We start from the raw sequence: 72089 nt of genomic DNA on the forward strand, positions 1-72089 counted from the left end.
TTTTCTATTCATTAAAGTGATCCCATTGTTATACGTCCCTGGTGCTTTAAATTAATTTGAATTTAATTTTTTTAATTTAAAAAACATTTCCCTTCCCCCCATGCGTAAATTTCACCCTATGTCGAATGCGAGCAACCACAGGCCCTTTGAATGAACCGTTTCCGAGTTATGGCCGAATTTGTACTGAATCGCTGCGGACTCATCGGATCCTCAAAATAGAGACTAAAATATAATTTTTAGGCAACGGAGGGGAGAGAAATCCGATTCCCCGCTTTTTCCCCCCTCCCGACAGGCACCTGTGCACGCGGGGTAGATTTTGTGGCCCCCGCGTGTTTCTAGGAATACGGGGGTTAACTACTGGTCATTTATGAATACAATTTCTAATGGTATACAACGCCCTTTTTTCGTTTTACTTACTTTACTCGTAACTTCATAACTTGTTTTACGTGTTTTCTTATCGGCTTTAAATGTTTGATACATTTTCAACAGTGCTCCCGCCAGCAGTAGGCACAAGTAGGCACGTGCCTATGTTGAAAAATTTTAGACCTATTTAGGGGCCTCTAAAAGTTTAAAAAAATTGTCTCTGGGGCTTCCAAATGTGATTTTTAAATTTTATTTATTTTTAAAAATTGGTCATCTAGCCCCCTAAAAAAAGAACTCCCATTCAATTCCAATTTCCAAGAGTCCTAAATGGCCCAACAAAACGTTCCCTTTTGAGCCACCTATACTCGAAATCAATATTACTTGAATACACAAACAAAGGCAGCGAACTCTGTGGTTTCTGCTTTTGGTAGTGTACTCTATTAACATTGATATAGAGTATATGACAAAAGACTGGCCCGGGACGGGGAAGTCCGTCGTGCTAGGAAAGCAGCAAAAAACAAACCCCCTGTTAGCCTCAGTGATAACTTAGCTCCAACCAACACAATAAACATAAGCTTAGTTTCTAGGAATTCTAGAAAAGGGGGCATGAAGTGAGAAACTGGATTTCTCTAATACGACTTAAACCGTTGCAACGCTTAAACGAAGGGAAATCCCAGCGGAGCTGAAGTCGAAGCGTAAAGCATCGTACCAGTCACTACTTTGATTAGAGAGCGTCCTTGTCCCTTTTGCGAAATCAAGTGATATCAGTGACCACTGATCGTAGATAAAGGACCTAGACCTTCGGTGGTCGGACTTGTTCCAGATAACGCGCGTTTCTTCATTTCGTTTTCTGCTCCTGAACAAACAGGTAGTTCTCAATTTCGATTCTCTCCCAGTCAAATTTTTTCTAAGTCTCTTCCTAGACTAACTTTGCCAACACAGCCTTTTTAAAGGCTATTTAGCTGTTTTAGCTAATTACCTATTCTAGAAAAAATATTCAAACCGCTTTTTTTAGGGCTTTGATATAGCTGGTATTATTAAAAAGTCTGTTTGAAGACTACATAGCTTTAACTAAGCTTTATTTTCTTAAACCTTTTTAAGGTTATTTCGCTATTAGTATATAATAGTAGCATTTTCAAATACGAGTACCAGAAAATTTTTATCTGGGTCCCAAAAATGAGAAAAATGGAAAAGGGAAGATAGTTTCGTTAGTAATCAGAAAGGTGCAATGGCACGTTTTTTGAAATCGTCGGCGCAAAGCCATAACTATAGTTCTGAGAAAAACCTAGTCAAAGAATTAGGAAAGGGTTTAGAATCCTTGGAGACTGATAACAGTCACTGTTTTAGTATAACTGCTGAAGTTCTTCCAAACGTCAGTACTGATATGGAAATGGAACTGACTCATGAAGGAGAAATTGCAGAAGTAATTGCAAACCCCAACTTTAACCATGCACAAAATACATCAAACGACGTGTCCAATTCAAAATAAATGGGCTTACACGCGTTGAATAACTTGGATATTAGTCTAGATAAAGATTGCCTTCCAGTTCAGCCTAATCTAAATCCTTTTCCTAAAAGATTAATTGGCGGTAAAAATCGAGGTTTCAATTCTTCTTGGTATGACAAATATCAAATGATTGAATATTCAGTTGCAAAGGATGCAGTGTATTGCTTTTGTTGCCGTTATTTTTAGGCAGTAGAAACACTGCATTACTAAAGGGATTTTCGGATTGGAAAAACATGGGGACACAGTTCAAAGAACACTTCACTTCCAACAAATCTTCTCACCAACTAGCCTACAAAATGTACATGGAATCCAAATCCCGTGGATCAATAGTTTGCCAGGTTAACGACCACCATAGACTAGACGTTATTAGAAACAGAGAGGTGCTATCTACACACGTGGAAGTGATTATTTTATGTGCCCAACAAGATTTAGCACTTCAGGGGATTACTTACACATCCGCCGACAATATTGGGAATAGGGGAAACTTTATTGCAATATTAGAGATTTTAAAAAAATGTCATGATATAAAAGCAAGTTTATTGAGAAAAATTATTTTTCAAGAGGTCAACTACTATAGGGTAGTTTGGGCGCTTGCCCAACGCGTTTAGCTCCGGGGGTCCGAATTAAAACGCAATAATTAGATTACTTTGAAATTTAAAATTGTCAAAATTATTTTAAGCACTAAACAAGAGGCTGTTTTACACATCAATATTAATTTAATAAGTTAAAACACAACACTAAAACAGTTCAGCTTGAAATAGCGCGAAACTAGACAATGGCCACTGTAGTCTTCCCCCTTAACAATGGGGGAGACAAGCCTAAATAAGTAGTTGATGAATTTGGGTAAAGAGGTAATCGTAGGGTGGAATTCTTCGATTAAAAGTAAAGTTGGTAATATTTATTTGTAAATAATATACTTAATAATAAAAAAATTATTAATTTAATAATAATAAAATTTTTATTAATTTAATAATGATAACATTTTTAATGATATAATACTAATAAAATTTTTAAATAATTATATACAATTTGGCTAGTTAAAGAACTACAAAAATTACAAAGGAGTTTTTTATGGGGGCCTCTTAATCACGCAGTGCCTACTCGCGAAAAAATCCTGGTGGGGCTACTGATTTTCAATAATGTGGTTACGTTGGTTTTATTTATTTTGAGCTATGCGCTAGTGCTTAGCCTTAACTACTCATTGAAAGATTTTTTTGTATGCGTCGGGAAGTGTTAACGGTAGGGTGTTAATGGTCTTTTTTATTACAATATTAATTACCGTTGGTATATGGATTGTCATTTTCTGATTTCTTAATATTTAAGTTACCTTGTTGTTTTATTGGGTTATTATATATTTTTATGGCATATTTTTGCTAATACAATGTTTATTACTGTGGGTATTTAGATTGACTTTTTCTTGATTCGTAAGTATTTTAATTAACTTGTTACTTGGTTGGGTTATTATTATATATTTTTCTATTGGTTATTTTTCTTGTTTTATTTCGTCTATCGAAAGTGTTGATAATGTGGGGGATAATTCATGTCTACGATTGTTTATTTGCATTGATTTTTATCGGCTTCGTTTGGTTGTCGTAATGAGCCCGCGCAGTTTTTATTAGTGCTTTCACTTAAAGTTTTGGTTTTTGCTTTAACTTTTGTGTTCTTATAAATTTGATTGTTTAAGACCTATAACACAATGGGTTGGGTTTCGTCTATGAAATAGTTTCTCGCACGTTCTAACAATTTAAAATTTTGTATTTTCTATTTCTCATTTTCTTGCTTTGTTATTATAATAACATTTTGGGTCTACATTTCGTTTTTTGTTTTATTGCTATAATTTAATACTATAAAATTTTATTTTATTACATTTGTGATATTTAATATAATTATAATAAATATTCTACTGTTTGGGATATCACGGGGATTACGTTTTTTTGGAGGACGCTTTGAATATGGCGAAATATCGTTTGAACAATATGTAAAGAATAAATTGAAATTGAAAGATAATGAAAGTTAAAAAATGACGGGTACTACTTCGTTTAAAAGATAGTTTTATTTAAAAACGACGTAGTCTCCGTTATGTATATTTCACTTTCATCATACAATTTTACCGTGGTAGAAATGATATATAAATATTATGACAATGAAAATAAATATATCGCGAAGCAATATTATTCGATGAAAACATTATTAATCCACCACCCTCCTACGCATTGTAACACAGTCACATGTTTAACAGCTTTTATAGTCGCTAGATGGCTTGGGCATTAGCCTAGAATATTATTTTTAATATTCTTATCGATATCGTTACTTAAAAGGCGGGTTAAAAAATACGTTTTTATTTTTAAATCAAATTAACTTTTCGTATGTTGATTTCAAATTTCGTAAAAGGAGTTATTGACATTTAAAGGAAAAATTACTTAACTACATAAAACGTGTGCGTTTCTTTGATACTTCTGAAAATGGAATGCCGTGCGAAAATCCGTCGCAATAAACAACAAATAGACACGCATATTAACTGACACTTAGGATTGTTATAATTATTAAATGGAAAATGAAGCTCGCCATTTGTGCACAAAACCATAATGCGAACTAAATATATTTTAAATATGTGAAATAAGTGAAAGAAGCTTACCTAAATACAACGGAAACAAAAAATTTCCTTAAGAAAAGAATAATATAAGGATCCTTCTCCAACGTTTTGGAAATTTCTTACGCAGTAAACAGAGCTTCACAAAGGGTTACTGTTATAGGAATTTGGCAAATATTGGTCAAAATGTATGGAAAACAAATATCTTTCTGTATAAAAATAATGTTTTTCCGATTCGATTAGACAAAATATTTTTCTGAGTGACGAGAATCGATTACGTAAACCTGTTAATAGTGTTTAGTTTCTCACCATTAAAATAAACTGTCTATTTTCCGACTGGGCCTTTGGTGCCAAGGACAACTATTAAAAACCGTTGTGTTAAAGCTTGTGGCCGAGAGTGAAAAGTCAATAGAATTCCTTTCACGTTGTGTTTGCAAGATAATTTACAAAATTACTATTCAGATTTCGACTATATACTTTCCCACAATTTTAATAAACCTTATCAAAATTAAATTTAAGGATATAAAAGATTAACTTAAAGGGTTTTTTACGACGTTTCTTCGCTAGAAGCCTTTCATAACGCCAAAGTAAACCCAGTAAGTTTGTTAGCTAATAGTGAAACTAAAGAAGCATAGTAATAGAGTTTTACCATTTTTCTACCAAATATGTTAATGTTTTTGTACTGATTTTACTTAAAAAAATTCTGAAACATTGTCAAGCGGTTCTTTATCTTGATGGGTAAAACAAAATATTTCATCACAATATTTTTAAGTCTTGTTTGGTCTGAGTGATACGTTTTATTAACCCGAAAACTATGCCTCAATATCACTTTGGATGATAAAACACGCGAATAAGTAGATAAGTTCATAATTAAAAGGGATAAAATAGCTAAACCCTAAACAAATTTGAAGAAATTAAAAAAAACGTACAAATAACTCGTACCAATAGGTCTTTGAATAAAAAAACTACATAAAAAATTAGATTTTTTACTCGAAAATCTATTTGATCCGAGATTCGCGTCTTTTGGTTTGCTCGAAGACCTATTGGTACGAGTTATTTGTAAGTTTTTCAATTTCTTCTCATTTGTTTTTTAAATTTCTTCAAATTTGTTTAGGGTTTAGCTATTTTATCCCATTAATTATGGACTAATCTACTTATTCGCGTATTTTTGCACGGTCCATAGGTGTTTTCTTCTAACTTAACCTTTCAATATCACTTTCTCGGCTCTGACCTCTGAACTAAAGCAGCAGTAATTCCAAATGATTAGTCTGCGGGTTTTTATGGCCTTAACACTTACAAAAGTCAATCGTTTTTATACTCCTTTTTTCAAAAACCTTTCCTTGAGTACTGATAATTACCCATAGAGGTTATTTAAAACTACAATTATTTCCATCCACAAAAAAAGGTGGTCAAAACAACAGGCCTATATTATAGCTCCCATTCTTGGTAAGCTATTGGATCGATAAAATAATAATTGGCAATAATAATTTAGTGCAAAGTGTAATCTTCATTCTAAATCGAAAGTCGGCTTACTTGCCGGCTTGGGAACGACTAACACCATTTGTATGGCCTACAAGCGAATCATGAATAATTAAGATGCTAGTCAAACCTGTATTGGCGTCATTTTGGATTTCGAAAAGACCTATGACTCGATCAAGAAAAAATGTAACAAGGGTGTCTATGCTATGAGTAATAGGGGTCTTGCAGGTAACTGTATTAACAGGGCCTGTCCTAAAGAAAGTATCCTTAGACTATCCGAAGAGTAATTTCTTATAAATGAGTTACCACACCGGTCAATTATATTGGTATGAAGGTAAATGTGTTGTTTGGAAAATTTTAAATTAATTTATTATTAGAAGAAAATCATATACAGACACGAATAGTATTGCGTAGGTGACTTTATTTTAAAAACATTTAAAAAACAAATATTAGTCGACTAGTTTCGGCGGTGTCAACGCCATCATCATTTCTCGCGCGTGCATTGTATTGTATTTAAATGCCCTGTATTAGGGTTTTGTAAACACCTATTATTAGAGAATAGGGATGACATAATTTTTTGTGGGGGAAAGTCATCTATAAATCGGAGACATGGGACTCCCCATACTTAAACCGTGACGCTGTTTATAGATTTTTTTATCGAAAGTAACATACGTGTTTTCTACACCAAAAACTTACTAGTGTTAATATTCCATTACCTTCATCCGTTGTAGAAAACGTTTTTAGTCTATTTGCCAGAATAGACAGTTTCATCCACAGGGACCTTCTTAAAATTTGTCGTGAACGTTAGTAGAAGGAAAGTGACGGTCTGGCGCCGAACCCGGGATCGGGATCGTCGGAATCGTCGGGATCCGGGATTTAAGGGGTGAAATGGGGGTAAAATCGTCGAAAAGTCAATGTATTTAAGGTATTTCTCGCGACGATTTGTTTTTTCGTATATCAACATAGTGTTCAGGCCAACTTGTTTATTTATCTCCGCTTATCTTGAAAGACACTTGAACGTATATCTTATCGCGTTTTATCGTACGGAATAAGTTGAAATTATGTAAAAAGTGATAACCTGGGCGGCGCGCGTGCGCAGATTCCCCGGGAGGCGCGGTTAATTTGAATTTAAGAGTGTTTTGACGTCATGGAATATTTTGTTGTTAAAGTAGAATGGAAATATTTTTAAACTTCATTTTAATATCATTGTAGTACTTAAATGTTATTGGCACTTGAACCTATCTCACGAGTATTTCAAACAAATATTTCGTGGATTTGAGTGTTTTGACGTCATGGAATATTCGTTGTTAAAGTGACGTAGAATGGAAATATTTTTACACTTCATTTTAATATCATTGTAGTACTTAAATATGATTGGCACTTGAATCTATATCACGAGTATTTTAAACGAATATCTAAAGTTTTCTATATTTTTAACATTAACAAGTCTCCAAATTATACCAACTTTTAACCAATTTTCCCAAATTGTACTAATTTTTAACAGAATTTCCTAAATTATTCTAATTTTTATCATAAGCCAACTTAATTTTAAAACTATTGTCTATTTATGAAAATTGAGTTTTTAGATATTTTGAATCGTTTCATTTTTATACCTGGTTAAAAGTTATTATAATTGGGGATATTTTGTTAAAAGTTAGTATAATTTGGGAGATTCTTTTAAAAAACTGTATAGTTTTCGTTATTTTCAAACAAAAATAGAAAATTAAAGCCTGCTTTATGATTTTGGATACCTTGGATCTTAATAACAACGCTAATCACTTGCATCTTGTAAAAACAGAAACCTGAGATTAGAATTAAAATTTGCAAAACCGACAATCTACCTAAATAGGTAAAAATATTCCCTTCTCTATTTGTTGTTGCTGAACCTGGAGAACACTGGGTTCTAATATATTTTTCTAAACATAAAAATAGTGAATACATGTATTCCTTTGGAAACCCACCAGATAATTTTAAATTTAATGACTTTATTGAACGAAACAGTAAAACTGTTACTTTTAATTCTAATCAATTACAGAGTAATTCTAGTAATACGTGTGGATCATTCTGTATCTATTTTGCTATAAACAGGTGTAAAGGAATAGAAATGTATAACATTGTGTCCAGGTTTAAGAAAGATAAAAATGTAAACGATAAAATGATTAAAGGGTTTATCTGCAAAATGTATTCAATAAAATACTTTTTTACAATTTATAGCAATATCAGTTTTTATATATTCATAAATACAAGCATTCATTATCATTTTTCAATATCTTTATGACCATGCGCTAAGGTACGAACCACGCCGGGTAGAATATATCTCTTATCATCATTTGGTGATAAACAAAGTTTTCTAGTATTTAAAGTAAATAGCTCATGCTTGAAACTATATACGCATCATCTCGGCTGACATGGTTTCTTGATTAAAAAGACAACGTTCATAGTCTTCGTGGCGGATGACGATTCTAATAACGTTCATGGCAACACCCTTACAAACCTTTTTATGGTTTAAAATTGACTCTAAAGATTTCCCCAATCGCAACTCCTTTTCTATCTCTTCAGCGGTCTTAGACTCCCCGTACAATTTAATAGAATAAAGCTTTGGACGAAGTCCTACAAAGCTTTGAATTAACTGTGAATTTGTCTCGTCTTTAAAATAGCCGAGAGCCTTTTTATTCTGAGTAGAATGAAGGAAATGCGAAGGTGGATAATCAGAGAAGTCAAAGCGGTTTTTATGAACTTCAAAGTCTTTATTAACATCATCCGTCTTAATGTTGTACGTTAAACTGTCTGTTAATATTTTATGTATTAGTACTATTTAAATAAAAAAATTAGTCGAAAATGATATGTCAATTGTAATAAGCTTATAAATTTAGGACTAAACTTATATATTAAAGATAGTGTTGTAAATAAGAAAATTAAAATTAAAAAAATTAATATGTAAATATAGGTATAAAATAGGACGAAAACCACTTATCTATATTTTAAAAACAGTAAAATACAATTATTATACACAAATATAGTCAGAAAAATACTATAAAAACTCTTTATTCAACTTTAATACGATAAATTAAGTTTCCAATGTGTAAATAAAGGTCGGAAAATACTCTACGGTCATTACGTATACATTTCAAATATGAAACTATAAATAGAAAAATACTACTAAAATCCCTTTTAATACGGCATAACACAACTCCGATACGCAAATATAGACAGAAAATACTAATAAAAAACTCTTTACTCTACGTTCGATTCGTTAATATACATTTCCGATACACATATAAAGATAAAGAATAACTACAAAATATAAACAGGTAGAAAAATAGTTCACATTAACCATTATGAATTTAATCTTACAACATCCTTCCCGTAGAGTAAAACATATTTGTTCAAGGTCTACTTGTTTCCTCGTTATCTTTATCTCATGTGTTTTAAATAGCGTACGGAATAAGTTAATAATGTATTGAAATGGTGTATGTTAAAACGTTGTAGAACAAAGTGTAAAACATATGTTCAGAAAATTAAAAATACTTAATTAATGTACTAAAAGAACCTATTGTAACAATTCCAATATGTAAATTTAGGCTTAAGGATTGAAAAAATACTTAAAGTTAGTGGGTTTACTGATAAACTCTTAACGAATTCAACTTTAAAGGGTTTATTAGATTATTGTTTTAAATTTTATTCAAGTTCAACGTATTAACAGTCCTTCAAAGTACTATAAAAGGATTTTATTTACAAACTAAATTCATATTTTCTTCAAACTTAGAAGTTAGTTTGTATGAAATACTTACTAATACCTGAAAAATGGACATTAGGCCATAACGTCGACGCCGTTGCGTATTGCTAGATCTGAACGTGGAGCTAAAGATACATGTACTATAGAATGAATTAAAGGGGGATAATTTTAGTAACCATTAATAAATAAATACCTATACGTCCATTTTAGTTGAAACGGATATAAGCATTAGGGTATTATTTTTCTGACTATATTTGTGTATAATAATTGTATTTTACTGTATTTAAAATATAGATAAGTGGTTTTCGTCCTATTTTATACCTATATTTACATATTAATTTTTTTAATTTTAATTTTCTTATTTACAACACTATCTTTAATATATAAGTTTAGTCCTAAATTTATAAGCTTATTACAATTGACATATCATTTTCGACTAATTTTTTTATTTAAATAGTAATAATACATAAAATATTAACAGACAGTTTAACGTACAACATTAAGACAGATGATGTTAATAAAGACTTTGAAGTTCATAAAAACCACTTTGACTTCTCTGATTATCCACCTTCGCATTTCCTTCATTCTACTCAGAGTAAAAAGGCTCTCGGCTATTTTAAAGACGAGACAAATTCACAGTTAATTCAAAGCTTTGTAGGACTTCGTCCAAAGCTTTATTCTATTAAATTGTACGGGGAGTCTAAGACCGCTGAAGAGATAGAAAAGGAGTTGCGATTGGGGAAATCTTTAGAGTCAATTTTAAACCATAAAAAGGTTTGTAAGGGTGTTGCCATGAACGTTATTAGAATCGTCATCTGCCACGAAGACTATGAACGTTGTCTTTTTAATCAAGAAACCATGTCAGCCGAGATGATGCGTATATAGTTTCAAGCATGAGCTATTTACTTTAAATACTAGAAAACTTTGTTTATCACCAAATGATGATAAGAGATATATTCTACCCGGCGTGGTTCGTACCTTAGCTATAAATTGTAAAAAAGTATTTTATTGAATACATTTTGCAGATAAACCCTTTAATCATTTTATCGTTTACATTTTTATCTTTCTTAAACCTGGACACAATGTTATACATTTCTATTCCTTTACACCTGTTTATAGCAAAATAGATACAGAATGATCCACACGTATTACTAGAATTACTCTGTAATTGATTAGAATTAAAAGTAACAGTTTTACTGTTTCGTTCAATAAAGTCATTAAATTTAAAATAATCTGGTGGGTTTCCAAAGGAATCCATGTATTCACTATTTTTATGTTTAGAAAAATATATTAGAACCCAGTGTTCTCCAGGTTCAGCAACAACAAATAGAGAAGGGAATATTTTTACCTATTTAGGTAGATTGTCGGTTTTGCAAATTTTAATTCTAATCTCAGGTTTCTGTTTTTACAAGATGCAAGTGATTAGCGTTGTTATTAAGACCCAAGGTATCCAAAATCATAAAGCAGGCTTTAATTTTCTATTTTTGTTTGAAAATAACGAAAACTATACAGTTTTTTAAAAGAATCTCCCAAATTATACTAACTTTTAACAAAATATCCCCAATTATAATAACTTTTAACCAGGTATAAAAATGAAACGATTCAAAATATCTAAAAACTCAATTTTCATAAATAGACAATAGTTTTAAAATTAAGTTGGCTTATGATAAAAATTAGAATAATTTAGGAAATTCTTTTAAAAATTAGTAATTTTAATATTTTTATATTTTTATATTTTTTATTTTATTTCATATTTTATTTTATATTTTATTTAACAGGTCTTAATCCAATCAATGACATACAATATTATCCCTTTACTTATCTGCTCCCATCCAGCTTTAACAGCCACTTTAGTATGTAGGCACTTAATGATACTAAAATGTAGCTCAAAATAACACTTCAAAACACTAGTGACATTTGTCAAATATTCCCTAACGTAGTTAAAAAATAAAGTGTACTTCATATCGCTATTTAAAACACTTGACATAAAGATAAGCAGAGATAATAATTATTAATTTAATAAAACTCATTTATAAATTTTATAAATTAACTTGAAATATCGTAAAGCCGATAAAAATAATATACATTTATTACAAATCACCCATTTTAGGGATAAAAATGAAACGATTCAAAATATCTACAAAACTCAATTTTCATAAATAGACAATAGTTTTAAAATTTAGTTGGCTTATGGTAAAAATTAGAATAATTTAGGAAATTCTGTTAAAAACTAGTAATTTTAATATTTTAATATTTTTATGTTTTTATATTTTTATATTTCTATATTTTTATTTTATTTCATTTTATTTTATATTTTATTTTATATTTTATTTAACAGGTCTTAAGCCAATCAATGGCATACAATATTATCCCTTTACTTCTCTGCTCCCTTCCAACTATCTTGCAATATTTTCAATCCAATTGTATTTGGTTTTATATCTTTAACTTTATTTCTCAGTACAATTTCCCTTTGAGAAGCTTCTTCTAACTTCAATTCCCACTTTTTAAATGCTTTTCCATTTCGTCCAAATGCCCTTTTATTTCTTGCATATCTAACCACGTCCTATTATACTCTTCCACTATTTCACTAACTTCCTCGAATGAATGGAAATCCATATGACTAAAAGTATCAGAACACAATAAATATAAAACGTCCAGCAATGTTAAAAGTTAGGTCACCAGAAAGACCATTTCCTCTTGTTGTTTCTATTTCAGTGGAGACGAAACTTGGACTTCAAGACGCCCACGTCTTTTACGTTTATATGGATTATTCATGACGGTTCAATTTTGATTTTATAAATGGGCACGTATAGTAGGGAGCTGGATGGAGAGTGTGGGGGATAAAAAATTAATCTAGGTGAAAAAATTATTATAAATAAATATCGATTCAATATACGAACGAAACTTAATTATTAATTTAATTAAACTCAATTATAAATTTTATAAATAAACTTGAAAAATCGTAAAGCCAATAAAAAATATAAATTTCCTACAAATCACCCATTTTAGGGATAAAAATGAAACGATTCAAAATACGTACAAAACTCAATTTTCATAAATAGACAATAGTTTTGAAATTAAGTTGGCTTATGGTAAAAATTAGAATAATTTAGGAAATTCTGTTAAAAATTAGTACAATTGGGGAAAATTGGTTAAAAGTTGGTATAATTTGGAGACTTGTTAAAGTTAAAAATATAGAAAACTTTAGATATTCGTTTGAAATACTCGTGATATAGATTCAAGTGCCAATCATATTTAAGTACTACAATGATATTAAAATGAAGTTTAAAAATATTTCCATTTTACGTCACTTTAACAAAGAATATTCCATGACGTCAAAACACTCAAATCCATGAAATATTCGTTTGAAATACTCGTGAGATAGGTTCAAGTGCCAATCATATTTAAGTACTACAATGATATTAAAATAAAGTTTAAAAATATTTCCATTCTACTTTAACAACGAATATTCCATGACGTCAAAACACTCTTAAATTCAAATTAACCGCGCCTCCCGGGGAATCTGCGCACGCGCGCCGCCCAGGTTATCTTTTTTTACATAATTTCAACTTATTCCGTACGATAAAACGCGATAAGATATACGCTCAAGTGTCTTTCTAAATAAGCGGAGATAAATAAACAAGCTGGCCTGAACACAATATGTTGATATACGAAAAAAAATCGTCGCGAGAAATACCTTAAATACATTGACTTTTCGACGATTTTACCCCCATTTCACCCCTTAAATCCCGGATCCCGATCCCGGGATCGGCGCCAGACCCTCGCGTTCCTTCTACTAACGTTCTGGCGTAATTAATTAGCTTCACTATTTAAAAACTGTAGCAGCTAGTCGTGGTTTTAAACTGGAAATAATACAAAAAATGTTCAACAAAATCAAAAGAACTTATGAAGGACCTAAAACTAACCTCATACCTATAAAAAGACAGAAATAAGAAATGTTTTAAGTCATTAACGTATTTTCCTAAAGAATCCGAAAAATAACTGCTTTAAAACGAGTAATATTAATATTGCTTTTAGACCAACAAACCAGCTTAAAAATATTTGATAATAGCAAAGACCGTTCAGACGATATGCGTAAACAAGGTATTTCATTAATACCTTTAGATATTGTAACCAGATTTATATTGGTCAAACAAAACGGAAAAAACGTTTAGCAGAACACAGAGGTCATATTAACAGGCTAGAACATGAAAAATCAGCCGTAGCGTTCCACAGAAAAAAAAACCAAACATGTGATTGACTTTGAACATTCCAAAATTAAAGCGCAGCCTAATCATTACGCACGAATAAATATACGCGAAGGAATTGAAATCGCTTAACGTAAAAATTTTGTCATGAACTTTAATGAAGGTCCGTTTTTATTTAACTGCTGGAAAAACTTATTTAAAAAATGAATGTCTTTATTTTATTAGTCTCCCCCCTACAATTGTTGGTATACGTTATAAATACAATGCACGCGCGATAAATACTGTTTGTCTTGATGATGGCGTTGACACCGCCGAAACTAGTCGACGAATCTGTTTTTAAATGTTTTAAAATAAATACGCCTGACTTAGGTAATAAAATTCGTTTCTCTGTATGATTTTCTTATTATAGTAGCGTAAGGTTAGAACGTTTAACTCTTATTAATTTATTATTAATATAATAATTAATAAATGGATAAAAAAGCTAAATTTAAGTCTTAAATAAAAATCACCGAAATTGTATAAAATAGCTGGTTAAATTCCTTTAAATTCATAACGTGAAGCGTATAAATAGAAATTTTAAGAATAGACTTGTATATTTTAGAATATTCGGGAAATAAATGAGATCCAAAATCATTTAAAAAAGTTCCTAATGTGAAAAGGAGGCCCAACTTACTTGACGTACCAAAAATACTTCATGGTTTTTGCTATTTTGACAAAGCGTCCAAATATTAATTTTGTTTGAACTTTTAAAAGTTCTTTAAGTGTAGCTATATCAGTGCAAATAAATATTGCATTTCCTAGCTGGTCATAAACATACCCTGCGATATTAAGGTTTATTTGGTTTTAGGTAACTATAAAAGATCCATTAAATTTCAAAAAGGATTGTACACAAAAACCACTCTCTTTTGTAAACGACCATGCTTTTAATAAGAAACTTTGCTGTTAGCTGAAAGCAACCATTTCCGATGAACTGATATGAAGGTGTTATCGAACTTTTCGAGCGAAAATTGTATTTGCAAATTGCAGACGTGTTTAAAAAACTAACAAATGAATTTGAAAACCAATCTAATCCATTCTCTGTTGATTACCTGAACACTTGATCATTTCAGGTGTTTCCATCATTCTGAACACCGCCTTTTCAGCTATTTGCGGACTTTCACATCTTTGGAGCGGTTTTAAAGTAGTGTTGAAATCTTAACTGTAAGCTAGCGCTGACTTAACATTTGTCTTGGACACAAATGTCAGATTTCCAAAGATGTAAACAAGAGAGAAACTCCTACTTAAAAAGCCTAACTAGAAAGCTGAATTGTAAAATAGGCTAAGAACGAGTAGGATTCCAAATCAAATTTTATTGCAGCCCCATGAGATGTTTATTTTACATATATAACGGAGCTTATTCATTAAACCGATTTGTAAGCAATTTTTTGTATTAAAAATAGAAAACAAATAATTAAAAGTGTACTTAAAATTACATAAAGGTAACCAGGGATGAAGCGGCGGAACCAACCGGCTAATCCGAGGAAGCGACTTAATTCATCCGTATTTCGCGGGGGTGGATACGAAAGTAAAACTTCTATTTTTTCAAGATCTGGTCTAATGCCGCTACTCCTGATAATATACCCTAACAATATACCCTAACAATTTGACTTCGGTGCGGGCAAATATGCATTTATCTAGGCGAAGGGTCAGACCGGCGGCCTGGGGAGCGAGAGGACGTATCGGAGGTCAATTACGTGACGGGGCCAATTGGGGGAGGCTGTATTTATAACGTATCGATACAAACTTGTGTTGTATTGCTTACGTTGTTCGGGCGGAAAAACTTGGTCCATAAAATGCGCAAAAGATGCCACCGGGCGTTAACTAGACCGAATGGCATCACGGGAAATTCCTATTTCCCGCTCGAGGTTATGAAGGCTGTTTTCGTAATACTATTTTTATTCATAGAAATTTGCCAGAATTTCGAAATCTATTGTGGTCAAGTGCGTGGGGGAACCGATTGCGTCTAATACTTCGTCTACTTTGGGGTAGGGATACACAGTTTTAATGGTGATCTCATTTAACTTTCGGTAGACTACGCAAAAACGGGTGTCACCCGTTATCTTCGGAACTAACACGACGGGGCTACACCACGGGGCCTTCGAGGGGCGTACTATTCCGGCGTCTAACATATTGTCCAGGTGCTCTTGTATGACAGATTGTTTCGCGGGGGATACTCGATAGGGGGCCTTAGCGATCGGGGGGTTGGTTCCGATTTCTATGACATGCTCTAAAAGATGGGTTCTATCGGTTTTATTGGCCAAAAATACTTTGGGAAATAATTCAATTAATTCCTCCTTTTGTTGGTTATCTAATTCCGCGTTTTCGGGAAGGATTAGTTTAGGGGGGTTTTGATCGGATGATTTCCGACTTGCTCAATTTCCATGCCTTCCCTGGGATCTTTAATAAACTGCAAATAATGGGCCAGTCCATGCAAATTTAGAGAAACCACGCCCTCTTTTGTGACTATTTCTGCATTTAAAGCGTTCAACCAATCCAACCCCAGAAGGATTCCAAAATTTGCGTTTTCTACTATGTTTATCGGAAAATCCATGCCGGGGCCTAACTGGTCTACCAATTGAATCGGGAGCAGGACTGGACCCTGGGCTTTAACCTTATGACACTGCGAGGCCGACGAAAAACTGGCGGGGAACATGGTCCCAAAATTATACGTGGGGAAAACCTTTTCCTCGATATTACGAAAGACAAATGAACGGCACGCTCCGGCGTCTAAAATTCAAGCAACGCGGGCTTGTGGGAAATACAGTGTGAGGCTGAGGGTACCCGGCGTAAAATGTTAAATGAAATTAACATTATTCGGTGGTAATTCCACCACTTGTTTGGAGACGGTATTAGTGGAGTCAAAATGTAATTGATGAGGTGGATGCACACGACTGGGGCAATCTCTGACAAAATGTCCCGTCTCATTACAATGAAAACAACGATTTTCGTAAGTAGGTCGCGGGAATGGAGGTGGGGGTGGAAAATTCTAACCCTTTCTCGCTTCTTCGGAAGGGTATGATCGTCGGCTCGGACAAATATTTATGTGATGGCCGGATTCTTTACAATATCGACAAAATTCGTTCGCGGCTCGAGGGGGGTATTAATGGAGGGGTTCGATTCTTCTGGAATACACCTTCTACTGGTTTCAGTTGGGTGACGACATGCAATAATTCGTCTACGGAAATAAAAGTTTTAATATGGAGGAGTGCTGCGTAATCGGAGAGCAAACCGGCCTTCATTTGCGTAAAATGGAGTTTTCGCTGGACTTGATCCCATATCCGGACCTCGTAATCCACCCTAAGATATGCTGACTGAAACCATCCCAATCATGAATTGACCCTGAATTATCGCGAAACCAATCGCTAGCCTGGTCCTCGAGGGTCAATGGTATAAGGGGCAACATCTCATTTAAACCAATTTCGGAGGCACGTGAATATTCTTTCAATTTAAAAATGAAACTGAGGGGGTTCGCTCAAGCGGGCTTTAATGGGGGGAATCTTGGGTCCATGGCGAAAATACATATTCTGTGACCGGAAATGACCAGGAAGGGACGGCGTAGAAGGGGTGAGAGCGCTGTAGACCCCCTAAGCATCGCTACAATCTACGTTCAAAGGCAAACGCGTAATAACACCTATTGGGTGGGGGTCTAACTTATTCCGTAGAATTTGAGATACCTTGAATTATACGTAATTTTGGCTGAAGATTGTTGCGAATTCGCGCCATCTTTCAGCAATTGTAACCAGGATCAGGGAGGTCGATCCTGATCTGGCCGGTCGGGGCGGGGAGCAGCCGCCTCCACCAGAGGCAATTCTACTCGAGGACGTCAGATTGGGCAGACGGCCTCAGGAACGCCGGGGCAGACCGCCCTGTCGAGAGGAGGGCAACCAGCTCAAACCACAAGGCAGACGGCCTTAGGACGACCCTTAAGGCATACCGCCCAAGGATCAAGGGGGCAGGCCGCCCACTCCGCAACAGCATAAGCGGCGTCCTTTGAGGCGAGGCATACGCCCCCTCAACGGATGTCGAGGACCATGGCTACTTGAGTGGCACCGATGGACGTTGGCCTGTTGACCTATTTCAGTGCCACCCGGTGGCCCAAGCAGCAGATGCCTGGGGTAGTGGGACGCCCCACTCCCCATGTCTTCCAGAGGTGTACTGTAGGGAAAGAAGCTCTGAACCTGTATCCTTCGGTGGCTGTCCCTATAGTGCAGGGGGTTTCCGTTGTCAAGTCAGTCGAGCCGATTCCGGTCGCTGAGCTTGGCGCCGCCCCTACCCCAGTCTTACCCCCACGAGTGTCAGGATCCGCCGTCACGATGGATCTGGACGCTTTGTTATTGGGGGATAACGACGTATCTCCCTTCGATAGCGGCGACGAGCATTTTCCAGACGCTATGGACCACCTTAACCTCACACCCGACGCCTAATTTTTGGGTGGGGGTGTGTAAAGCCCGCATTTGCATCCGCAAATGTAGGCTTTATCCCTAACAGCCTTTCCCTTTACTTCAGAGAGTTATCTCGTTGTTTTGGGCCAACGCTGCTGAGGAAGGTAGGGATGACTCATCCTCGCTCGCGTCGTCCACCTTTGGAATTCTCCGAAAGTGGCGACCTCTGACCCGAAGGGTTAAGAGCGGGGTAAAGTTACCGTTGACGCTTATTATTGCACCACAGTGAGTCTGCAAAGATTTCTTAGCGGGCTTTCTTCTCCAGCCAATTAGGTTGGAGACCGGTAGCGTCATCCGAGGGGCGCACTATATAAGGGACGTCGGGACAATGGACTAACTCCCTCTTGGTTAGAGACAGTTTAGTTGCCATGCCTTGTAATATTTTGTAAATATATATATATATATATATAAGTTTATATCAAATTTTACTTTAACCCACCACCAAAATGAGAAAATCTTGGGAATTGTTTGTACCCACAGGTCCGTGACATCTTGTTCTTTTCAAAATGTTATGGTCAATCTTGCTCCACATGTTCTCCTGAATTATTATTATGATTTTTCCCAATTTTCCAGCTATCGTTCTACTTAAAAAATGTATTATTGTTCGCTCGCCTTAAATGTAATAAATTTCAAAATTAGAGCGCTCATACGAAAAACGTTATTTTCACGGTTAAAATAATGCGGTTCAAGTTTAAAATCTAGCCAGAGAATGGACAATCGAAATGCCAAATTTATGTACTACTCTTTTTTATGTACTAAATAAAAGGCATAAAATATATTAGTCGCAAATTTATATCAATAAATCAGGTAATACAACTCCCCAGCAAACATAAAAGCCCGGGGACGTCCTTATAATACGTGGTTCATTTAGCCCAGCTGGGTCCCGTCCAGAATTCTTCGAACCAGTGGCGACGCCTAGAGATATTAAGGTGTAGGCTAAAAATGTTCCTTAAATGTGAACCCCATGATTCTCCATTGTTGGGCCCAATATGAATTGGCAAATTTTAAGTTTAAACCGAAAATGGTCTTTTATATTTAATTGAAGCCTGAAAAATAAACTTGAAATGACTTCTTTTACTAGATTTGTGAGATCCTACGTGAAAACAAAATTTAATGTCGACTATAGCTTATTATGTGAGTACCATCGATAAAGAACCACTTATGGACTGGCTTTTGGTAAAAATCACGAAAGAGGGCAGAATATTATCTTTCTTTGATGGACTTTTCTACCATTTTCCGTAATTTATAGCTTATTAAGCCGATCTGAGGCCCCAATCGCTACTCCTGTTTTGTTCGCAAGGTATTAGATGTTAGTTACATCAGATATTTATCCAATTAGACTTAGCATAAGCCTCTAATAGACAGAACCACCTAGAACGAAGTTCACTAAGCCGCGACTCGCTTATAGCGCCGTTCATATGGGTGAAACCGCTACCGACAGACATACCGTTATCGATCGTTGTCATACTTATGACGATTATATTTTACTTATTTTAATGAACGACTTATTAGCGTTTGGTAATTTGAAAGAACGAATAACAAAGCCTTACTTATTTATTTAATCGAAGCTCGTATCATCGAAACTAGTCAATCCTGATTTTAATGCAAATTTTTTTTTATCACGGCAAAGGAGTGAGTCCTCTCAATCTATCAATTGATTTGATCTTATTGGGAGTTTAATCATTATATAATATTAAATTATCGATAGAACAGAAATAACGACGTAAGACGTAAAAAAGAAAGACCAGGCTCCAGATAATTTGAAAAAACTTGTTTGTTGTGAAATTACTCAAATAGGTCATTTTAGGTTGTGAAGCCTGGAAATTGTCGGCTTATATCTAAACCATGTACTAGAGTAAAACTGTTAAATACTCTTTATTAATAATAATATTTATATTTACCAAAGATTACAAGGCCTGGCAAGCAACTAATAACTATCTCTAGAAGAGATAATAGTAAAGAATTCCGAAGGTGGACGACGCGAGTGAGGATGAGTCATCCTTACCGTCCCCAGCAGCATTGGCCCAAAAGAACGAGTTAACTCTACATTTGCGGATGCAATTACGGGCTTTACACACCCCCACCCAACTATTTGCCGTCGGGTGTGAGGTCAAGGTGGTCCATAGCGTCGAGAAAGTGCTCGTCGCCGATATCGAGGGCAGAAACGTCCCAGTCCTTATGCCGTTCGTGATAAGAAATTATCATTGGCTTAATAGTTCTATTCATCTGCTCAGTCAGATTTGTCTCCGTACCCTCGACGTGCATTCGGAATTTCTTGAGGGCGTATACCACAGCAAGACATTCCAATTCGGGACATTTTCCATTCAAAAAGGCATCTTTTTGAATTGAAAAAGACCCCGATGACAGACAAAGGCGGTCTTCGTTCTGTCACACTCCATTACGTTGACTTGATAAAAGCCTTTAGAAAGGTCAAACGTGGTGAAATACTAAGCGTTTCCCAAATACGTCAAAATATTTGGGATCGAAGACATGGGGTAGCAATCAGACTCCGTTACCCCGTTTATAGCCCTACAGTTAATGCAAAGCTGTTTTGTACGATCTTGCATGCTCGCTAGTACAATAGGCGCAGCCCAAGGCGAGACACTGGTTTCTATCAAATCTAGATCCAACAACTCATCAAACGCCTTGTCAATCTCCTCTCGCTTTCTTTTACTAGCTGGATGGCGTGGACGAAAATAGGCTTGGCATCGCCCGTTTCTATCGCGTGTTCAATGATAAAAGTTTCGCCGGGTCGTTTCGTAAACTTTTCTCGGAAATCCAAGATGGTTTTTAACAAAAGTCCCTTTCCCCATCCATGCACTTAGACTTTGAAACCAACGTCTCCAACGCTGCGGGGGTTTCCACGGCGCCGGGACTCTCATTGTCTACCTGACAATAATTAAATCTTTCGCCCTCCTCTTCGGAATTGCAGGGGTCAACGCGATGAGGTAGGGGGCCGATTGACCACCCTCCCTAGCTCATACTTAGGTCTATTCTCTCCACCGCAATAAAATATCTACCCAAGATATCAGGCGGGGTGAGACCGTGAACTACAAGAAAGCGCTGGGGGCGAATGCCGTCGGCCCACTTTATGGAAAGCCCTATTCTGCCCGCGACACGGCACTTACTACGGCCAAATCTAACTGTCGTGCTATTTTCACTCATTTTCCTCCCTTTTGCTCTAAATAGGGATAAAATTATCACCCAAGAGAGAGACGGAGGAACCAGAGTCTAACAAGCCTAGAAACGAAAGTTCCAAAGCTTGGAACCGTAACAATGAGGGATTCTTCCAGCCAAATGTTCCGTCAGCACACCGATTGATTAAAGGAGTGCAATTTTGAGTATTCGAAAGCTCTCCTTCGTTACCGGCTTTCCAAACGTCAGAATTTTGCCGAGGCTTACTCCCTTTCCTGGATATACATCCTTCAAATTAAAGGCCTCCCTCACCAGTTTCCTTGCTCGGGACATTGGCGTTTGATACCGGGCTAGGATTAGTCGGCACTCTGGTGGCCTCTAAACTCACCGCGCAACCAATAACAGGGAGTACTCGCCCAACCTGTCTTAAGATTCCATCATAAGCCCGAGTTGGCTCAAGGGATTCTAAAGCGGTGGGGGGGGGGGGGGGCGATAAATGGCTTGCGTGAGAAGATCAGATTGAATAATCTTGGCCTCCTGCGACTTGTCTTTCAGGTTGGCGAATGCCTTTCCCCTTAAGTGATGACGGTATGTCGGGTGACATTGCCGTAACACTTGAGCTACCATATTGGACTCAGTTGCGTTTCCCCCAATACGACGGTTGTATTCAGCTATACAGTGAATATACTGCGTCGGGGGTTCATCCGACCCTTGAGTTTGGGTATCCAATTCAATATGGATACGCCTGCCGTAGTCGGTCTGGGCTTTCAGCACCAGTACCCTTAATTTCCCAAAACCATTCCGCACCTGGTTTTAATGTTTAAGACTTAAACCGCGACTCTAAAAACCCTAGAGCCGCCTAACCCAAAAACCCCTCCGGACAACCTACTTGGAATTAAAGGTACCTCCAATACACTAATTTTAAAAAAACTAACACTAAAAATTTAAATAACCCATAACCCAAAAAGTACACTAACAATTTAAAATAACCTAAGCTCTCGTACACTCAACAACTCTAGCCCCATCCACGTTGGGCGCCAAAAGGCGATATAATAAAGTAACGTGGCCTTCTTGTTTTGATGGGAAAGACCACCTTCCACTATGCTTCCATTAGCTTTCCCACCAAAGAGCCTATGAATTCATCTGTAGGCTTTACCTGTACTATTTCGTTATCCCATTTTAACAAGTTGAGCAAGCATATCTGACTTTATAATATCGCCTATTGTGAAGCCTGGAAATTGTCGGCTTATGTCTAAACCATGTACGAGAGTCAAACTAAAATTATTTTTATTAATAATAATATATATATTTACCAAAGATTACAAGGCATGGTGTATTTAGTGCGCTGCATTTTCATATCGGTCAAATTGTAGTTGCGTTCTCATAAATAGCACTTGGTATGGGGGGCTGCGAGACTAATATTTCGATGGCGGCGACTAAAAATTTCCAAGCAGTCAAAATCGTTCCCAATCCGCCCCTGCTCACGTAAGCCGCTATAGATATTATATGAAAAAGCTTAGTTTCGCTGGGAAAAAAGTTGATATAGCTAACTGTATGCTAATTCACTACGGCTAAGAACCGTTTCTTCAAGGTCTCGAGAACAGCTAGATTTAGAAACTTCGTTCCAATTAGAAAGGTGTTCCTCATCATATCTAATGTCTGAATTCATTAGATCAATTGAAAGCCGAAAAATTTCACACTAAAAACCAGTTGGTGATCAAGTAAATAATGCTAAACTGGCTGCAGTAAAGTTATTATGAATTTGACATAACATATGTTCTGTTCACAAATATTCTATTTATTCAAATTTATGTTGAGAACCATAATGGATATTCAAAAAAATCTAATTAGAAAAGTGTTCTTCGCCACATTTTATGCGAAATGGGCTTTGATATGATTCAATTTGTAAAAAAGAAAGCCAAGTAATCGAAAATTTATTTTCTTTACAAATCGTCGATTCAACTTAAAACTATGCTAAGTCAATGGGAGAATTTCTACGTAAATTTTGGATTTATTAAATATTTATTATAAACAGTTTAGTATTGTTTACTTGATGACCAACTTGTTTTCCGGCTTTTAATTGTTCAAAATTAATTGGGGTTAAAGTTATTCAGACAATAAATATGATGAGGAACAACTTTCTAATTGGAACGAAGTTTCTAAATAACGATTCTCGAGATGATTTTTCAATGACCTTGAAGACATGGTTCAAGGTCATCGATGTTATTATCTTTAATTGTCCCCCAACACGTGTTAAGTGTCACAAAAATTGGAAATTGGTACCGGAAACGATTTTTGATATATTAATTTTGACCAGGTTTGGGCTCAGTTTGCCCCACTGTGCTTCGCGTCGCCCAGTTATAAAAAGAACGTTGAACGATCAAATTGGCGCCTCGTGCCATGATTTTATTGGTTACATAATAACTCCGCTGTTAAAACCGTTTCTAGTTCAAGAGAGCGCTGCACGCGGATTTTAGGGTGGAGTAATTCTGAAACCGATTAAATCATGGCCCAAGCCACCACCCAAGCGATGCCTTTTGTTCAACGTTCTTATACATATATACGTTCTTGGTTAAGGTAGTGTCGTGTAACACGACTCGTGTTACAGCAACAAGATCGTTATTGCATAATTACCCAACTGGAATTTTTAAAGATTTTTCTTTCAACGGGTAAAAAGATCGCAAATGATCATGAAGTTACAGCCAGTCGTACTCGGCTGAATTCAACGTAGCAAACCACGTAGGAGGCCCATACTCGCAAACTTTGCATGTAAGCAAACAAACTAGCTTCTAGTTCTTTGTCATTACCTTCCATTTGATTCACAGAAAAATTAACAGGAATAGACTTACTCGCAGTCGTACGTAACTTAACATTTATGCTATTCGACAAATATTTGTATTCACTATCATAAAGAAGTTGAAAAAGGTATTGTTCGTTTTTAGAAAACCTTCTATCCTGGCGTAAATTGAAAATAAGCAAAATTCTTGAAAAATTATTTATAACCTTTCTTTTCAAATTTAATAGAAATAATATGGCTAGGAAATTAATTTAAACTATAAACGAAAATCCCTTTAAAAAAGTTTCATCACAAACTTGTTTTACCTGTACAAGTGTCTAAAAGTTACTTAAACTTATGGGTACCTCAGCACCAAAATATCTCATTTTTAAGTTAACTTTCACATAGCGTGAAGGCCTCGAGTTTTATCGATTTTAATGTTAAAACGCTCGTTAGCGGCGAGTCGTCCCCAAGGTATAATAATTACTCAAAGGTGTGCCAGAAAGAACGTCTTCTCAATGAGACCTTGTTCGCAGGATATGACGTAATCGAAGACGGCTTTTTCGTCATCAAAACCCGGTCTGGCGGGAAGGGAAAGAAGTTAATACCATATCTCGCTCGTGATCTCTTTGGTAGCTGTGGAACAAGGTCTCATTGAAATTTTTAATACAGTGATGTTATATAGAGGCATACTTATGAGTAAGTATAATTAAATAAAAAGTTTGTTAATAGACGAATTCTTTTCGGCCTACTTTCAAAAATTAAATATTTATTGGTTAACGAAGCAATTCATTATAAAATGTCAACACCAAATTATTGTTAGGGCTAACGCCGCTCTAAACGGTAAAAAAGATAGTACGAAAAGGCTCTACTGATCTTCATTTTTTTTCGAAAAAAAAAACGCAGTTGATGTTAGGTCTATGGCGGAGTCTAACTTACGAGGAGACGACCCGAGGTGGTTCTCACCGATTTTGTTCAAACTTGGGTATAGTTAGACCTATGTGTAAGATGAAAACAGCTACAGGGAAAAGTTACGCTGGGCTTCCGTTTTGCCATGGCAACCAAAAATGTTTTTGACAACTTAAAACGGAAAAAATCCAATGGAAAATAACATAGGAAAATGACAAATTCTAAGGGTCCCCCCTGTGCAAAATTAAAAAAAAATTAAATATATATATTTTTTAAAAATTAAAAAAAAGTAAATTTTACGTTTGTGGAGTACTATGCACTAATGAAGGGGGAGGGGTAAAACCTATATTAGGTGAGCTCGAGCTAAATTGAATTGATACGTCGTAATTTTAAGAATAATACACAATATTGGTAAAATGTATGCTGTAATAACTTCCATATATTTTCGCCGAGAAATCTAAAAAATTATACATAACAATGTCGGAGCCATATCAACAAGCTTTTTTATATTTTGATAGAAATCCGTCGCCATTTTGCAAAATGGCGGATATAAATATAAATCGCGGCGCGATATATTCGGTACTTTGTATCCGATTAATCTGAGATTTTCTACGTTGCCTTATCTGACCGAGTGAATTAGTAGTATAGATTTTAATAGGAATCCCTCGCCACTTTGCAAAATGGCGGATATGAAAACATGGTGCGATAAGTTCCGTAATTATTCGTCTATTAATTTGAATTTTTTTACGTTTCATGCTCTGCGCGAAATAAATAGCTCTATAGCTTTTCCATAATAATCCGACACCATTTTGAAATATGGTGGATACAATTATAACTTAAGCTGTCATAACTACCTATATTATTGGCAATTGGGAAATTATTGGTATTTGGGAAATTATGGGTAATTGGGAAATTATGGGTAATTGGGAAATTATGGGTAATTGGGAAATTATGGGTAATTGGGAAATTATTGGTAATTGGGAAATTATGGGTTATTGGGAAATTATGGGTAATTGGGAAATTATGGGTAATTGGGAAATTATTGGTAAGTGGGAAATTATTGGTAATTGGGAAATTATTGGTAATTGGGAAATTCTTGGTAATTGGGAAATTCTTGGTAATTGGGAAATTCTTGGTAATTCGGGCAATTCTTGGTGATTCGGGCAATTCTTGTTGATTCGGGCAATTCTTGTTGATTCGGGCAATTCTTGGTGATTCGGGCAATTCTTGGTGATTCGGGCAATTCTTGGTGATTCGGGCAATTCTTGGTGATTCGGGCAATTCTTGGTGATTCGGGCAATTCTTGGTGATTCGGGCAATTCTTGGTGATTCGGGCAATTCTTGGTGATTCGGGAAATTCTTGGTGATTCGGGAAATTCTTGGTGATTCGGGAAATAATTGGTATTTCTGGAAATAATTGGTATTTCTGTAAATAATAGTTCTTTTTATAAAATAACCTTGGCCATCTTGTTGAAATGTTGCCTCCCCGCTTCAGCTGTGGATCCGTTATCTCTCCCACTAAAGAGTTTATGAACTCATTCTTAGGCATTGGCTGAACTATTCCAGGGCAACATTTCAACAAGTTGGGCAAGCGTAAAGACATTTTATAAAATCAACTATTGGTATATCTGGAAATTAGAAATTCAATAAAATATTGGTAAGTGGGGAAATTATTATTATGCAAATAAAATTGATTGAATCGTGGTAATGGCGATGAATAGCCTCAAAATTTTGAGAAAGATATGTTAGTCTGTTGTTTGTAATTAATATGTCTCAACCATTAACGCGAAAGAGTCGATTTGCAAGTCAATTAATTTCTGCCTCTAGTGTAACAGGGATCACATGACATCCGGTTGTGTCTCGAACAAGGAAGATTCTTCCGTTCATAGACAGTTTGTCGAATCTCTCGTAATACTAAATAATCTAACATGCTAAATGTGCATCTGTAAAGAATGTGTGAAAAAGATTTCCTCAGAGAATAATAAATAAACGCTGAGTTTACTGGACCAACACTAACAGACCATTTGTAGTGAGAGCGCATGGTTACAAAATTGACCCGAATTGTTCGAAATTGGTATGCAGCTCTGAAAATTGATATACACGTGCCTTGAGCTATAATCTCGACTACCTAAATTTTATTTTTTTAAAAACCGACTCGGAAAACTTTTATAAACAAAAAACGCCTTTGTTGCCGAGGCCGCGCGCATCTTAGTTAAAATGTTTTTAAAATGTACTTTCTAAGTTGCACCGCAGCTTCGCAACTCTTGGAATTAAAAATGGTAAATCGTGTGTTACTCGCGTGGTAAAGGTGGTAAAGTTATGAATTTTTTTATGGTGATACGTGTCACAGTGCTACTTAAAACCTGATATGGAACAACATCGAAGTATTTTTTTACTTGACGTTTTTTACCATTTTTCATTTTTCTCCTTAGGGAAAAATGGTAAATCTAGTGTAGCACGGGCAGTGGCGTAGACAAGGGGGGGGTTTCCATGTCCAACCCCCCCCCTTGGGCCTATCTTTGACTGCACTAAATTTCCACCCTCTTCTCAAGCCCCCTTTTAACTTTCACATACTTCGACCCCCCTTAAGAATTTCTGGCTACGCCACTGAACTCGGGTGGTAAAGGTGGTAAAGTTATGAAATGGTTTATGGTGATACGTGTAATAGTACTACTTAAAACCTGATATGGAACCAAATCGAGGTATTTTTTTTACTTCACGTTTTTAACGATTTTTCGTTTTTCTCCATAGGGAAAAAAGGTAAATCGCGTGTATCTCGGGTGGTGAAGGTGGAAAAGTTATGAAATTTTTTATGGTGATACGTGTAATAGTACTACTTAAAACCTGATATGGAACCACATTGAGGTATTTTTTTACTTGACGTTTTCAACGATTTTTCGTTTTTCTCCTTAGGGAAAAATGGTATATCGAGTGTAAATCGGGTGGTAAAGGTGGTAAAGTTATGAAATTTTTTATGGTAATACGTGTAATAGTACTACTTAAAACCTGATATGGAACCACCACATCGAGGTATTTTTTTACTTGACGTTTTTAACGATTTTTCGTTTTTCTTTATAGGGAAAAAAGCTAAATTTCGTGTATCTCGGGTGGTAAAGGTGGAAAAGTTATGAATTTTTTTATGGTGATACGTGTCATAGTACTACTTAAAACCTGATATGGAACCACATCGAGATATTATTTCACTAATGTTTTTTTTTAATTTCCCTTTTTTTTCACCTAATAAATAAGAAAAACTCAAATACAACTGAAATGATCTACGTTTATTACATACTTTATGTAAAATAAAAATGTCTAAAAATGTGAAAGGCGATTTGTTTTTAAATAAAAAATTACAATTATTATAAATATAGAATTATATTACATAAATATGGAAATATTGAAACGAAAAATCGTTAAAAACCGCAAGTAAAAAATATCTCGATGTGGTTCCATATCAGGTTTTAGGTAGTACTATTACACGTATCACCATAAAAAAATTCATAACTTTACCACCCCAGCTACACACGATTTACCATTTTTCCCTATGGAGAAAAATGAAATATGGTAAAAAACGTCAAGTAAACAAAAATACCTCGATGTGGTTCCATATCAGGTTTTAAGAAGCACTGTGACACGTATTACCATAAAAAAAATTAATAACTTTACCACCTTTACCACGCGAGCTACACGCGATTTACCATTTTTTATTCCATAGTTGCGGAGATACGGTGCAACTTAGAACATATCATTTTAAAAACCCGCAAACTAAGATGCGGGCGTCCTCTGCCACAAGGGAGTTTTTTGCTTATAAAAGTTTTTCCAGTCGGTTTTTTTGAAAAATAAGTAGAGTTCAAGGCACGTGTATATTAATTTTCAGAACTGTATACCAATTTCGAACAATTTATCACCATGCGCTCTCACTATTGTTACCAATTCTATGCGTGTAACATTTAAAGGGACACACCAGCGTTTAAGTTAAATAGTTTAACGCACTTGTTTTTAGAATATGAATACGACTACGTGTTAAATCCGGGCCAACTTTTTCAAACACTGGTGTGGCCCTTTAAAAGCGCGTGGAGACTTGGTCAGTACCACCAGAAGGGTGGATATCAACGTCAAACGAGATATTCAACACATGATAACCCGACTTCTGCGACTCCCAAGACATTTAAATATCTTATTGGTTTGAAATTATGGAGTTATTGGATCGAGATTCTCTAGCATGACCTGGAAAAATACACGATTCTCTTGCTTGGCCCATTCAACAAAATTGGCGATGATATAATTTGCTCCCTGTCGCTTGATGAAGCACATAGAGTCAATTAAGGGTGGAGCTTTGGTCAAAAAGTCGGTTTTAGATCTTGGTACAAATGCCGACTCTAAAATTTTTAAACCTTTTTATGGATAATTGCGCGAAAGTACGTTTTGAACCCTTTCAAATTCGGTTTCGTGACTTAAAATGCTCTACTACCTGCCGACTCTAAAAGTCTTAAACATTTTCGAGATAATTCCACCTAAGCACGTTTTTGGTCCCTTGTGAAGTCATTACGGTTACCTCATTTTGTGCCACGTAAACTCTTAAATTAAATTTATTAATAACTTTTAAAACTTAGCTTGACAGAAAAGGTCCATTATATCGGTGAAAGTGATTTTCGATTAAAGTCTTCGATAAATCAGAAAAAGAACGTTTATGAACCTTTTAAAGTCAGTATGGCGACCACAATTTGTACCACTTGCCGACTCTAAAGCCTGAACGTTTTTGAGATAATTCCACATAAGATTTTTTTTCTTTTTTAAGTCAGAATGGCCAATTAACAATTTGTCGTAATTTGAATAAGGCATTACAAATTTATAACCTGACCAATAGCTGAATTATATCCGGCAGTTTGTTGGGAATTAGTTGCGCAAAACTGTGAATGTTTGCGATTTAATAAAACAATTTTGATTATTTTTTAAATAACACATAATACAATTTTTCGAAAAAAGACATACATGTATATAATATGAAAATGTTTACTTTATTAAAAATTTCTCAACTCGACTAGGTCAGATTCGTTGAAGTAAATATGTTAGTGGGAGATATTGTTCATGAAGACTTGGATCGTTATAATAATATTCAGCTAGGCTAATACCCATGGCACCACCTTCGGCCTAAGTCATCAAGGGACATAAAAAGCCAGTTATTTAGGTGGCCGTAGGAGGGTGGTTGCCAGCCCTTTATTACACGCGAACAAACACATCCCTACACTAACTATTACCTCAACAAGTTTTTATGAAAGGGGAAACTCCTTCAAACCAGCGGGGAGAGAGCTGTTCCGAGTTTTTGGTATGTAGGGAATAGAGCACTTGACTTAAATAGCATTTGTTCAAATAGCGTTTTCAAAACAGCATTTCGTTGCAACGGCGCTTTGTTAAAACAGCGGTTGTTGAAATAGCGTTTCTCAATACCGCGGTTTGTCGAAAGAGCGTTTTGTTTAGTCATCGTTTTTTGCTTAAGCGTTTCTCAGTAGAGCGGTTTGTCAAAACAGCTTATTCCATAAACAGCGTTTCTGAATATAGCGTTTCTCAAATTAGCGATTTTGAAACAGCGGTTTCTTAAAACAGCGGTTTCTTAAAATGTATATGAATTGACGATGGAAAATGTATAACATACATATGATCTTCAGGGGTAGGGTTAGGTTAGGTAAGTTTGCAATACTAACTATCGGCAGAAACCATTAGGTAATGAAATTTGCCGAAATTCCAGAACAAAATGTATTACAATAGGCCTATATTATTAGTGCTATAGAAAGCAGCGCCGTTTTGGGAAACGCTGTTTCGACAAAATACGGTTTTGAGAACCGCCGCTCTGACAAAGCGCCGTTTGAACAATTTGTTGTTTTGGGAAACGCTGTATAAAGAAACGCTGTTATGACAAAGGGCTATTTTGACAAAACGCTGATTTGAAAAAACTGTTTTGGAAAATGCTGATAAAACAAATGCTGTTTAGGAAAGCGCTGTAGTCCCTACAGATCGAGTTTTTACCCAGTAATGTACCGAATTAAGTTGTTGTAGGCTCAAAGTGCTGACTGCAGCTTCAAAATGACAAAACCATTCGAACATGATGCCGTCTCTATATGTTATGTATTTTAATCTGATAATAAATGGAAAGTTGACCTGACTCCGGTTTAGGGTCACTCTTAAGGTCGACCCTAGGACAATTCGACCATAAATAACCTTTTTGGCCGACCTTGCCGTGTGACGGGTGTTTTTCAACTTTAGGCTGACCCTGTCGTGCTAGAGTGCCAATATTGTAAATATTTCCTCATACCTTGAAAAAGGCGAAATTTTCAAAGAGGCACTATACGAAACCGAAATAACGCAATACGCTCTACAAATATGTGAATATAGAAATGAACCAGATCTAATTCGAGAAAATAAAATGGGCACTCAATAACAAAATCCAGTGAACGATTTCCGATATGTGGACTTTATTGTTAAAGCATTTCCTCACCTCTTCCCCGTTGCCAAAGCGGATTTTAATAATAGCAGCAGAAGAGACTTAGTTGGATTCCACAAATGGAGTTACTTTTTAATGGTGTACAAAGGTGAAGATTTGCTTGAGAATCAAGTTTAAGTGACTTTACTTTAAACACTTTACAAATACACGAGTCATTTACTCAAGGTTCTGTTTATGCAAATTGTTATTTTAGTCAGACCGTATAATCTTTTAAAACTCAGCCGCAGACTGATCTAAGCATTATAAAGATATTTATATATTGGAATTTATGTTACGACGACCAAACCCGTATTGGTATCACCGCCGCTCAAGGGCCGCCCTGATATTCGATTGGCCCACCCTATGAATTTCAAAGAAAAATCTTTTAAGGGTGTTTGGCCCTACCAAAAATTACCAGTGCCCTACGAATTAATTGTCTGATACTCTCATAAACATTGTTCGTTATGGTTACGAGTATGAAACTATATTTATTAACTTCACCATAGGTGACCAGACTAACTACACTTTTACAATATACAAACCATAGCTCGAGCCATCTACCAAAGGCAAATTTCACACCATTATATTTGGTCAAATGCCTGCATAGAAATCGGAAGATGACTAGAACGATTTTTACAATGACGGAATAACCGTTAATTAGAACCGCAACTTTGACTTTACTTAAACTTGGCAGAATCTCCTAATTTTGTATTTTAAAAAGTCTACCTTGGTTAGGAATAAAGTAAAGAGCTCCTAAAGGGGAACGACGGGCACACAGCAGTCCAAGAAACCCGGCATAGCCGGCACCGGAGATCCCGGTGGTGTTCCAAAAGGCTGGGAAACAGGACCGCCGTGCCCTCATACGGAGGCCCGCCGCCCCACAGTAGGCTACCCAATCCGCCGAGGTGGCCAGTTTGCACGGACCCTCTCCGTTTGGCTGAGCCGAAGCTCAGTATCCAGCCCAAACCTGACCGAAGTCGGAGGTGGAGATAGGACCATTTGATAAGAGCTAACATTTCCCAGTGCGGCACCGCCCTTATGGGTTACAAGTGCCGGTCCCCGACTCCCCGGTAAAGCCACCAGTTATTGCACACTCTAACCCATTGAGGGCCTTGAGCCAATCGCAACCAAACCGAATCTTACTCTTTCCCAATCTAACTTGAACTTTTACCCAACTTATATAAACCTAGACTAACCTGACCTGAGCCTTAGCCCACTAAACTTTACCCTATCTCAACCTTACCTCACCCTTATCTGATATATCAAAAATATCCCAACTTAAAGTTACTTAACCTCTTACGTACTAATATGATTTTTAAGGACCTCTTATTACAATATAAATTCAATTCTCATTGCCTTCCTCTGAAATTAAAACACCATCCAAAAACATTCCCCAAATTCAAACAGCGTTTATCCACATTTTCAGATGTGTTGCTTCAGTGAAACCGAGTAACAAATGAATTTGTCATGGTAATTCATGGTTCAAAAGTTAATTTCAAAATGTCTCTCTTAGTAATGATTTTGCTCAAACATATTTAGTCGACATTTATAACGAATTAAGCGGTAATACTAAAAACATCGTTTCTTCTTCGTTATTAATAAAAAAAGAAAATCATAGGTCCTCTTGTCCATTTTTTGCGTCTCCTTAAAAAAATCAGCTAGGCTAATACTCCTTTACTTCAAAACACCTTTTCCAATATTTCAGGGCCCACATGTCTGATATTTAGAGGGCCAGTAAAATTTTTACAAGAAACCTGTGACCTACCACTGTCAACGTCAATGTGGAAAATCGGATCCCGAGAAGCTTGATTACTAGAGACCAACATAAATGATATGTGCTTGTAAATTTTATAACATTAAAATTTACATTAATTGCAAAATTAATTCAAAATCAATGATGTTATTAAAGTAATTAGTGTTTTAGTACAATTTATGAGCGCAGCGATATTTATCCTGAAGTATGCTTCTTGGCAGAGCACCAAGGCACAGAAGTCTGATTGGCTTTGACTACCTAGTGAAAGAAATAATCAATAAAATACGATTTCTTTTTTATCTTCTTCTCAAAAAAAACAATAGGTGATTATGAAAAATATCGGTGGTCACGTGATTTGGTTAAGTACTACCAAGTTGAAAGTATCAAAATTGGCCCTTTTTGTAAATTCGTCTGGCTAGTTGGGCAAGGGTTAGCGTGATTTCTATTATTTCATTGTTCAATCGAAAGGATTTTTCGTTTTTCGTTTTGAGAAAAGTTTGCAAAGTCGCTAAATTAAGGTAATTGATTTATTAAATGAAATATATTTAAATTCTATCCAAATTGATTTTAATTCATTTTCAGGAATAATGGAAACATGTATGTAAATATAACCTTGTGTCTTCTATTAAAATTGGGCTTGTTTCTTTATCAATACTTGGTCTAGAACTATAAGAAATAAAAAAATATATAATAAATTTGTTAACTTTATGTATTTTTAATAATTTAAAAAAAGTACTAACTTTTCAAAGATCAATCCATGGTTGGTGCTTTTTACTAAACGCGGACGACCGCGGGCCTCGGTAGGTGCAGACGAATTTAAGCAGACGACGCTTTGTCAAAAAATAACCAACTCCCGTGAGCCTTTGCGCGCAATTCTTTTTCATAATCACCTATTGGCGGTTACGCAGCCTCGCATGGCAGTCGTTTTTAGTGGTTTCCAACTTTTAAGTTCAGGGTAGTTATGGAAAGAAATGAAAGTTCTTATGATTTGGTTCCTGCATTTAATGAGGAGGAGTTAGAAATAAGAGAAAATGAAGCGGAAAATTAGGAAAGGAAAAATTTAATCGAATAACAGAATATTTTAAATGTCTGCGAATTGCGAAACAACTATGAATATTGCCACTTGGTGATTAGGATTTGCCGATAATACTATCATGGCTAGTCTAGAACTCTACCTTAATCCTCCAGATGGTTAAGAAGGGGTTATTTGTTGCGATTCTGTGAATGCAGTTAGGATGTTTCTAGAACATTATGATGCAGAGACAGACTGTATTACCCTTTTTCGTGGGTGCACAAATTTAGGGCTAGACCGCCTGTCCCTGGAAACTAGCTTTAAAAGCTATCTACACAGTAGACGAAGACCACCACCACCAAGAAATTTACCAAATCTGTAAGAAATATTTATTTTTAATTTGCTTTACTTTTTCCTTAAACAGTCGTGAGTATAGTCTGATTCATTTTTTTAAAGAGTATTTGCAAATATTGTCAATTGTTAATGCATTTTTTAAATAGTTAGTTTATTTTTAAGGACTTACAGATATGCGGCTTGCCGCACGTTTTGTCGTATGATTTTTCACAACCTGGGAAGAAGGCACCGAAAAGTCATTCCTTTATGTAATCCGAATCAGAAAGGAATACCCCGAAGAAAATGCGAATAATTATACTGGGTGTATGCCTGTCCCCGGAATTCACGCTGCAACGAATTAAAAATCTTATATACAGGGTGTTTTTAATTGTTCTGACTAGACATTTGTTTTCAGAAACTGCAAGATATAGAGTTGCGAAATTTTCAGGGTATTATTTCTAGTTTGGGGTTGCTTAAAATCGGAGGTAATTTCGGGTTTTTAAAAAAAATATTCTTTCACTGGTAGGTGGTAGAAATCGGCCCAAAACTGGCCAAACTTTTCATACAAACTATAGATCTAGTTCAGCAGGACTAACAAGATTTGTTATTCTTTGGTTAAAGAGAATTCGGCTTATGTCCGGTCTTTATATGAATATTTTAGAGACGTCCATTTTAGGAGTTGTAGGAGGGACCCTAGGTGTTGAAATATGTTTCGGGTTAAGAATATTTTCATGATTTAAGTTTCTTTTTAAACCCTTGGATTTGAGACTAGTATTTTGCTTATTTGCCATCATTTTAAATAAAAAAATGGCGCGGAAAGCCGGGCATTAGTGAAGCCTAGGCTAGCAACTACGCTTCTACTAAAAATCGACTGCTCTCAATTTCTTATTGCAAACCGCTCAAGCAGACGTCTCTAACGTCAATGGGCAGAAATCTACAAGACAGCGCCTCGTTCTGGACAATGAAGTAGCATAGCTTACATTAAAGAAGATCTCTCGCGTCAACTTTACCTAGAACTCCTTGGCGAAAAGACCCTAGACGTATATCGCTTCGCATCGGCTAAACCCTTCAGAATTACACGCCGCAGAGTTCGAATGACGTTGACAAACATCAATAACCCTTCTATGTCGATCATCATCGATGCCATTGAAACTCCTGAAATCAGCGGCCCGGTATTTTCTCATCCTGACGCCGGGACGGTAGCTGAAATGGATCACCGCGGAATGCCAATCGCTGATCTCAACGCCTCTCCTACCAGAGAAAACCTCTCAGTCGACATTCTTATCGGCTCCGACTACCTTTGGAAAATCCTATCAGGAACCACTGTCCGAATGGGAGAAGCCCTGGTAGCCCTCGACTCCCTCTTTGGCTGGATAGCAACAGGAGGTACTCAAGCCCCTACTATATCCGTTAGAGTACACATCGTCACCGCCATGGTCACAACGTCAGAAAAAGACTCTCTCTTAGACACCCAACTCCAGAAATTTTGGCCATTGGACGCTATTGGAATTCAAGAAGACAATTCTACAAAAACTGGACATAGCTACGTACTCCAACACTTTGAAGTGACCACAACTTTTCAGGACGGCCGATATTGCGTTTCGCTCCCATGGAAACCCAACCGGAATCAGCTTGGAGACAACCTAGCGGTCGCAAACAAAAACACGCGAACCCTCCTTCTAAACCTGAGACAAGATCCGGAACACTTCGCCGCCTACGATGGTATAATGAAAGAGCAACTGGAAGCCGGTGTGATTGAAAAAGTCGGTCCAAACCTCCAACGTGACGAATCCGTATATTATTTTCCTCACCGATCCGTCGTCGGAGAAAATCACGACACTACAAAAACAAATTGTATATGACGCCTCCTCGCCAGAGTGTTATTGTCCCACGTAGGGCAAACCCATGGAAAATACCCAAAAGACGTCACGAGCGGGAAACCAGCGAAAACGGGAGAAACCAGCCATTATGTTTTCTACACCAATTTCCGTTCATATTTCAGCAACACAAAAATAGCAATGCTAACTATACGTCTAAGAAAAGAAAATGACCATGGTTTTAAAATTAAAAATATCCAAAAACTAAGGGGAACCTTATTATAATCAAATATATAATTATTTTTCTAACTATTTCTTACACCGAGTTTGCCTCCCCTTTCGATGCATACCAAAATTCAGCCTCAAGCCCAGTTCACACTATACAATTAATTGGGCCACTTAATTGAAACCAACTAATTGTAAGCAAGAAAATTTAATAGTGTGAACAGAAAAATTGTTACCATTGTTCCAACTTTTTCTGTTCACACTGTACAGTTTTCTTGCTTACAATTAGTTTGTTTCAATTAAGTGGCTCAATTAATTGTATAGTGTGAACTGGGCTTCACTCCTCAAACTATTTTACAGGATAACTCCCATGCAAATTCCACCCCCAAAAATGTGGCGCCCAGGGCGGACCGCCCCCTCTGTCCCCTCTAGCCACGCTAGTGCGAATGCTTTTTATTATCAAAATAAATTTTGCCCAACTATAATGAAAGGCATTGTCGATTTTTTTTGTTTTACCAGAAGTGTATAATACTCCAAAATAATTATTCATCTCCCAATACTGATAGGGTGTTATTTCTTTGATACAACCAGTGGCGTAGCAGCGAGGGGGCAGAGGGGCATTAACCCCGGGCGCCACTAATTAGGGGGCACCAAAAACTCTTTGACGACCTTTTTGTCAACGAACAAAGCGAAATTTCAGGTTTTTTTAATCCACAAAGAACCATTTAAGAGATTTGCCCAGGGTACATGTACCCGCGCCGGTCCCGCTTGGTTTTCAAAACGGGTCGATTAAGTTGACCCCCCCCCCCCACCCTTTTTTAGTTTCCCAGAAAATTTATCTATCAATTTTATGCACCCACAATGCGACAACAAGAAAAAGAGATGCGACTTAACCATTATCGAGATATAATTAAAATTAAAAGGGGGGCTAAATTAACGTCAGCCCCGATAATTTCGTTATTCAACCAGGACACAATATCATAGCCACTACATGTCAATGCGAAGAAAAGCGACAGATATAATTTTGATTGCGAAAAAATAGTTTATGTTAAAATTAATAGAGAAAATGGGTGGGGCTAACTTTACAGTAACCCCCAATATTAATTCATAATTTTGGTTAACCTTAATATAAAGAGACGTCAATGCGAATTTATGCGATACTTTTTTTAACGAATGCGACAAATAAGGTTGTGAGATAATACACAAACGAAAAAAGGGATCTTATTTAATGGCAGCCCCCGAAATATAAAAAAATAAGTTATAAACAAAATTAAATTAGGTCGTTAACGCGGACCAATGCGACAACCATTTTTGCAAATGCGACATCGTAACCAGATTGGAGTGTGACCAGTAATAGATAAAATTAAATGGGGGCTTATTTAATGGCAGCACCTATGGCACGCCATCCCGGTCATAATTATAAAAAATTGGATATTTTTCCAAAAAAAATATTTTAAAATATAATTTTTGTTGAAAAAAAAAATAATTTTGAAAGAAAAAAAATAATTTTGAAAGAAAAAAAATAATTTTGAAAGAAAAAAAATTATTTTGAAAGAAAAAAAATAATTTTGAAAGAAAAAAAAATAATTTTGAAAGAAAAAAAAATAATTTTGAAAGAAAAAAAAATAATTTTGAAATAAAAAAATTAATAATTTTGAAAGAAAAAAAATAATTTTGAAAGAAAAAAAAATTAATTTGAAAGAAAAAAAATTAATTTTGAAAGAATTTTTTTTTGCATATACCACACATAGATGGCTCTACTTTACGCTTGCAGGGACTACTAATACTGTCATGGGATTCTTTTGATTGTGAATTCAATGCATATTTTTGTACACCGCTCCCTTTCAACGAAACCTAAATAAGCTCGATATTAATATACAGGGTGTTAACTAAAAATCGATACAGAGGCAATTACTCAAAATGTGTTTTATTTAAGAATTTGAAATTTGCAGGTTACATAGAGGGTACAGGGGGACAAATGACAATGAAAATTTCAATGACCTTGAACCAGGTCTTCAAGGTCATTGAAATTGTACCTCAAGGTCATCATAAGTTACAAATTATGAACTCCCCCCCTCAGTTTAGAGTGTCACGACTATTTTGATCCGTTAGATCTGGTAGTTTTCGATTTATAAGCCCTTAAATATTTTTTTCTTTCAAAATTAATTTTTTTCTTTCAAATTATTTTTTGTTCTTTCAAAATTATTTTTTGTTCTTTCAAAATTATTTTTTGTTCTTACAAAATTATTTTTTGTTCTTACAAAATTATTTTTTGTTCTTTCAAAATTATTTTTTGTTCTTTCAAAATTATTTTTTGTTCTTTCAAAATTATTTTTTGTTCTTGCAAAATTATTTTTTGTTCTTTCAAAATTATTTTTTGTTCTTTCAAAATTATTTTTTGTTCTTTCAAAATTATTTTTTGTTCTTTCAAAATTATTTTTGTTCTTGCAAAATTACTTTTTGTTCTTTCAAAATTATTTTTTGTTCTTTCAAAATTATTTTTTGTTCTTTTAAAATTATTTTTTGTTCTTTCAAAATTATTTTTTGTTCTTTCAAAATTATTTTTTGTTCTTTCAAAATTATTTTTTGTTCTTTCAAAATTATTTTTGTTCTTGCAAAATTACTTTTTGTTCTTTCAAACTTATTTTTTGTTCTTTCAAAATTATTTTTTGTTCTTTCAAAATTATTTTTTGTTCTTGCAAAATTATTTTTTGTTCTTGCAAAATTATTTTTTGTTCTTTCAAAATTATTTTTTGTTCTTTCAAAATTATTTTTTGTTCTTTCAAAATTATTTTTTGTTCTTTTAAAATTATTTTTTGTTCTTTCAAAATTATTTTTTGTTCTTTCAAAATTATTTTTGTTCTTGCAAAATTACTTTTTGTTCTTTCAAAATTATTTTTTGTTCTTTCAAAATTATTTTTTGTTCTTTTAAAATTATTTTTGTTCTTTCAAAATTATTTTTTGTTCTTTCAAAATTATTTTTTGTTCTTTCAAAATTATTTTTTGTTCTTTCAAAATTATTTTTTGTTCTTTCAAAATTATTTTTTGTTCTTTCAAAATTATTTTTTGTTCTTTCAAAATTATTTTTTGTTCTTTCAAAATTATTTTTTGTTCTTTCAAAATTATTTTTTGTTCTTTCAAAATTATTTTTTGTTCTTTGAAAATTATTTTTTGTTATTTCAAAATTATTTTTTGTTATTTCAAAATTATTTTTTGTTTTTTCAAAATTATTTTTTGTGCTTTCAAAATTATTTTTTGTTCTTTCAAAATTATTTTTTGTTCTTTCAAAATTATTTTTTGTTCTTTCAAAATTATTTTTTGTTCTTTCAAAATTATTTTTTGTTCTTTCAAAATTATTTTTTGTTCTTTCAAAATTATTTTTTTTTCTTTCAAAATTATTTTTTTTTCTTTCAAAATTATTTTTTTCTTTCAAAATTATTTTTTGTTCTTTAATTATTTTTTGTTCTTTAATTATTTTTTGTTCTTTCAAAATTATTTTTTTTCTTTCAAAATTATTTTTTTTTTCAACAAAAATTATATTTTAAAATATTTTTTTTTTTGGAAAAATATCAAATTTTTTTTCAACGAAAAACTCCGTTTTTTTTCTTTTAAATTTTGACCGGGATGGCGTGCCATAAGCACCCAAATTTTAAATATGCAATCATTTCTTTAAATGCGACATCAATATAAATAGTTCTTCCTAACCAGATTGTTATGTGACCATTAATAGATAAAAAGGGGCTTATTTAATGGCAGCCCCAAAATATAAAAAATAAGTTAAAAAATCACATAACGTCCTTAACGCTAATCAATGCGACAATCATTTTTCCAAATGCGACATCAATATAAATAGTTCTTCCTCACGAGATTGGAATATGACCAATAAACGATAAAAAGGCGGCTAGTTTTATGGCAGCCCCCAAAATATAAAAAGGGAGTTTAAAAAAATAATTTGCGTTTTCATAGTTAAAAGAACAGGACTTTGCAATACTGAGGACTGAATTCCTGCTTTATTCAATCCTGATTGGAGTTTTCCTCCTTCTGCGTCCTTTCGTCTGCCAGTTTGGTTGTTTCAACAAAATTATTAGTAATCAAAAAACCCTTTTAATATCTCTCAAAAAATTCCTGGTCTGAGTGTTGTCTCTAGAGGAGGCTTTCTTGAAAGGGGGAACTTAGTCTGCTCTTCTGCATACCTGCCATTTCCAACTGCTCTCAAACAGACCGACTCTCTGCTATTTATAGCTAATAGGGGGCTCCCTGTAGCGCCACCAGTGGCCAGTGGTGGGGAATTTGGCTTCTGGCCAAATTAGGCCTTACAATGTTCCAATTTATCTTTTTAAGTTTATTATTCATTACTCTCACTGAACGGTTCGCCTAAAGCTTTATTTCATACTGTTATTTTTATATATTGAATTTGTAATTCCCAAAGTAAGATTTGTGTTGATTTCTCCGAAAGATACGGAAGGTTCGCTGTTTTTAAAGTTCATTTTGGACCTGTACATGTTTCAATTTTACTTTTTAAGTGTATTATTCATTACTCTCACTGAACGGTTCGCCTAAAGCTTTATTTTATACCGTGATATTTTATATAGTTAAATTGTAATTCCAAAAGTAAGATTTGGATAAATATTAAAATTAAGCTTCGAGAAACAACAATTTCTAGACTACATTTTTCATCCGATGGTCTTAATTATTTATATTTAAGGAATAGTATTAAATGCCTTAGTTTTATTTTGCTTCTGATTTAAAAATTAATTTTATTGTTTTTTTACATTTGTATAAGGAAGGTTATTTAATTTTTTATTGTTTAGTTCGAAATTTGTTTTGTTATATAAAAATTAAATAACTATATAAGTTTTGTAATTTATATCCAATGAGCGTCCTACTTTCATCCCTATTGAACCATGATTGAACCAAATTAAAGGCCCAAAGACATCTCTAGGTTTTATAGAAAGACATCCAGGGGACGACCGCCGTAATCGCCATTGGACGTCCGAAAACTCGTCCCCGGAACGTACTACAGCTCTAGACAAACCGGACATTTGGTCGTCCTTTAACGTCCAAACGACGTCAACCCCGGATTTTGGGATGTCTTACGTACGAAGGCAAGATCCGAGTGTGACGTCTATCGGATGTCCAAAGGACGTTTTTGTGTTTGCTAGGACCCTCCTACGCATTATAATCCGCAACCTGTTAAAGGCATTAAAAGTCGCAAGATGACTTGGGCATTAGGTGATACCTTGGTTATTTTCCTAGCTGATTATTATTATTACAGTAGGTTGACTATCAGAAGTGTCATTTTGAAAGTCTAAGTTGTCCAAGGCAAACGATATTGTTCATCCAAATATGAAATTCGGTAGAAGATAGATACCGCCGTCCATTGAATACAGAATATTTTTGGTTATTAAACGCTCAACGTCTTTCTCTCTTGAATAGGTGACGCTCATTCCAAAGTTTTTGAGCTTCGTTATTCCTTGTGTATGGATAGTCCTACAGCCACCTCCAAAGGCATTTCTCAGGTTATTAAAGTAAACCGATAGGTTTAATGTTTTTTCTTACTCTCGACTCCTCCCTTAGACTCCATCCCCCTGTGGCTGTTTATCCCGTAACCTATCGTGCAGCATTGGGCTATATTCGATCGCTAAGACCATAGAGTATAGAAAGAAGAGGAGTCGAAGGCTGTGGCTTTGGCTATGCATTTCGGTAGTTCTCGCCGTTTTTTTGCCTCCTAACATCCGGTTTGATTTTCAAAATGTTCTCAACCAATAGGAGCTCTGAGATGTTTCGTCTAATCTTTAAGTCAAACAAAATTACGAAAAGAGGCGATCGCTTATCGTTTTGTTGGAATATTAATAATTTAATTTAATTTCCAGGAAAATAAGGCAGGATATTTTCGTCTATACGTAAATAGACTTTAGTACGTTTCCGGTTCGTGTAAAATTTTACGTTAAATAACTTACAAAAAACAAAATCCTCTTAAGCCTTGGTTTTGTTATTATTACCAATTTACCATAACGTTATTCATGCACGATTTTACGATCCTAGAACGTTATTGAGTCATAGAGTATAGATATAATCAATATTTCTTTACTCTATAAAATGTCAAGTCCGAGGTATCGGTGTTGTTACGGCCCATGTATGAAAAATACCAGACCAAAGCCGAAAACGCAACCGGACGTTTATCTCATTCGCTTTCCTTCACCGAAAACGGAACGAGAAAAATGTGAAAGATGGGTTTTAGCTTGTGGGCGCCCAAGTTTTTCAATAAAAGATGCAACTAAATCGAGTCGATTATGCACCCGTCACTTTGAAGGTTTTCAAGGACCAACTCCATTAAATCCGGATCCAGTTCCATTAAAAAATGTCATGCTTATAAACGTCAAATTACCAACTGAACAAATATAACGTTTGTGTTGGAAATTAGGATAAAGATTTTGTTGTTTTGATTAACAGAAAGACTAAGTCCAGGGCAGAGTAAAACAGGTCACTATTGTGAAAAACTACAAACCATTTTTAGTGATAATTGTCATCTTTTAATTCCGACAAAAAACGTTGTTACTCATGTATACGATACAGAGGATCTCTCAGGAAAATTCGATGGAGTCATAATTTAAAATCAGTAGCTAACGAAGAAAAGAAAACGCGAAAAAAAGTGATAAATAAACATAAAACAATGTCTTCAAACTGCCAAAAAACCAAAGCCGCAATATCCACAATGAGAGAGATATTTAAAGATCGATTGAAAATGGAAGCAACCGGGTCATTTTCTTCAGTGTTTATAAAACAGCAATTAAAAGCTATGCAGAGGTCCAAATATGGAATGCGGTGGGATAAAACATTTTTGAAATGGTGTTGTTATCTGAAAAACAAATCAAAAGCATCTTACGAAGCATTAAGAAAATCAGATTGCAATCATTTGCCAACCTCAAGGACACTGTATAACGAGCGAGAAGTTGTGACAACTAAAAGTGGCTTTCATCAGGCTACGTTTGATGACATGACTAAGAAGAAACATTTTGCACCGTAAAAATTGGGATCGCTATTTCGTTATTCTACTGGACGAGATGAAAGTAAAGGAGGACTTAATGTGTCACAAGAATACTGGCTTTTTAACTGGGTTTAAAGACATAAACGACGACATTAACAACTTAGATGATAATAAAAGAGTGATCAATGAGATAGATACTCCTCCATTGGCTACCCATATTCTTCAATTGATGTTACGGGGTGTAACAAACAAATTAAAAATTCCCTTTACACACTTCCCTACGACTGGTGTAAGTAGTACAGAAATATATTGCATAGTGCCAGAAGCTATCGAAAGATTGGAAAACAGCGGATTTCGAATAATTGGAACTGTAGGAGACGGTGCCTCGTCTAATAGAAAATATTTTAAGATGTGTTCTGAATCAGCTGGACAATTTAAAGGTGACGGTACTCCAATAACGTTTTGTACTCCCAACCTATTCGCTAACGATGAAGAGGGAAATATTTACTTCATTTCTGATCCGCCCCATCTGATCAAGACAACCAGAAACTGTTTTCATAATAGTTCAAAAAACTCTAAGATTAGACATTTGTGGAAAAACAATGATAATATTTCCTGGGATGTTATCATAAAACTATATTACTTTCAACTTCGCCGAAGAGGTGAATTTAAACATTTAACAAAGCTGACCTACAGTCATGTTTTCTTAAACTCATATGGAAAAATGAGGGTAAATTATGCTGCTCAAGTACTCAGCGAATCTGTGGCCTGTGCCATCGAAACGTGTTTAGATAAAGAGAAATACCCCGAGACCACAAAATTTATACGCACATTGAATAAATTTTTTGACATCTGCAATGTCAAAATCTTTAAAGAAGCCTTTGAAAAAATAAAATCTGATAAAGCCCATTTTCGATCAGCTAATGATGAAAGACTAATAGCGATTTCCACTGGGAAGCTCCGAGAGCGCCCCGAATTTCGACGTCACAGCTCGTGTCGAGATTTCTAAGGATCGCGGTTTAAGAGCAACTCTCGGGGCGAGCATTTTCCAGTGAAATACGCGGAAAGTCATGGCGGACAATAATATTGTATTCGATAAACTTTATTAATCATCCATGGTTAAGCCTAGGCGCAAAGGAGAACTTACTTCATTTTCGGAGTAGGAATATACCACATCCTCTATATATCTTATTATTTTAGGCCTTTATACTATTTCCGGCGTTTGCCTTAAAAGAATTGCCTCTATTTCTTCTTCGGAACTATCCAAAGACGATTCTATAAACAAATAAGCAGCCCGAATATTTATTGTCCTATCTAGTTCCGCCATTTTTAAAAATCACGAAAACCGCTCGAAATCTGCCGATCCGTCGAATTTCTCGGATCAAAATTTTCGCTCTCAGAGCGCTCGCTGTAAGAGCGAGATTGCCAGTGGAAGACACTGATTTCGTCTCGAGCTGCTCTCGATTTCCCAGTGGAGGACGAAATCTCATCACAAGCGCTCCCGGAGCGCCCGAAATCACCCAGTGGAAATCGCTATTAAAGTATAACTTAACACTTGAAATTTAAATGGAAATAAATCTCACCCAATTTTTATATTTATTTAGTGGCTGGAATCTGATTTCATTGAATATCTCGATGATTGAGAAGCGGAAGTATTTAATCGTGAAGGAAAGTACTCGACCAGTGATCGTGCTAAGATGCTGCTTAGTAAAGAAACCATCGAAGGATTGAAAATGACTGGTATTTATTAAGATAGAGGAAAAATTGTGATTATTAATTAATAAGAATGTTTCATTATAGCTCACTCAGTTGCAAGTGTGGTTAAAGTTTTGCTCAATAAGGGAGCTCCTTTTATTTTAACGCAGCACCTTAACCAGGATCCTATCGAACAGTATTTTGGGCGTATGAGATCAGCTGGTGGAAGGAGTAACAATCCGTCAGTTTGGCACTACCAGTCTAACATTGATAAATAATAGTCGCTGAAAGGATTTGTTTCAGAAGCAATTGGAGGAAACACCAAACTATCTAATTAAATTTGTTCCATATTTAAACCATTTTTTAATACTTCCAAGGTATTACAAATATTTCAAAAATAAATCTTTATCAACTTCATCATTTAAAAAACTATAGTCATTATCATTGATCAGGTCAGGTACTATAGTTTGATTAGGTTTGACTATTGACGGGGTTTAACTTGAGCCCGTACTACATTGTTCAGTTTAATCACATTAGGTACTACAGCGTTAGGTTTAATCACAGCAGGTACTATAGCGTTAGGTTTAATCACAGCAGGTACTATAGCGTTAGGTTTAATCACAGCAGGTACTATAGCGTTAGGTTTAATCACAGCAGGTACTACAATGGTGGGTTTGATCACAGTGGGTTTAATCTTTATTATGGTGGTGGTATTCGCCAATTGTTTTGATGATGTAGGAGCTAAGTTTTTGATTTGACTGGAATCATTTGGGACGGATATTGGAGAACATAGCGCTCTTAATTTTCCTGGAGACGCTGCAGAGGAGTTTGTGCCAGGTTTTGAGGTCAGAGAATATGTCTTTAGTTTCTTATTTGGTGAATTTTCTTTATTTTTCTGGCCTTTAATTTTTGTAGGGGTTGAGATTTTAACTTTTGTAGGAGAGCTCGGTAGATTTTGAGCAACCTCTTTAATTTTGGACGCAGCAGCTTCGCTTCTTTCTTTGATAGCTTTCCTTGAAGATTTTTTTGCTTTTAACGATTCTTTTGTATCGTGTTGGTAATGCTCCAAAACATCTTTGACTAAAACTTTACCCCTAGTATTAAGAAAAGTCTCTATGACGTGTTTTAGCCATTCAAATCTTCATGCATCGCAGTTATTTTTTCCCATTCTTTTAATATAACCTCGTCTTTCAATATTGCCTCTGCTGTGTTTTGTTTTAAGTTCTTGTTCCTAATATTACTAACCGATTCTGCATCTAAATACATATAGTATTTGTCAGAGATAATCTTCATACGAATGGTTAGGTTGAAGAAGTCCTCTTGCACTTTAATTAAACCACCCCGATTGAGGGAATTTATCCAGCGTTCGGATCTGTCTAGAGATTGTTCAAGCACCGGCTCCGCTGGTTTTTCAATGTTTTTCATTAATGCTTCCGGGCAGTTCTTCCATTTTAAAGAACGTCCTAAAAATCCAGCAACATACCGTAGTACATCCTCATTTACTTGGCGATTATGTTTGTCTACCTTTTGGCTTTCAGTCTTCTTCTCATCAATGTCTTTGGTTGTTAAGATGGCTTTTGCTTTCTTTTCTTCCACTTTTCATAAGGCCAGAAAAAAATTCGGTAAATCATCTGGATAAATGTGTTTTGAAAACATTCAGATAGTAGCTGGAATTTGGGAAAATTTTCTCTGAGGACTGATCTTAAATACCCGCCTTTCCGTTCATGGAAACTTATCTTTAGAACTGTTTCAATATAATTTTATTCCGAAGTACAGAGTAGAAGATTATTTTTGGTAATTATGTCTCTCAAATGTCTCAAAACTACAAAAGATACCTTCCCAGATATGCTTATCTCATTAAAAAATAGATTAATATTGGCCAGGTTTTCAGTCACATACTCTTCTTTACGCCTTTCAAGTTGGGCTAATGTTTCACACAACAACATTGGAAGCCTATCTACGGTGTAAATATTGTATTTAGTTAAATTAAACATCTATTTAGTAATCAAGAAATTTATCTTACTTTCGACATCAGCGTTTCCAATTAATCCACCTCCACCCCACATTTTAACACGTGTTTTTATTTACCTACTCAACCATAAACTTGAGAGCTGGCCATAGAGCATTGAGCGGACGGCGTACGTGAAAAAATCACGTGCGCAATGCCGGAAGTTAAAAGACAAAACTCGAAAGCGAGATCTTCAGAACGTAGCCTTCGACTCCTCTTCTTTCTATACTCTATGCTAAGACATGATTTTACACTTCAAATTTGCAAAAAGATCGCATTTCGACACTTTTGTATACAATACGGTCTGGAGAACAAACTACTTATCGTAGGTAAAATCGGAAAACACCATTCGATTCCTGACATTTCAATCCTCGCCCTTTTCTATATATCAAATTAATTTCAGTTAATTTTAATTAGTAAATCATTGAATACAAATTCAGTTAAAAATTTCTTCATTTCAAAATCAACCGGCTGCAGAGAGTCGGAACTTTCGGGACGGGAGAAAGGGAAACGAACGGGGGTGAAATTTTTGTCTAAGAAGAAACTCGGGCCATGATTGGCCCTTTGAGAGACGGAGCTTTCGGGCGCCGATTTTCGACCCCCATTCTTCGGGAGTCGCTGCTGGCAACTCTGGCCGCCCAGTACTTAGGCGAATTCTGACCTTGGATTTGGAGTTGAAGTTTGAAAAAATAGCGGCTGTTCCGAAGATTCTTCGCTTTCAGGTATTAAAGTAAACCGATAGGTTTACTGTTTATTCTTACCCTCGACTCCTGCCTTCCACTCCATCCCTGTTTGGCTGTTTATCTCGTACCCTCTCGTGTAGCATTGGGCTATATTCGATCGCTAAGACCCTATTTTACACTTCATATTTGCAAAAAGATCGCATTTCGACACTTTTGTATACAATACAGTCTAGAGAAGAAACTACTCATCGTAAGTGAAATCGGACAACACCAATCGATTTCTGACATTTCAATCATCAAACTTTGCTATATTTCAAGTCAATTCCAGTTAATTTTAGTTAGTAAAACCATCGAATACAAATTCAGTTAATAATTTCTTCGCTTTAAAAACAACCGGCTCGAGAGAGACGGAGCTTTTCCGGACGGGAGTAAGGGTAACACGCGGGGGTGGAATCATTGAGTTGGGAATAATACTATCTAGAGCCCCAGTTCAAATTTTCCCCATAGGCTTTAACACAGCATTAGTGAAGATAGGAACGAAAATCATGGGAGGGTTATCAACTACGACAAAAGCCACCTATGAGCGAAAAATTCAACTATTTAAATGAAAAATTCTTCGATGGGCCCTGCCGCCACCTATTAGCGACTTTGTGAACTATTACAATTTTAACTTTTGAATTGAAGAGGGCAAGCGACGCGTTTTTAAGAAAAATTTTGAAAACGCGTTTTTTTAAAATTAAAGTCATGTATATCTGAAAACTCTTTATTCACACAATAAAGGTTTCTTTTGTGAGTTCTTTACTATTTTGTAATAGATTTTGAGTGAAATTTTAAGCATAATGGGTAGGAAATGCGCAGTTTCGTCTTGCGAAAATAATGGAAGAAACAAAAAAGTTTCTTGGCATAAGTAGGAGCAGCACTAATATTCCAAAAAATAGAAGACATTTTTATTCTAAATTATTCAAAATTACAATAAGGTTTCCAGGTAAAGTGAATCCTTTGTTGTTAGACCATTACTTGGATAACTTTTTTCAGAAAACGTACAGTAGAAAGTGGGGTGGGGGAGTGTTAACACTTTCGCCTCCGAACAAGAGGAGCCGGGTTCGATCCCAGCTAGTGGCCCTGGGTGAAAATCCGGAACCACTCCTTCTGTGTGAAGTTTGTAAGTTCTCTCCCCACTGGTTTACCCCCGAGATCTTCGATTTCCCCTTCCCATAAAAACTGGTTGAGGTTAACGGTCATAGTTAGTGTATATTATTTATTATTTATATTCATTATTTATTTATTTATATTCATTATTTATTAATTTATATTCATTATTTATTTATTTATATTCATTATTTATTTATTTATATTCATTATTTATTTATATTCATTATTTATTTATTTATATTCATTATTTATTTATATTCATTATTTATTTATATTCATTATTTATTTATAATCATTATTTATTTATTTATATTCATTATTTATTTATTTATATGCATTATTTTTTATTTATAATCATTTTTTATTTATTTATATTCATTATTATTTATTTGTATTCATTTTTTACATACTTTATTTTGTTTTAGTGCAATTTAATCTTTTAAAATACTCTAAATTATTTCAAAATGAAATATGATTTACCAAGAAACTTCGTTGTTTTGTTTTTTAGCTTTAAATTATAATAGTTCACAAAGTCGCTAATAGGTGGCGGCAGGGGCCATCGAATAATTTTTCATTTAAATAGTTGAATTTTTTGCTCATAGGTGGCTTTTGTCGTAGTTGATAACCCTCCCATGATTTTCGTTCCTATCTTCACTAATGCTGTGTTAAAGCCTATGGGGAAAATTTGAACTGGGCTCTAGATAGTATTATTCCCAACTCAATGGGTGGAATACTTGTCTAAGAGGGAAAAACGCCGATGATTGGCCCTTTTCATTTAGCACGCCGGTCGCAGATATAACGCTTATTTTTTTAGAAATGACAAGGAATCGGTAAAGTAGGACTCTTGATTGAGCTTATATTGGTAGTTAGACTATAGTAAATGTATTATTTATTGATTGAGCTTATATTGGTAGTTAGACTATAGTAAATGTATTATTTTAAATATTTTGAAAACGACTACCGCAAACTGCGTAAATTGCTTGGTATAATTTTATGCTTAGACTATACTAAATATCAATGTTAATCCAAATCTGATACTAATATAAACAAAGTTGAATTATGATTATTTCAATACGTTTCTTCGAATTAAACAATTACTTAACAAATTGTCGACATTAATGTGAAAAAGGGACATATATTATACAAAAACAGTTCTTTGAACTGAAAAAAAACGGCGTTTATTCTTTTAAATATTACGGCTAAGAAGGGACAGATATTAACAATTTATATTATATGAATTTTAATTTAATACGAGTTTTTCAATCCTTTCTATCAGTATTTTTGTTAAAATTTAGTTATCAGGCTAGCTGATAAATAAATATTTAACAAAAATACTGATAGAAAGGATTGAAAAACTCGTATTAAATAAATATTCATATAATATAAATTGTTAATATCTGTCCCTTCTTAGCCGTAATATTTAATTATTAATATCTGTCCCTTCCTAGCCGTAATATTTAAAAGAATAAACGCCGTTTTTTCAGTTCAAAGAATTGTTTTTGTATAATTCTTATACTTTGCGATGTCGTGATAGATGGTTGACGAGGAGATACACATTCGAAAATTAGCGTATGAGTCAATCTTTAAGATCGTTAGTGGATTTCGCTTTCTTGTTTTTGATTTGAAGTAAGCGTTTATTTTCCGATCATACACCAATTAAAAAAAGTAATATTTCTTGGGGTATTACGTCATTCTCCATGCCAAGAGACCCATTCTAACACCATTTATCTCACTACAAAACAAATATTCGCATCACTGATGAAGCTATGAAAAGACTCCTGACCGAAAATCGTCGTAATTTTTGTTTTTCAGGGTGATAAAAGCCGCGTCTTTAATACTCCGAAGAGCGCTTTTGTTTTTAACCTTTCAGTGGCCTTCTTGACATAATTTCGGCTTTAGTTTGGTCGAGACCATTTGAAGCACAAATATAAGTACAAAGCATGAAGTTCAGCTGTCATCATCTTTTAGTTTAAACTTGAGGACTAACTATATGTTAGTGTAGGGAGCTGTTGGCTCGCGTAGCATACAGAGTTGGCCACCACCCTAGTACGCATTGTAACCCGGCCACCTGAAATAATGACTTCAAAACTCGCTCGATGACTTGGGCCTAAGCTGGTGCCTTGGGTGATTATCCGAGCTGATGATGATGATGATTATTATTAAACATGATTATGTGAATTGAATTAACTACAAGCACCGAGTACGAGAGATAAACTTATAAACTTTATTTATAGGCGAGCGCTCCATAGCGGTAAGGGTTTTATTAGCTGGATAGTGGCGCCATCTATGAAATATATACAATATAATTTTATATCATACATATGCCATTAGATTCTGGGTTGATATTGTTAGGAACTGAGGTAGTGATTGTTGAGGATTTAGAGGTTCATTTTCTTGATCTCGGGTCAGCCGATTTTTATCTCGATTTGGATTTAGAAAATGACTGAGCTACTTGATGAGAAATCACTGGTTTTGGTAAAACATTATTTATCAGGTTTTGGATTATTTATTGGGTAAAAATCTTGTATATTTCTTTGCCTTTTACTTTGAAGTGATTTTGTTGGCTGTCTATTTCAATGGATACAATTGTTCCTCCTTTCCATTTTCGTTCTGGATTTTGGTGAAACCGAAGCGGGCATTGTCTTTCGAAGGAAAAAGACGTTTCGCCACCACGTTTCCATATTTCATTTGATGTGGTAAAATCTTTGCATTGGTTTGTTTGGCTAAAGTCGTGTCGAAGTTGGGTTGTAAGTTTTAAGGATGAGTTAGTAAAAAAGATCGTATTCGGCGACCCATAAGTAGTTCGGCAGGTGACTAAAGATCATTTGTCGGAGGTATTCTGTAGCCCAATGACACTAATTGCAAACCAATCAAATCAAGCATTACATTTGTAGTAAATGATTTGATTGCAATTATATTCAAAGTTTGAATGAGTCGATTCTGGCCCTACAAATTGTTCAAACGGCGCTTTGTCATAGCGGCAGTTCTCAAAACTGTATTTTGTCGAAACAGCGTTTCCCAAAACGGCGCTGCTTTCTACAGCACTAATAATATAGGCCTATTATATAACGAAACCACAGATTGAAGCTTTCCTCAATGAAATAGATTTTTTTTCCAAATCTCAACATGGATTCCTTCCTGGTAAATCCTGTTCATGTAACCTCCTCGCGGCTATTAATGATTGGACCAAATGGCTAGATTCTGGTAAAGCTGTCGATGTAGTCTTTCTTGATCTCAGCAAAGGTTTTGACACGATACCTCACGATGGTTTACTCGCCGCGTTAGAGTCTGCTGTAATAAATGAGTTAGCTCTGAATTGGATTCGAGACTTAATAGTCGGCCGTTCACAAACGGTGGTTCTCAAAGGTGTTTCTTCCGATGCCCATTGTCCCCTAAGCGGAGTACCTCAAGGGACTGTACTTGGTCCTCTCCTGTTTTCGGTCATCATCAATGACCTTCCATCGGCGCTTTCGCATGCTATGCCTTTTTTATTCGCTGACGACACGAAGCTGGGATACCCTCTTCTTACAGACAACGATTGTATCAATCTACAAGACGACCTTGATAGTGTTAACGTTTCTGCTTCCAATCTTGGAATGGCTTTTAATCCGTCTAAAAGTATGATTCTCCACCTTGGAAGTAACAACTCTCGGCATTCCTATACTCTCCGTGGATCTTCTAATGAGTGTTTTACCGAAATTCGTGATCTTGGAGTTATCACTGATGAACGTTTATTATATTCCTCTCACACTCAAACCATCAGTAAACGAATGAACTCGATTACCGTCTTGACGCGCCCCAACTTTTACTTCCGCTCAAATACTCTAATACGAACCATCTATTGTTCTCTACGTCTACCGAATATTGACTTTGCGTCGGTTGTGTGGTCTCCGGCTCTAGTGGGTGACAAAATCACCCTGACTAAAGCGCACAATCGTTTTACGAAACTTACTCGTGGTCTCAACAAACCTTCACCAATTCAACGAAGTAAAACCCTCGGCATTTTGGACCCTGTGACCCGTCATCGTGTTAACGATCTTGTCTATTTGTTTGTTCTCTATCAACGTGTTCTAAAGGCGCCGACTCACGATACATTTTTTGAACTTTTTGATTCTTTCACTAACAAGCATACTTGGGGTCATCAGGCAAAATTATTTAAACCACTTGTAAAAAAACAACACGTCAACGGCACTTTTCGAGTCGAGTAATAAATGACTGGAACGCTCTTCCACTAGAGATTTTGAAATATCCTTCTAAAGTCTCATTCCGAAAGGCGGTCTCATTGTGGATTCAAGATTCACTTTCCCAATGTGATAGTCAATGTTCTCTCCCTCATTTAGCTTAAAATTAAAAATTTACTGTGATCACCGATTATCTATATTATATAATCTAGTTTATTGTGTGTTATATTTTCAATGTGTTCTTCCAAGTATATCATCCGTGTCTGATCACATATTAGCCTACTGTGGCTTCGTGATCTTGTAATTAGTATGATAAATAAATAAATAAATAAATTGTAATACGTATTTTTCTGGAATTTCGGCAAATTTCATTACCTAATGGTTTCTGCCGATAGTTAGTAGTGCGAACTTACCTAACCGAACCTTACCTAATCCCTGAAGTTCATATGTATGTTATACATTTTCCATAGTCAATTCATGTACATTTTAAGAAACCGCTGTCTTGACCAAAACCGATGTTTCAAAATCGCTAATTCGAGAAACGCTATATTCAGAAACGCTGTTTATGGAAAAAAGCTGTTTTGACAAACCGCTCTACTGAGAAACGCTTAACCAAAAATCGCTGACTAAACAAAACGCTCTTTCGACAAACCGCGGTATTGAGAAACGCTATTTCAACAACCGCTGTTTTAACAAAGCGCCGTTGCAACAAAATGTTGTTTTGAAAACGCTATTTTAACAAATGCTATTTTAGTCAAGCGCTCTATTCCCTACACCGTGTTACCCAAACTGCAATATTCAACTACTCTGAAATAGAAATAGCAATACTCACTGATCCTTGCTTGCTGTTACGGTTGTTGAATCATAGATGTTCCACAATTTTGGATGGTTTGGGATTGAAATGCTGGTCTAGGACTAACACCAATTCCGGAGATGTCTTCGTAGGAATAGTGACTGGTCTGAAGAAATTTCTTAATAAGGACTACGTGGTAGTTTCCAAGACTGTTTGCAGAATTGCCCTCTTCTTTGCATCTTCACTATTGTTATTGAAAGTGAAATAGGCATCTATCCTTTCTGAGTACTGGGACCAGGATTCCGATTGACTGTAAAAATTGTCCAATTTCCAATAAAACTTTGACATGGTTGCTTATTGAGCAATTAGTGAAATTTTTACTTGGAGATTTGGTTTATACATGTTAGGCTTAAGATCCGAAAATTTTATTTACCGGAAATTGTTTCTGGACGTATTTTCTATGTAGCCGTTACTAAGTCCTTTTATTGCCGATCGTCGTGATATCCTTGGTACCTCATGCTCTCTCGCATGTGTGAATTCGTTCTTACCCCGTCGCTATTTTGTTGTGAATGATGAAGCTTGTTAATGGATCAATAAACTTTATTTACATACATAGTGAATGATTAAAGAACATATTTACAGATGTACAGTCCAACTAACTAACTCGGTCATGTTTATCAGGTCTACTAAGGGTTTATTTGATTACGTATGTACCTATGAACTTTGGCTTGACCCCGAAGGGATCGCGTTTTTATACAATGTTGCCATTAAGTGACATATACAACAAAACAAGATAAGTATTAATAAGCCAAAGCTTGAAAACCATATCCAGGAAATCAGTAAGTAATAAGGATTAATTATCGTTATTTTTAACCTTTTATTAATTTAAACATTTACATAAATCAAGTTTTCGGAAATGCTATCAAACTACATGTTAATGAATCAAATACTTTGGAGAGAGTGAGACATGCATGTAGGAAGGTGTTTTCCCTCGTTGGAAATGTTTTCGGTGCTGATTCTGGCAAGTAGAATCTTAAAAATTATAAACATTGTTAGTTTGAATATGTATTGGAAATAATTTGTAAAATTCAATCTTTATACCTTTTGGAAAAAGTAATGGAATTAATTAACTGAGGAAATTAGAGAACAATTATTCAACGAAATCCTAAAAAGAGACATTAGCCGAGTAACCAAATTATTTTACATAAATAGGCACAAGCTGTTATATGTAATAATAATCAGCAAGGCTAATACCAAAGGCACTACCTTAGGCCCAAGTCATCAAGCGACGTTTAAAGCCATTAATTCAGGTGGCCGAGTTAAAATGCGTAGGAGGGTGGTGGCAATCGCTTCATTAAACGCGGCCAAACAGCTCACTACACTAATTATTACCGTTAACCTCAACAAGTTTTTATGGAAGGGGAAACCGAAGAGCTCGGCGGAAACTCCTTAAACTACGTGACCTTTGACCACGTGAGGAAAAAGCGACTACGCGATTGGATCGTAAGAAAACCTACAATAATGTTATTTTTTTTGGTAAATAAACATAATTAGAGACGTTACTGATTTATCATATTACTGATATAAACAAGCTTATTTGTAAAGAAATAAATATTAGGTGGAACTTTCCTTTAATTATCAACATAAAGTGATAAAGTTTTAACTGTCCCAAAATGTTTATATGATTTGTGTATTTCCCTGATATTTAGTCTGTATAATACTGGTGCTTTCGCCCTAGCCACCAGGGTCGCTTCGAGCGCAAGTGAGGGGAACCAAATCGTAAAACGTAATCCGCTAGAGGTAAAGCGAGTTTCACGGTATGTAGGGAATAGAACGCTTGACTAAAATAGCATTTGTTAAAGTAGCGTTTTCAAAAGCGCGTTTTTCAAAACAGCATTTTGTTGAAACGGCGCTTTGTTAAAACAGCGGTTGTTGAAATCGTGTTTCTCGATACCGCGGTTTGTCGAAAGAGCGTTTTGTTAAGTCAGCGTTTCTCAGTAGAGCGGTTTGTCAAAACAGCTTTTTCCATAAACAGCGTTTCTGAATATAGCGTTTCCCAATTTAATTTTTTTTTAAACAGCGGTTTTGGTCAAGACAGCGGTTTCTTAAAATTTATATGAATTGACGATAGAAAATGTATAACATACATATGAACTTCAGCCCAGGTAGCACGAGCACGTGTTTATTAGGTTGATATTTAGTATTCATCGTTTATATTCCGTTGTGAGTAAAATATATACGTCGTTTCAACGTGTTAAGTTAGTATATATGACACTTATTCAGTCATGTGTTACGCTACACGTGTTTCCTACGTAAAGATTTGGTTAATATATCACTAGATTGGCAGACAGGTAGTTTTTTCGTATATAAATAGTAGATAAATAACTAGGTTGGAAAAGTGTTAAGCTTTACGTTGTGCTTACGTAGATATATGCCTGATTTACATGTGCTCCAGCTATACCGGATATAATTGCAAAAAATTGTTAAATTATGCGTACTTACCGATTATACAATGCACTTATTAAGTTTAAATTACATTAAATCATACGGTATTAAGCTGGTATTTGGCGTGTAGTAAGGAGTTATTTTTCGTGTATTTACCGGTTCAATTTCATGAATTAAGACATTATTTCGAGTACATTTTTTGATATTTTTCGTGTCAAACGCTTCATTTTCGTGCACTAATTGCATATTTTGCGTGCATTAATTAGTTATTTTTCACGTAGTTAGGGATATTTGCTGTACATTAATTCCTTATTTTGCGTGAACTATTTCGTTATTTTGCCTTAACTAATTTTTTTTCTTGTATTTTCCGGGTATTTATAGATTATTTGGCGTAAATTATGTTGTTAGTTTTCGTGTATTAAGCGGATATTTGGCATACAATAAGAGGTTATTTTTCGAGTAATAAGCACTTATTTTGCGTGCACGAAGAGATTATTTCGAATCTATTATTTTGCATGTACTAAGCTTTTTTTGTATATAAAGCGGTTTTTTATTTATGGCGTACTGTTCCGAAGGATGGTTTGACTTTCAAACGCTGAAAAGGTCTCCATTTCAAGATTTCAAAAGCGATTTATAAATATATTTTTGAAAGATTATTTTCTGAGGTATATTCATTAATTTAATGAAATTAACTATAAGTATATCTTAAGTTGTAATATACAATTTCGTGGCGTTTATCATTCACATAAATTTTGTAAGATAATTGGGCAGAACTATAGAGAATGGAGATCTGTTGAAGAACTACTGCATTGAAGAGGTGGAAATTATATCTTAGTCATATGTTTTTGATATTCAAAAACTATCTTGTACCGTCTTATGCATTCTAGTCCTAGAGAGAATGAAAGTTAAGATAGGCAATATTGAAAAATTTATTTATCAATATAACAGATAATCAATAAGTGTATTGGATCCCACAAACTTTAATCGATCTAGTATTAAACGAAAACTCATCGTGTAATGCGTAACGTTTCATCACATAATTAAAAAATAAACATTAAATATACACAAAATAATCCATAAATTTCTCGCAAAATAGCCAATTAATGCACCCAAAATAGCCAAGTATTGCACAAAAACCAACTAATGTATGCACGAAAAATAACCAATGACTGCACACAAAATAACCAATGACTGCACACAAAATAACCAATTAATCTACCCAAATCAAACAATTAATATACACAAAATAACCAATTAATGCAACCAAAAGAGGAAACTATAATGCACGGAAACTAACTTATTATTGCACATAAAATAACCAATGAATGCAAACAAAATATCCAATGAATGTTCATAAAATAAACAATTAATGCATCCAAAATAACCGATTGACCAACGCGAAATAATTCCTGAATTCACGGAAACTAACCGCTAAATACACACAAAAAAATAACTCCTGAATACACGCAAAATCGCTGATTAATACGGTATAATTGAAATAAAAAACACGGTTTTTGTTTTCAAACTTAATGCTATTCGAACTTAATAGGCGCTTTTTTAATCTAAATGTACGCGTAATTTAACACTTAAAAGCTACGTGGTGAAAAACATGATAGCGGGTGACATGATCATCGTTTTCCAAACGTGTTTCGTATTCGTTTTAGAAACCTCGATAAAACACGTAATATGTCCGTGATTGTGCTACCTGGGAGGGGTAAGGTTAGGTTAGGTTAGGTTAGGTTAGGTAAGTTTGCAATACTAACTATCGGCAGAAACCATTAGGTAATGAAATTTGCTGAGATTCCAGAAAAATATGTATTACAATAGGCCTATTTTATTAGTGCTATAGAAAGCAGTGCCGTTTTGGGAAAAGCTGTTTCGAAAAAATTCGGTTTTGACAACCGCCGCTATGACAAAGCGCCGTTTGAACAATTTGTTGTTTTGGGAAACGCTGTATTAAGAAACGCTGTTATGACAAAGCGCCGTTTAAACAATTTGTTGTTTTTGGAAACGCTGTATAAAGAAACGCTGTTATGACAAAGCGGTATTTTGACAAAACGCTGATTTGAAAAACGCTGTTTTGGAAAATAATGATTAAACAAATGCTGTTTAGGAAAGCGCTGTTGTCCCTACAAATCAAGTTTCACATCTGCTAAGCCACCGCATATAATTTTTTTATGATTCTAGGTGGTAAAGAGAGCAAAGCCCAGTTTAATTAGCAATAAGAACTAGTTTATATACATTCATAAAAGAGCAATACTTACCGATACATCACCAGGAGCATGTATATAATAATTCGAAAAACATAAAGAATCAATAATAAACAGATTTTTCACCTCAAATTACTCTAATATAAAAACTTTTTCTACAGCTTCTAAATTTAAAGAACCTCTGCTTGATAGAAAAGCAACCTTTCCAATATTGTTCCGTTGATCCCCTTTCGGACCATTGCCGCTACTAAGGTATTCTTCAACGGCATTCTATATTGTTAAAAAACGAGGCATATATCGACGTATTTCAAATAACAAATTTACCTTAAGTTGGTATTTTTTAAATTATCTCGGATATTGTAGCCTTTAACTCTACGCGTCTGGGAGGAATAGAATGTGGCAGGGGTAACTAACACCTTGGACGAGATGATCAGAGACCGGTTAGTCTGCGGAATCAACGACGATGCTATGCAATAGCGACTCCTGGCTGAGGAAGACACTCACGTTAAAGGACGCAACCTGCATCATTCCAGTTATGGAAACATTCATAAGAACACGTATCAAATAAAGAATGGGGTCTCCAATACCTATTTATCTAATGGTCAGTCCACAAATTACATAACGTATAAGAATACACAATCCCAGGTAGCACAATCACGTACATATTAAGTGTTTTATCGAGGTTTCTAAAACGTTTACGAAACACGTTTGGTAAACGATGATCATGTCACCAGTTAGCACGTGTTTCACCACGTAGTTTTTAAGTGTTAAATAACGCGTACATTTAGATTAAAAAAGCGCCTATTAAGTTCAAATAGCATTAGGTTTGAAAACAATAACCGTGTTTTTTATATAAATTATAACGTATTAATCAGCGATTTTGAGTGTATTTAGGAGTTTTTTTGTGAATTTAGCGGTTAGTTTCAGTTAATTTAGGTATTATTTCGCGAAATTTTTTGTGTGTCAATCGGTTTTTTTCGTTCATCAATCGGTTATTTTGCGTGCATTAATTGTTTATTTTATGTACATTAATTGGTTATTTTGTGTGCAATAATAAGTTAGTTTCTGTGCATTTTCTGCCTATTTTGGTTGCATTAATTGGTTATTTTGTGTACATAAATTGTTTGATTTGGGTACATTAATTGGTTATTTTTTGTGCAGTCATTGGATATTTTGCGTGCATACATGCAATTTATGTACACAAAATAACCAATTAATGTACCCAAATCAAACAATTTATGTACACAAAATAACCAATTAATGTACCCAAATCAAACAATTTATGTACACAAAATAACCAATTAATGTACCCAAATCAAACAATTTATGTACACAAAATAACCAATTAATGCAACCAAAATAGGCAGAAAATGCACAGAAACTAACTTATTATTGCACACAAAATAACCAATTAATGTACATAAAATAAACAATTAATGCACGCAAAATAACCGATTGATGAACGAAAAAAACCGATTGACACACAAAAAATTTCGCGAAATAATACCTAAATTAACTGAAACTAACCGCTAAATTCACAAAAAAAACTCCTTAATACACGCAAAATCGCTGATTAATACGTTATAATTTATATAAAAAACACGGTTATTGTTTTCAAACCTAATGCTATTTGAACTTAATAGGCGCTTTTTTAATCTAAATGTACGCGTTATGTAACCGTTAAGAAATTTTTTTAAAATCTTGACCTTTTAGCTTATCTCATTTTGCAGTTTCGGTGAAAATTACGCCGACTTTGACATTTTTTTAAAAATTATATATATCCCACAGTACAAAACTAATATTTTTAAGCGAATTTCCAACAAGTCTTTAAATTTTACAATTTTTTTCATAAATGTACTCCTTTATATTAATTAATTATAAAGGCTCAAACATCGCACTTTAAAACGGCGCAAAAAAACGTTACGTGCACTAACAAATTTCAAAAGACCATTTCTCCAAAAGTTATAAGAGTTTGGACCTAAAACTTTGGATTTCTTCCTAAATATGTTCATTACCTCTCCGAGGGGACAAAGTCCCCTAGGAGGGGTTATACAACGACCGTGTCTGTCTGTGGGTCTGTGTGTGGGTCTGTGGGTGGGTCTGTGGGTGGGTCTGTGGGTGGGTCTGTCTGTCTGTCAGGACTGCGAACGCGTTCGCATTTTCGGTGCAAAGTGTAATCACTGCGTACGCAGTTTCTCAAAGGGTTGGCAAAACCACCGTGTGACGGTGAGCGTTAACGGATGCATTTGCGGTTTGGTTTGGATGGTGTTTTTTCGCTCACCGTCGTGACGGTTTGGTGTATTACGTTTTTGTAATGTTTATGCGTAGGTTGTGAGTGTTGAATTTGTTGTGTTTGTGTTCTGATGGTTGTGCATGTTGAGTCTGTTGTGTTTATATGGGCGTTTTCTCTCCAACTTCTTCATAATGACTTTGGGACGGACCGAGTGCTGAGTGTAATGCTACCTCTCAACGTCCAATGGCAGGGTTTCCACCAGTTGTACACGGTATTCGTCTTAGTATCAATTTGCGATCGCATCGGGCGGGATTTGAACCCGAGACCTCCTGATTGACAGGCGGACGTTCTACCACAGAACCACCGACACTTGTTACGCCTTATTGAAAATTAGACCTTCAGCTTTATCGGAAGCGTATTTAATAGAGTAGGAAATTTTGGTTTAATTGAAATAGAATTGAAATTGAAATTATTGCATCGAAGAAATTCTAATTTAGCGTTTCTCTATTGATTAAAAACAAATGCGCCACCCAGGTTTCGAACCCAGACCATTCGGCTTGGCAGTCGAGCAGCTCTACCACAGAACCACCGATAGCTGCTTAGATTCACTGAAATTAAGACAGGCATCGTAAGCATAATAGGTAATAAAGTCTTTTTTTATTAATGAATTTATGAAGGCCTAATCTGGTATTTTTTAAAGGTTAAATCTTGTTTTAGCGCAGTCAGCCGAGATTAGAGGGTTAAAGGGTAGACCCTGTGGGTGGTCCACTTTCTTAACGACCTATATATAGTTCTGTTAATTCAAAGGAGATAATTTAACGTTAATTGCTTTAAGAGGTGGCGGTTAGTCAAGTGGCTCTCTGTGCTTTGTTGATGGTAAGGTTTTTGCTTCTTGTAAATACATTTGGTGTGGATATTTGGATATCTACGATTTCTAACGCAGTCAATGATTTCTTGGGTGTGCGAGTCATTATATGATATTGGAAATTGGACGGGATTGGTCTTTTTCATGTGGTATGCGTCACAACGTCAACAGGAAGTGAACGAGTCGTCCACTACCAGATATCTACGGTATCTTCATCAAGGGCGAGTGTTGAAATAAAATGAGCGTTAAAGATGCGGCAAGTATTTCGTAAGCGAGTAATTCCAAAAAGCCTCTGTAGATATTTCTTTCATTAAAATTTGCTTCGTATTATATTTAACTGATAAACTTGTTCTGTAAAAGGGTTTAATTCAATTGTGCATTGTTATAGTACGTCTAACTTACTGTTGTAACTACTTAACTTATGATATTCTGAATAAATTAAAATTGGTCGTTTCGTCTCAATTATTTTAATTATAATTAAAATTTTATACCGGGCGGGATAGAAATGGGTTAATATTTTTAACAAATAACTCTAAATTGCGGAGATATATCTTTAAGGGTTATCTCGAGAAATTAATACCACTAGGGACAATTCTTCCGAGGAGAGGTATATTTTGGCTTGCCAACTTGTTTTAATTGTGTATGGAGTTTCAATAAAATCGGAGATGGTGCCGTGGGGACGTTGGTCGATTTCACATGGAATGACCCATTTAGTTGGTTTTTGTGCAATAGTTGGCTATTTTCCATGTATTTTTAGGTTATTTTGCGTGCATTAATTGTTTGTTAATATGTGATGAATAGGTACACATTACACGATGAGTTTTCGTATAATACTAGATAGACTAAAGTTTTTGGGATACAATACATTTATTGATTGTGTTATATTTATAAATAATATTTTTAATAGTGCACATCTTAACTTTCCTTCTCTTTAGGACTAGAATGCATAAGACGGTAAAATATAGTTTAGTGAATATCAAAACATATGATTAAGAAACACCACCTCTTCAATGCAGTATTTCTTCAATAGATCTGCATTCTCTATAATTCTGCCCAATTATCTTACAAAATGTATGTGAAGGACATACGCCACGAAATTGTATATTGAAATTAAAGATATACTTATAGTTGAATTCATTAATTTAATGAATAGACCTCAGAAAAGAAGTTTTCAAAAATATATTTATAAATCGCTTTTGAAATCTTGAAATGGAGACCGTTTCAGCGTTTAAAGTCAAACAATCCTTCGTCATAAATAAAAAAACAGCTTTATACACGAAAAAAAAAAGCATAATATATGCAAAATAATAGATTAATGTATTCGTAATTATCTCTTCGTGCACCCAAAATAAGTTCTTATTACTCGAAAAATAACCTCTTATTGTATGCCAAATATCCGCTTAATACACGAAAGCTAACAACATAATTTACGCCAAATAACCTATAAATACACGGAAAATATAGCTTTATACAAGAAAAATAAAAAATAAGTTAAGGCAAAATAACGAAATAGTTCACGCAAAATAAGGAATTAATGTACGGCAAATATCCCTAACTACGTGAAAAATAACTAATTAATGCACGCAAAATATGCAATTAGTGCATGAAAATGAAGCGTTTGACACGGAAAATATCAAAATATGTACTCCACTTTTTGAAACCTTAATTACCAATCTACTGATATATTTTGCAAATATATCCGGTATATCAGGAGCACATGTAAATTAGGCATATATCTATACGTAAGCACAACGTAAAACTTTATATACGAAAAAACTACCGGTCTGCCAATCTAGTGATTCACCATATCTATACGTAGGAAACACGTGTAGTGAAACACATGACTGAATAAGTGTCTTATATACTAACTTAACACGTTGAAAAGACGTATATATTTTACTCAACACGGAATATAAACGATGAATACTAAATATCATCCTTATATACACGTGCTCGTGCTACCTGGGATCAGACCAGGGATCAAAGAAGAAACTACCCAAGCAGCTAACTGCAGCAAATACTCCAAACAATGCCAGTTACCAAAGAACCAAGTCCACCCAAGCTCTTATCAATGCAATAGATGTACGTCAACAACTCATAAAACTCATGCATACCCATTCATCAAAGATAAATATTTTCATTGCGAGAAAATAGGACATATAGCAAATGCATGTTTATCAGCTGTACCAGATAAAGGCAACTTCAGAAAGCGAGAAGATGGGAAGCTATTGGAGTTTCTAAACACCAATTTTGATGTTAACAGCAACGCCTACACTACACTAAACTGACGAAACTAGTAACAAGTTACAATACATTAATTAAAATAACAAACGTTTATTAATTAAAACATATTAAGATTGAATACTGTACAAGATGTAATGACATAACATAAGTGACACATTAATCGCTGTTGAGCGGATATATATATATATATTAGGTTAAAAAATAGTAAACAAGATTAGTAATAATTATAAAGAATATCTTTTTTACATTTAACATTTTAACGTGTTAAAAAAATACGAAACGGGAAAAAAGCCGATAACGTTTCTTATCTTCAACACTCGCCCTCGATGAAGACTTTTTCATGGTAAAGTAGGTTGAGTTTTTGACGAAGACGAATGAAGACTTCTGCGGACAGAGACTTGGTGAATATGTCCGCTAGTTGTTCTTCACTTGGGACATGCATGACGTTGATAATGCCCTCTTCAACCAGTCCACGAACGTAGTATTGACGAATATTAATGTGTTTCGTTCGGCGATGAAACTCTGGATTTTTTATGAGTTTGATGGCTCCTGCGTTGTCGACTCGTAGTTTTGGGACATTATCGTCTACGATACCCAGGAATGATTTAACCCGTTCAATCCAGACGACATCCTTCACTGCTTCGGTGGCAGCTACCAGCTCGGCCTCTGTGGTTGATAGGGCAACGGATTGTTGCTTTCTGCTCGCCCAAATGACTGGAGTTGTACCGATTAGGCATAGTACTCCAGACGTTGAACGTCTCGTCTTTTCGCAGCCAGCATAGTCAGCGTCGCTGTAAGGGTTTGTCGTCATGGAGTCGCCTGCCTTGAATAAGAGACGAAGTGTTGTGGTCCCTCTGAGATATCGAAAGATTCTTTGAACCCAGTTCCAGTCAGCGACTGTGGGATTGGCCATGGCTTGAGATGCTCGATTTACAGCGTATTCTATGTCAGGTCGTGTTCCTGTGGCTGCGTATCTGAGACTTCCAATGGCTGAGGCATACATGGTTGTTGACTCGAAACTCTCTTGACTCTGATCGGTCGTGTCTGAACTGCCGGTGGGAGTTTTTACGGGTTTGCAGTCTTGCATGTTGAACCTCTCTAAGACTTTTTCGACATAGGCGCTCTGGTGTAGAAATATGGATCCATCTTTCAACGTATCGATTTTCAGGCCAAGGTAGGTTGACGCTCTTCCTGTGAGGATTTCGAATTCGTCACTGAAATTTAGGAGGAACTCGTCTACCGCTTTGATGGTACTTCCAGTGATCAGACCATCATCAACGTACAGGATAAGGACCAAGAAAACGTCGTTGGTTGACAGGATATATAAGCATCGATCTCCATCAGCACTTTTGAAGCCATGGTTACGTAGGAACTTGTCGATTCGCTCGTTACAGCATCGTGGAGATTGCTTGAGACCGTATAGACTTTTCCGTAACTTCCAGACTCGTCCGCTACCGTCGTCGAAACCTTCGGGTTGGCGCAGGTAGATTTCTGCGAATAGTTTTCCATGAAGAAACGCGGTTTTTACGTCAAATTGTCTGAGATAAAGATTTTTCTTGGCGACCAGACTGAGAAAAATTCGCAACGTCTCGAAACGAGCAACTGGTGCGAAAGTCTCGTCGTAGTCGATACCTTCTCGTTGCGTGTAGCCTTTTGCTACGAGCCGGGCTTTATATCTGATGACAGTACCATCTTCATCATTCTTCGTACGAAAAATCCAACGATTTCCGACGTTTTTTCGACCAGGCGGAGGATCGACCATCTCTTAGACATCGTCTTTCTTCATTGCTGAAAGCTCATCTGACATTGCCTTCTGCCATTCTATGGATTCGCTGCATGAACGAGCTTCTCTTGCAGTCTGTGGTAGAGTATCACAGATCAGGAAAGCTTTATTTCCTGAATGACAGGTATGGCATAGCTGAACGATCTCTTAGTACCGGACCACTCTTCTCAGAGCGGTTGTCTGACATTTCGTCAGAGACTGTTGCCTCATTGTGTCCGGTAGCCATGTCTTCCGACGCTTCGACGGATTTGGTTTTCTCGTCGTTTGAGTAGTCGGCAGCTCTGGATGGCATGCCCGATGGTACATTAGTGTCTCTGGTTGGTCCGTCTTTTGTTGAGTTGGTGGCTCTGGTAGGCCGGTTTCCGCAAACGAAATCGTCGGTCAATTGCTCGCCCTGGCTGGAGGACTCCCCAGAGACAGGAATCCAGGAATCAGGAACGCACGTCTCGGGATTGAATTTCACATCTCGAGAACTTAGTACATCGTCCAGCTCTGGAACATAAACTCGATATCCGTCTGCATTGTCTTCATAGCCAACCAGGAAACCTTTATACGCCTTCCGAGACAGCTTCTTTCGCTTCTCTTTTGGTATGTGGACAAAGCACTCAGTGCCAAAGACACGCAGATGGGTTTGTCTTCCCTGTCCACAATTCGAACGGCGTCTTCCCAGCAATGCATGAAGGTGCTGTTCGGTTCAGGATATAGACGGCCGTGTTCACCGCTTCAGCCCAGAGTATCGGTGGTAAGTCCGATCTGGAATGAAACATGGCCCTTACAGACTCCATAATCGTACGATTTTCTCGTTCAGCGACCCCGTTCTGCTCAGGCGTGTATGAAATGGACTTGCAGTGATGTAACCCTTCTTGAGACGTCCATTGACGGAACTCTTCATTGACATATTCAGTCCCATTGTCCGTGACCAGTTCTTGTACTGTGCGATTGCGGGTTCGGCAAAAGGCAAGTAATTCTTTGAAACAGTTGACAACTTTGGATTTCTTCGTTAAGTAGAATACGGCTCGAACGCTGGAATACTCGTCTTTGAATAGGAGGTAGTATCTCTTCCCCTTCATGGATGGTGTCGGTGATGATCCCCAGAGATCTGAATGGATCCTTTCACCTGGTTTCGTAGCCTTCTCCAAACGAGTGCCGAAACTGTGCCTAGTCATCTTACCGTAGATGCACCCTTCACAGAGCTTGTCAGACGTCTGGTTTATAACTTCGTTTCCGAGTCTCCGTAACGTCGCTGCTACATGCCGTTTATCCTGATGACCCATGCGTTCATGCCAGACTTGGAGATCTGCTTTCAGTTCATTTCTCGGATCTGCTGCGATGTGAGCGGAGCATGATGGCTGCACCGGACGATACAAACTCTCGACCTTGCCAGGTACACAAAGGTTCCTTTTGCCTCCGACAACTTCATAGAGACCTCAAGAATTTGCTGTGACCTTGAACTCCAGATTCTTGTTTCTCTTCATTGCGCTTTTTAGCGAGAAAACATTACAGGCAAAGTCACGGATGTGCCAGAGATTGTGGACTACCACTTGATTGAGTTTCTTTCCGATCCGGAACTGAATCCTTATGTCTCCTTCACCATCCGCTGTCATCTGCGTCTTGTTTCCTATCTGAAGAGTCGCTGGAGTAGCGAACTTGCGGAAGTTTAGGAACTTTGTGGCATCGTTCGTGATATGCTGTGTAGCACCCAAGTCAAAGTACCATGCTGCTTCAGACGATGAGCAAGCAACGAGACCGTTTGCTGCGATTAGACCCCCAATGCTGGTGCGATTACTTTCGTCAACGCTCTTCTTTCTAGGAGTTTTCTTTGTCCTCGACAGTCTTCTGCTAAGTGACAAAACTTTCGGCAATTGGTGCATTTTGGCTTACGTCTCATGCCTTTCGTCTCGTTTGATGAGTTACCGCGAGGACCTCCGGCATTGCGTTTCGCCATCAGACCAGAGGAATCTCTGAAAGAGTCACCTTCTCGAGTTGCACGGCCAATCAATAAACGTTCCAACTCTGCGACCGTCTGTTTTTCGTTGGGTAGAGTGTCCCAGAGCATACCGAATTCTCGATACTCATCCTGAGGTAGAGACTCGAAGATGCAGGCAATAAGGATGCAGTCGTCGAATGTAACGTTCTTCTCTGTCTGTGCCGTTGAAAAGATGTCTGTCCAGAGAGAACACATCTGGGCAATGTGGGTGGCCATGTCGACGTCTGGTGACTTCGTAGTTCGCATAATTTGCACCAGAAGCTTACGCAGACGGTTGGACCACTTCTTCTCGAAAATTTCAAGTAGCTTGACCCACATCTCCTTTGGTGTCTCGCAATTGGTAATCATGTTTTGGACCTTCTTGGACAAGGCTGACCAGATGATACCCCGGACTGTACTGAATGCCACTCGGTATTTTTTCTTGTTTGAGGTGTATTCAGACTTCTCTTCAGCTGTTGCTGATAATAACGGCCCCGCGGGTTCAACCCATTCACCAGTCAATATCTCGTAAACGTCTCGCACGGTGAGGATGTCGACTATTTGTCGTTTCCAACTCCTCCAGTTCTCCGGACCAGACAGCTTTTCAACGTCTTGGCGAAGTAGGCTATCCATGGTGGCTTTCGGGAACTGTTGACCAGGATACGGATTACTGTGATGGTAACTGGGACCAGGATACCGGATTCAGCAAGTAGTAGACTTGTTCATCAGTGTTGCTGTGGCGCAGTGGGAGCGTGCTGGGCACATAACCTATTGGAGTTTCTAAACATCAATGTTAACAGCAAAGCCTACACTTCACTAAACTGACGAAAATAGTAACAAGTCATAATACATTAATTAAAATAACAAACGTTTATTAATTAACACATATTAAGAGTGAATACTGTACAAGATATAATGACAGAACATAAGTGACACAATAAACGCTGTTGAGCGGATATATATATATATATATATATATATATATATATATATTAGGTTAAAAAATAGTAAACAAGATTAGCAATAATTAAAAAGAATATCTTATTTACATTTAACATTTTAACCTGTTAAAAAAATACGAAACGGGAAAAAGCCGATAACGTTTCTTATCTTCAACAGAAGCCCATGTCGAGTCGATAGTCAAGTTAAGCTTCAAATCAAACCTGATGCACACCCAAGTATCTGAATGCTCGTACAGAACTGAAGCGGATGGAATCTGATGGAATTCTCGAAAGAGTTCCATTTTCTAGATATGCATCGCCTATAGTTTCAGCAATCAAGCCCAATGGAAAAATCAGAATTTGCGGTGATTTCAAATCAACTAGCAATCTTGTGCTCAACACCGAGAGCCCAAGATATCTTTGCTTGACTTGCGCGATGCAAGTATTCTTCTAAAATATATTTGAGAGAAGCATACAACCACTTAGAACTCCGTCTCGAGTTCAGAGAATATACAGTTATAAATACATCGAGAGGTCTTTTTCAACATAACTGTTTACCGTATGGAACCGGTACATAATCTGCAATATTCCAACGCCATATGGAAATGGTACTCCAAGAGATGAGGCAAGTAATGCCATTTTAGGATGATGTATTACTCGGTTCGGCAACTAATGAATAACACCTCCAGCAAATTAGTCAATTCTAATCAATAATTCAACGCAACGGTCTGTGAATACAAAAGGAAAAATGCCATTTCTTCGTTTCAGGAATAGAATTGCTAGGCCATATACTTGACGAAGAAGGTCTCCACCCTCTTAATTGCGAAACGGAAGAAATCATGAATGTGCCAGAACCCGAGAACATTGAACCATTACGTTCATTTTTAGGAATGACCAATTACTACGGCTGATTTCTATCGAATAACTCTTCAAGTAAAAATTTTCCTCATACCTAATTCGTTTAATATTTAAAAAAATCTACACAGTGATGGATTTCCCATTAGGCACACTAAGCAATTGCTTAGGGCGGCAAATAAATCAATTCCATCTTCCAAATTTTTAACGAGTACGGTGTACCGCTTTACCAGTAGCTTATATAGTTTAATTTAATAAACGTCTGTATCTTAAAATTGCTTCGCAGGTTCGTTTGCTCTCATTTTAACTACAAATTATAGTAAAAATGAGTGCAAACGAACTTGCGAAGGAATTTAAAGATACAGACTACTTCCACGACTTCCAAGTAAATTTTAGTCTATTATTTACTTGGAAGTAGTCAATGACTAAAAACGCACCCACCCTAATCATGTCCGTCCGTATGAAAACGACGTCCATCGTCGTAGATTTTGAAATGCTAATAACACTATTTGAGTCATGTGACAAAGTCGCAGTTTTAGTTTTAGTTGACCAAATTCATTTCAACAGTCTACAGAGGCTGAGAGGCGATTGTTAGTTTGTAACGAAGAAATGAAGTTTTAAACGAAATTATATAAGCTAAAACTAAAATGGCTAAAACGTTAAAATGAGTAACGATAAATTAAGTGGTGCTAAATATCGTGCTAAATCGAGAAGGAAGTTGTGGAACAATCTGCAAGAATAGAGGCTTATTTTGTGCAGACGCTTTGACATATTGAAAAAGAATTCCGATGAAGATCCCAAGAGTCTCGATAGCCAAGTTCTCCCACAGTTTGTAGCAGAGACTCCATCGCAGTTATTTCAAAGAAATGTTTTAGAAAAAATATTTCGGTGTTGATTAGAGGCAACTCCCTAAAATGCATAGGTGGCATAGTTGGCATAGTTCCGGCATAGGTCGATTTCCTACCGTAAACGTGATACTCCCTAAAATGCATAGGTGGCATAGTTGGCATAGTTCCGGCATAGGTCGATTTCCTACCGTAAACGTTGCTACTATAGCAAGTAAACCAAGGAGCGGAATCACTATTAATAAGGCATTGCGGTTTTGTATCAGGCATAGCTGTTTTCGTAGGTCGGCATTGCTTTGACACTTTAAAGCTCCCGAAAATAGGCAGTAAAACGATATTGTTAATTAAATTATCAATATAAAATATATAAAGTTATATAGATATATATATATTTGTATATAAAGTTTTCATATTCCCTGGAATAAAGCGAGAAGACCATTGTATAAGATGAAAAGTTGATAATTAAAATCGGAAGCAAAAATGTATTGTTAATTAAATTAATTAGAAATATATAAATATAAAATATATAAAAAATATATATGTAAATAAAGTTATTTTATTATCTGGCATAGGTCAGTATTTGGCATAGCTTTTTTCATTTTCTGGCATAGTTTTCTATTTGGCATAGGTTTTCGTTTAAATTATAAATATATAAAGCTAGCTATATATATGTATTATAATGTAAAATATATAAAGCTATACTTATATGTAAATAAAGTTATTTTATTATCTGGCATAGGTCAGTATTTGGCATAGCTTTTTTCATTTTCTGGCATAGTTTTCTATTTGGCATAGGTTTTCGTTTCAATTATAAATATATAAAGCTAGCTATATATATGTATTATAATGTAAAATATATAAAGCTATACTTATATGTAAATAAAGTTATTTTATTATCTGGCATAGGTCAGTATTTGGCATAGGTTTTCGTTTTAATTATAAATATATAAATAAAAATATATAAAGCTAGCTATATATGTATATATATGTTAAATATATAAAGATATACTTATATGTAAATATATATGTAAATAAAGTTATTTTATTATCTGGCATAGGTCCCTATTTGGCATAGCTTTTTCATTTTCTGGCATAGCTTTCTATTTGGCATAGGTTTTCGTTTTAATTATAAATATATAAATAAAAATCTATAAAGCTAGCTATATATATGCATATATATGTTAAATATATAAAGATATACTTATATGTAAATAAAATTATTTTATTATCTGGCATAGCTTTTTCATTTTCTGGCATAGCTTTCTATTTGGCATAGGTTTTCGTTTTCATTATAAATATATAAAGCTAGCTATATATATGTATGTATATATATGTTAAATATATAAAGATATACTTATATGTAAATATATATGTAAATAAAGTTATTTTATTATCTGGCA

General features: G+C 35.5%; 1 protein-coding gene across 1 annotated transcript; it reads left to right on the forward strand.

The window, feature by feature from the left end:
* The first annotated feature begins 35854 nt into the window (after positions 1-35854).
* Positions 35855-36622, forward strand: LOC149926238 (uncharacterized). The gene has a single exon (XM_090161919.1). It carries the CDS (start codon positions 35855-35857, stop codon positions 36620-36622), a length of 768 nt encoding a protein of 255 aa, XP_090018045.1.
* Positions 36623-72089: the final 35467 nt, after the last annotated feature.

Source organism: Leiobunum rupestre, chromosome 10 (assembly GCF_980474605.1).
Source record: "Leiobunum rupestre chromosome 10, qqLeiRupe1.1.hap1, whole genome shotgun sequence".
In the NCBI taxonomy this organism is placed as follows: Eukaryota; Metazoa; Arthropoda; class Arachnida; order Opiliones; family Sclerosomatidae; genus Leiobunum; species Leiobunum rupestre.

What these genes read in the sequence shown, in the direction of transcription:
- LOC149926238 (XM_090161919.1), top strand. Translation starts at nt 35,855, where the DNA reads ATGACGTTGACAAACATCAATAACCCTTCTATGTCGATCATCATCGAT.